Below are 72,089 nucleotides of genomic sequence, written 5' to 3' on the forward strand. Positions count from 1 at the left end.
TTCTTATGACTTTGAAGTTGGGCTTCTTCGTGCCAATCCTTTGCATCAACTTCACGACTCACTATCGACAAATGGTGCCCCGAGGGGTTTTCACCAACAAGTCTCTCTCATTTATTCATCTCTGTTCACCGTCGTCTTATAGTGCCCATGAGAGTTTTCATTAGTACGACTCTCTCATTTTTCTTCTCTTTTTCTTTTTCTTTTGCTTTCTTGTGTGAACAACTTGACAGTGTTTTATATCGCGTGACAACCGTTGCTCATTGCATGCTTCTCTTGGCATTCTTGAAGGCATATCGGGAGGTCTTTATTTGAAAGGATTTTGGATAGGGTTGGGAAAGAGGGACGTCATGAAGGCTCAAAGTAGACTCAAAATAAGGGGTTGTAGACTTACAACTCTTGGAATCGACTCTTTCAAAAGTGAAATAAAATCTTTTCCCCAGTTTCAGCTGATGGGGATCTTTGGATTTTTTTTCTTTTTTTTTGAATTCTTTTTGGTTGGACCGAACCGTGAGGCTGCCTATGTATCCTTTTTGAAAGGAATCAGGTCAAACGTAGTTCAAAAATCTCACCTAACTAATTTTTTTTCATCTTTCTTTCCGTTTCTTTTTCTTCTTTTTTATTTTTCTTTTTTTTTTCTCTCTCATTTTTTCTTTCTTTCTTATTCTTTTTTTCTTTTTGTTTTCAAAAAAAGTTGCCCCAACTTTTATTTTCTGAGGGCATGGACTTTGACTGTTCTTTTTTTTTTTTTCACTTGGACTTTCTAAGAGTTGCCCCAGTTTATACTCTCGGGGCATGGACTTTTTTTTTATATATATTTTATTTTTTGACTTTTAACTCTAAACTTGATTCCAAAAGAGGGTGGTCAAAGAAAATAACACAGGCTCAAAAGGGATAGCAAAGAATATAAGTGTTTGGATAGCAGAAAAAGGGCCTCCCAGCTTCGGGAATGCCAATCATGTTAGCCCTTCACAAACACGACATTGATGGACATGTCGCTTTCTGGGTCTTTTTCAGTGCAAAGTTGTACGAGCAATACTTTCCTCGCAGTGAATGACCTTTGTCAATTTGGGTGACTTTTTCTTGGGTTTTGTCTTGATGTAGAAGATGCATTTTGCCACTAAACTGATCCATTTCAAGTTGTCTGGAATACACCTTCTTTTGAAAACACTTTCTGTCTTTTAGTGCTAAACAGAATTCAACCCCTTCGATCATCCTCAAGCCCGATCTTCTTAATGATTCAAAAGGTAGAGATCCTTAACTTCCACAAGTATGACTGCTTTGGTTCCATGAAAACTTGAATCATATTTATTTTCCAAAAGTTTCATGTCTATATTCATCTTCAAAAGTGTCTCTATCTCACATTTATCCAATTCAAGACTAAATCAGTTTTATAAGGTCTGGCCAAAATTTTCACATGCATGTCATGTCACTAGAACTAGCGTGAAAAGAACTATTGCAAAAAACAAATGTACACCAAATGACTGACTACTTTTTATTGAATAAAGGATAGTAGGGTCTAATCACAAAAAGAAGAAGAAAAGACGATAAAATAAGCTACCATGGCCAAAAGAGGAGTGACTTTCCAGTTACTAAGCGGCATCTTAGCCACACATTCGCACATCAACATTAATTTTGATTGTATTGGATTCAACACTCAAATTATGACAATCATCCCGAGCATGCCATGTCCTATTGCTCAAATCTGGTAAAGTCAACCCCACATTTGCCTCCATTTTTAATTTTTTACCGCCAAATTGCCTACTTGCCTTTTCGTGACCTTGGATCAACAACAATGGTGCTAGTTCCATTTGTTGAGAAGATGTTTTTATTTCCGAGAGATCTTGAATTATTTTTGTGACTTGCCATCGCAAACCAACAAACCGACCACCTTTGACTAGCTTTTATTTCAAAACAACAAGCATGTTAGAATAAACGCTCTCTTTTTTTCTTTTTCTCTCTTTTTTTTTTCTTTTCTCTTTTTTTTTTGTTTTTGTTGTTTTTTTTTCCTTTAAAACCATTCGATCGAACCTGATGTGGGCTGCCTGCGTATCATGTGGGAACACGAATCAGATCTTGCGTAGTTCGGAAGGATTATGAATAAGTAAATAAGCTAACACTATTTTTTACTTTTGAAAACACTGAGACAATGAAAGCATTTAGAAAAAGAATATGTACTTTTTGCAATTTATTTTTGTTAAATTTTCGAAAGAAAGGCTTTTAAAGAGGAGAGAAAATATTTTTGAATTTTTGATTTTGGTTTTTTGATTTTTTTTTCTTTTGAAATTTTTGAAAAAAAGACTTCTAAAGAAGAAAGAAAATATTTTTTTTTGTATTTTTGATTTTTTTTAATTTTGGGAAAAAGACTTATAAAAAAAGGTAGAAAATATTTTTTTTCATTTGTTTTCTTTTTCTAATAAAAGACTCCTACAAATAAAATATTTTTTGGTTTAAAAATTTTCTTATTTTTTATTTGTTTGGGATTTTCTAAAACAAAAGAATCCTAAAGAAGGAATTAAAGAAAAATATTTTTGGATTTTTAAAAAAAGGGGGCCAAAACCGATTAGGTTTGCCTACGTATCTCACATCCGGTGAGAATCAGACCCGCGTAGTTCTGTTCAATTTTGATGGAACATGGGAAACATGATTTTTGAAAACATTGGCTTATTTTATTTTCTTTTTTTTCAATATTTCGGCAAAGTTTTAAAATTTTCAAATATGTACCTCTCATTCTGGTTTTGTTTTTCTTGATTTTCTTTCCCTATTCTAGAAACCAGTCAACATGCAAGCCAAAACAAATAAATTCATAAGTAGCACGTAAAATACATCAGGATGGTCTTTTAATTTTTGGGTACACCTGTCCTAGACGGACCCAACCCCTGTGTTGAGTCCCCAAAGTCAAATGCGTGTGATGCAAATAACGTACCTACTAGGGATCCGGCAAGACTATGTCATTCTAAGTTTGAATCCTGGGTGTGGAGTTCTAGACAAGGCTTACCCGAGCAGACAACTCGAGCCGGGGGAGGGGAGAGCAGCGTATCGGGAATACAGAAGCTTCACCAGCTTTGCAATTTGTCTGATCCTCGTTCTAAAATTAGGGGTATGACTCTAACAGAAAAGAAGCCATGCGAAGCGCACGCTCCCAGAAGATTAAGAAGACTCAGAGAGAAGAAGGGTGTCGTAACAGTTTTATATATAGTTCAAACAATATCAAAGCGGTAAAAAGTGACATTTAGCACATTAGGCTCAAACACATAAAAATCAGATAATAAGCAAAAGCCAAGTATAACAGTTATTCTAAGCTCAAATTCTGAACCCTAAACCAAAAGTTCTGGGTTCTTTTCCCCAGCAGAGTCGCCAGAGCTGTCACACCTCCTTTTTCGCATGGGGACAGGGAGTTTTTTCCAATTTAAGTGACATTAATCGAAATGGGATTATTTATTTGATCAGAGTCGCCACTTGGAATAAGTTATGGTGTCCCAAGTCACCGGTTTATTTTAAATCCCAAATCGAGGAAATTTGACTCTATTTATAGTCTGCGAACACAGAAGACCGGTTAAGGAATTCTGTTAATCCGGGAGAAGGTGTGAGGCACTCCCAAGTTCCGTGGTTTTAGTACGGTCGCTCAACTATTAATAATTCGCCTAATTATCTTATTAATATATATTTAAAACCTATTGTGCATTTTAGCTTTTTAACCGCTTTTAATTATTTATGGAGTTTATTTAAACAAGCCGCGATGTCGCGCACTTGTTTGTTTTTGTACACATTGCGAATCGCGCCACGTGAAATGCACTCGCGATTTACAACGTGTTGATTTTATTATTAACATTTAAAGTTATGGTCGAGTCAATTGAAACGCACACTAGAATTGGGGATTACGTATAATGACTATGCCACGGAAACCGTACCCATAGTCACAATAATTTATTGAAAGTGTGCCTAAAGCCTTCTACGAATTAAAAATTATTTTTTCAAAACTAGTTTTCCATGACCCTCTTTCTGGTTTTTGATTAAACGACCATGACTCGACTTCGATTCGACCCCTTCGTCACATAATCCATTAACAAAACTTCTCATACCATATTAGACTTAACTCATGCCTGTTTATTTCATATTTTCAAGTTCATAAGACAAACTCAACTAAAATAAGTTATATAATTCATTAAAGCAAAACAACAAAATACTAATAGAGATAGGAACCCATTTGGATCTACCTATTTGCGACATAAAGGAAGAAAAGTAATTTATAGCTATTGACATTTGATAATAACCTAAGTGAACTTGGCATTCTATCCTTCACGGAACAAATAAAGCAATATTCACAAACAAAACTAATGAAAAAAAAACAACAAAAAAACTGATAAGATATCAAGTAGTATGCTGATGGAAACAGGATTGAAGTCCAAATGAATAAGGGACATTCTACCCATGTACCTAAGCAGTAAGAGCTATGGAGAATAACTATTTGAGAAGTTAATTTTTTCCATTTATATTTCACTTGAATTTTTTAATAACTAGATAGGATGCACTCTTCCAGTTTGAGATGATTTGAAAGCCATTTTTATCCGGAAAACCTCCAGCAACAGATTTCAATATGCGAAGTTGCGAACAGAAGACAAATTTAATCCCATCAAACAAAATTTTCAAAAAATAGAAGGAATTACTATATGTTCATGGAAATATGCATTTTCAAATAATTCTAGCGTTTATAACAATCAGTGGCCAATGTAACTTGCATTAATAAACCATTATACAACACATGAATGTTCCCAACTACTAACCTCCTTGACCGGGCTTCACACATCTGTCTTAAAAAAAACAGAGAGCTGAGCGACATTATCCCGGAGGGACACTAAGGCTGGAGCACAGCTATGACTTCAGCAAAAACAACAGCAGCAAACCGCACTTCTAAAGCTTGTTCGCACTTGAATTTCTAGAAAATGTAGAGCATGCGAGTAGAATTTTAAGCTAGCTTTCAAATCTCTTTTTTTTTTATTTGACTTTTAGATCTCAGAGTTTTGCAGAGAATTTTCAGATGCAGAATTCCTAGCTATCTCTGTATATGTGATGCATAAGTGAGAGAATGAGAACTTTGTGAGCTGGGTACTTCTATCTTGAGATCCTTTTGGGAATTGGAGACAACGATTAGGGTTAATCAAAAAGGGGGAGGGGGGATCGATCGTTCTCTGTTGTCGTAAGAGAGAGAGAGAGAGAGAGAGAGAGAGAGAGAGAGAGAGAGAGAGAGAGAGAGAGAGAGAGAGAGAGAGAGAGGGCAAGTATAAAGGGATAAGGAAATAACTGATATTCCTTATTCAAGTAGCGGGCTTGGGCAAATGGAAGGAAAATGGGCCACTAGAAGCACATGACCCAAAGCTGTAATGAGACCCCATAGCCTTCTCTTTTCTTTCTTTGTATTTTGCAAGACTAATCATTTTATTTAACAGTCCTAGTTCTAACTAATTTGTAAAATTAACCTAATAACCTATTTTTCTACAATTAACTAATTTATTTAGCTAACAAATGCATGTAGAGTTACTAATGTATTTTTTGGTATTTTAGTATTTTACAAATGCAATTAATTATGCAATTAAAATCGTAAAATTCAAAATATTTTTGTATTTTTCTTTTGGATTTAAAATGCAACTTAAAAATGCATCAAACATGAATACGTACAAAGCTAACTAAACAAAAATATAGAAAAATAATTTAAAGATATTTTTTTTGGATGTTTTAGGAGTAATTTTATATTAGGGCAAAAATTAGGTGTTCACAATTTTTATACAATATTGTTCAACTTTCATACAATATTTAAATTAAAAAAAAATATAAACAACAGAATATAATTTTTCTATAATTTTACTATAACTTTACTACAATTTCGTAAGCATAATATATGTCATGTCTTCTTCTTCTTCTTCTTCTTCTTCTTCTTCTTCTTCTTCTTCTTCTTCTTCTTCTTCTTCTTCTTCGAGTTTCAATCTGAAATTCAGCCAAAATCAAGTCTAATCTTCACCAAAATACCCTCAAAATTGAGATATAAACTCCAAATAATATTTCCAATTATTTGCAACAACACCCAATCCAAACAAATAATGATTTTTGAGAATCTAAATTCAAATTCAAAGCTTTAAAACTTTTTAATGGCTATCAATGGTGGAATTGCTGCTCTCTTAATGGAATTAGGGCTGATTTTCGAAAGTGTTTTCTTCTTCATTGAAAGTTAAGCAAGCAACATGCATTAATAGAGGTGTGTGGTAGAGTATTTACAGCTTGAATCTATAAAAATGAAGAGTGATTTTTGAAGAAGAGTGAAAAAATGTAGAGGGATTTTTGAAGAAGAGTGAAAATAGGCGTTAATGGAGGGAGAAACTTGGGGCGAGTGGGATATAGACGTTAGAGTGATTTTAGGATTTAATTATTATCATTAAATGCCTAAAAATGTACATAATTGATAATTTTGTATATATTATCACTACTAAAAAATCAGATTTTAGCGACAGACAAATTCTGTAACTAAACAGAAAAATCTGTCGCTAATCTCATTTAGCGACGGATTAGCAACGGATTATCAAAAAATTCTGCTAGCTACGAGCATTTTAGCGACAGATTAGCAACGTTCGTAGCTAATTCCAATTTTTTTTTGTAGTGTATGTAATTAGATTAAAACTTGAGTAGGGAGGGTAATAAAGTTTGAAATAGTGTATAGGAATGTAAAAATTTCTTTTGTAATTTGCTTTTTTGCCTTCCTACATGCTTCATCTGTTACTATTTTATATTCCTTTTCTTTACAAAATTATACTTCTTCAAATATAACTAGTGAAAAGACTAAGTATTTGGCATTTAAGAATAGAAAATCTAAACTCTGACACAGTAATTTCTCATGTTAGCCCTCATTTTCTCACTTGAAATAAAATGAGATCGACAATATCGTAATTAAATTATGGTGCTCAATACTCACTTTGAATGTTTGATTCTAAATTTAAATAGTTACTGTTTAAGTTATGTATGCTTATAATTGATAAGCAAAAATACAAATAAGACAAATTGAAAAGAAGAAAAAAATTTGCGGGACGAGGCAGATGGACGCGGTGCGGGGCGAATGGATGCGGGGCGGCTTGAAATTTTGTGGGTTAAGTTAGAACCCGCACCGCTTGCCATCCCTAATTAAGGCCTTATGCTCAGAGAGGAAAATAAAGCAATGCCAAGATAGCCATAAGAAAATTAAGTGGCCTATTTTATATTCACCACAAATTAGTTACATAGAATGAGTAGCAAGAATGAACGTGACCTGGTTTGGAGGGTGGTCATCTATTTGGACGACCTGAGATCGAATCCCCCCTTAATGCCTTTTGGGTTGAGCATGTCGCATAGGGCTTACCTAGTGCAGTTTATATCCATTGTGTAGTTTGCAGGCTATTACACATGGGGAAGTTTACCCAATGCGCACAAAGTGCTCACCTGAAGAACAGAGGCTGTGGCAGAGGTTATAGTGGCCGCGGGTTTCCCTCTTACCAAAAATAAAAAAAAAGAATGAACGTGACATTACTACCATTTTAAATGGTGAGACCTGTTTTTCTCAACCTAGCTGGACCTATTTAATGTTTGTCTTAAATTTTAAGCTACCCACCGCTAGCTGCAACTAAATGATTTTTAATAAAGGGGAGCCTTGTCACTTATTACATATATACTCACTCATCTACTGTCCATTTTCCCAAAAAAAGACTGAGCATTTCTTCACTCAGACAAATGGCTCAAACAACACCAAATCACACACAAAGTGTTTCTGGTTGGGCAGCTCATGATTCTTCTGGCAAGATCACACCTTTTACATTCAAGAGAAGGTAAATAATATTCACCACTTTGTTTTGCCATTTTCTTATCTTGTATAAATTGTTGGATTTAGGTTATGTATGGTGACAGTGTAAATATTTTCTACAGTATTAATATAATTTAACTTGTGATAATAGTTACTATATTATTATTTTTTTGAGCTACTAATCTTTTTTCTTTTACTTTTTTGGGTGAAATTTACCAGAGAAAATGGTGAGAATGATGTGACCATTGCGATCTTGTATTGTGGCATGTGTCATACGGATCTTCATCATGTCAAGAACGATTGGGGCATTACTATGTACCCTGTCGTGCCTGGGTAGTTATCTTATTTACACTTAATTCTCCAGCTAAATTTATCTTTATCTATTTTCAAAATGATATCCTGCATGTTAATAGGACAATTATAACAAGTCGCACACTCATACTTCGAACATACAAAAATAAAGAAATTGAATTATCTAACTACCAAAAGAAAATAAACTGGAACATGAATTGTAGCTCTAAAATGATTCATTTGGACTCAATATTACTTACTAGATTTCGCATGTTTTGTTGTGTGGTTGTGTTGAAATATATCATATGACTTTATCTTAGATTCTGCGCTCTAACCTTATACTACAATAAATGAGCAGGGTTTAGGCCCCAGAAATATTTAGGCCCCAAAAATTATAATATAGGAAGTATAATTACTTACTTACTGCTAGTTATTAATGAAATTGTCAGCTTTTCAAATCCCAAAAGTGATTAACCACAATATTCCAACTTCAAATCAGATAATAATTGTCCATTACCAGCTAGAAAATATAAAAATAAAGCTTCTAAATTTGGCTCTTTGTTTTCTGTAGACGATAGAAGGAAAAAAAAACATAAACAAAAGAAAAGCTCTTTATGTTCTTAGCCTCTCATTCCTATTCTACTTTTATTTTTTCTCGTCAACGTACTATCGCTTGTATTCAATTTTCAGAAGTTTTTTTGGGTATTCCTTGGATTTAGAGTTAGAAGGATAAGTTTCAAATGAAAATATATTTAATGGGATGAGCACTAGTATTTTATACCGTCAAATAAAAATGCAATTTTTTTTTGTTGTTGAAGGCATGAGATAACTGGGATTGTAACAAAGGTGGGAAGCAATGTGACAAAATTCAAGAATGGAGATAGAGTAGGGGTAGGTTGTTTGGCAGCAACATGTTTGAAGTGTGAGTATTGCAAGGATTCCCAAGAGAACTATTGTGACCAAGTCCAATTCACTTACAATGGCATCTTTTGGGATGGCACTATCACTTATGGTGGCTACTCCAATATGTTAGTTGCTGATCACAGGTAATAACATTCTTGTTCGTGCTATGAGTTTAAGTTATGTATATTGATGTAGCGGAAGATCGTGAGTTAACTAGCACATAACCATAAAATATTAGTAAAGAAGAACAAACAATCAAGGATTTAATGAGGTTCGATTGAACATATATTCTTGGAGAAAGTTTTTCAATAAGAATGAAAGAGAAGAATAATACAAAAGACGACGATTTTCTAAACCTATAAGAAAATCTAATATAATTAGTATTCATAAAATTCAAGACAAAAATAATAATTAATGCATAGTTTTTCTATATAATTAGTGTAATTCAATCAATTATAATATGTTGTGAACATTTATAGATGAGGTACTCTTTTTCCATAACTACAGACACGTGAGTAATTTATTTTCCTCATGATACATTACTCGGGAGGGCCCAACACAAAAAGGTTGACCAACAAAAACCGTTGGAAGGTAGCCTCATAGTTATTGATGACCAGGCTATTGATTTTGAAATTCTAAGCAGGCGTTTGACATAAAAATTGTAATTTTTGAAAAAGAATAGTATTTTGAGTTGAGTTAAAAAAATGGTATTTGAAATTTGAAATTATGTTTGGATATGCATTTTACTTGAAAAAAATATTGTAGATTTTTGAGTGAAGAAAAAGATTTTTCTAAAAAATTTGAAAAAGTAGTTTTTTGGAAAATTCATTTTCGAAATGTTTTAAAAAAACTCGTAAAATTTCATGGACAAACGTATTTTAAAAATAAAAAAAATTGAAAAAAGATTTTTTTTTTTTTGACAAACGGGGCCTAAGTCTATGAGTTTGTATAATTAGATGTACGTCTCCCGCTAACCTTCACTTGTGGATTTAAAATTTTAAATTAGTGAGTGCAGAGTATTACATATTACTACACTCAACACTAGCAAATTTAGTGCACAAATATATTTTAATTAATTAAGATTCTTTTGTCGATAATGAAGCCGACATTGTAAATCTATCAATGTAGGTTGTTATCTACCTAGTTATCTTAATTATGAAATTTACAGATTTTCTTGAAATAGTCAAATTTGGATTACAATAAAATGAATTTAAATTACAGTGAGACATTTTCGGAACATCCCTATATAACAGTCATTCATTATAAAAGTCAAGTTTTTCGAAATCGATCTTTTATGTTATGTTATAATATATGTTATCTATTACAATACTTTATTATAACATCCAAAAAATATCGAAATAAACACGACTGTTATAGAAATGTTTGACTATATATACATTGTTAAGTGTAAGAAAATTTTACAACATCAAATCATCTTATTGTAATAGGTAACTCTCTTATTTCAATATTACAAATCTCACACATTTTAAAGACACATATTAATACATAATCCTCTCGATTACTTGATAGTATAAAAAATTTTCTGTCTAAAAATACTCTGTGTAAATGAAGGTACGTGGTACGTATACCAGATAATTTGGCAATGGATAGAGCAGCACCATTACTTTGCGCAGGAATAACAGTTTATACTCCACTGAAAGACAATAATTTGGTGGAAACACAAGGTAAAAAAATAGGAGTTATTGGTCTAGGTGGACTTGGACATGTCGCTGTGAAATTTGGGAAAGCATTTGGACATCATGTTACTGTCATTAGTACATCTCCCTCAAAAGAACAAGAAGCTAAACATAACTTAGGTGCTGATGATTTTATACTGAGCACTAATCCTAAACAAATCCAGGTTTGTGCTTTCCTTCCTACTGTGTGTTTTTGGTATTTTTTTTGCTCTCACCTAATGTTCGGAGTTCGGTATTTGTATTGGGGTATTGATTAATTCGGATTTGCATCGCGTAAGGCCCATGAAAGGAGGAAGCGCGCTCTTTGTTAGGATTTTTTATAATCTTAAGGTTCAAACCCGAGACCTTTGGTTAAAAGTGGAGAGATCCTATCTATCTTACCACAAACCCTTGATGGTCATTTTTTTGGTATGAGAAAATAGTAAGTTATTTTCTGGTATTCAATTGTCAGAAAATATTTTTCATCAAATGGAGGAAAATGATTTCTTCCACTTTTGGACTAAAGTCACTTCATAATTATCTTGAGTTTAACTTCATATCATTGCCCCAACTAATACTTAGTACATATTACCTCAATCTATCTTGAAAATTTTCATCAAAATGCTATTTAATTTTTACATTATTATCACTCTTCATTAAATATTTGTTTTTGAAGGTCTAACCAAATAGTAAAGGACTTTTTCCAGAAAGATATTTCCAAAACATAAATCATTTTCTGGAATATTATTTCTGTCATACTTAATGCTCATTGAAGTAGTTTATTTTCTATTTTCTTATTCAATGAAAAATATGTTTTTCTCTATTTAATATATAAATAGTTAAGGAACTCAATAAAATATTGGATTGATTGTGAAGGTTTCTAACGCTTCATTTGCTTGATTGACAGCGTACAAATATTTTCAGTGAATATCATAGATCAATCTTCATTGTTTCTATAAATCTATTTAATTCTTTTAGAGAATAAAAATTTACAACTTCTAAAATTGTATTTTGCATTCATTCTGTTTAATTGCAGGCAAGGAAAAGGTCTCTAGACTTCATTTTGGATACAGTGGCAGCCAAACACTCACTTGGGATTTACTTAGAGCTTCTAAAAGTAAAAGGAACTCTAGTGATTGTTGGAGCACCAGATAAGCCAATTGATTTGCCTGCTTTTCCTATGATTTTTGGTAAACTTTTATTATATTGTCACAATCTCCGCTCAATCCATATATTATATTAAAAGCACGAAACTCTTATCGAAATGTCGTTTGCCTTTTTTACCCTTTAAATAAAGAGTTCACACTAAATAAAATAATTATTTAATTATTATTCTAATATTTAAGATTTTAAAATTAACTAAAATTTTGACTTTCAAAACTATTTCTTATTTGAATTAGGTAGGGGTGTCAATGGATATTCGAAAATCGACCGAACCGATTTTTAGGTTTCTTTTAAAAAAAACAGTAGGTTTTTATATAAATCTATAATCGTACCGATAATTAGGGTAGGTTTTTTATTTTTTAAAAATAAACCGAAAAAATACCGAACCATATCGAATAAATTTTACACGTGAAAAATATATTTATATAGTAAGTTTAAAAATAATAATGCATTAAACTTTTCTTTGGGCCTTGGAATTATGAAAACTGTTACAAGCCAACAAGTAATTAAACTCAAAATACTAATTCCTAAAACCTATTATGCTACTTCAACTTAAACTAAGTTATTTCAAGTATCTTAGCAAGACACAAAATATTCTAGCGATTATGAGTAGCAAACTACAATGTATTGAATATGTTTCCTTTTAAATAATTTAGATTTATTTTTTTGAATATTTAATCTTCTGTAGACTTTATTCTTGAGTCCTAACTTGGTTAATATCTTTCCACTTATGTAATTTATATTTTCTTTGTTTTGAGTTGGTTTCTTTTACGCTGTTGTAGAATAGTTGATGGATCTATACTTTCGCCATCTTTCATTTTTTTTAATTCATCACCCTTTAAACAGTAAAAATGTCTAGAGAGCTTTGTTACGTCCTATAAAAGAACATATGTTATTGTATTCTACTTTTACTGGTGAATTTTACATGATATTTAAAAAAATACCGAAAATTAACCGAATCGTACCGATACCGAAGAGAAATCGATTGGGATGGTTTCGAAAAGTCTAATTTTAATTAAACATAATAGAATAACCGAAAAATTGGTAATATGTGGTAACAAATAAGTTGTTTTATTTTTATGATTCCGCATTTAAGAAGACTTACTTGAAGATATTCTTCGAGTAATATGGCGTAAAAAAAAATAGTTTATATTGACCGTGTAAATTGACAAGTAAATTAAAGGAGATTAATTGAATTTGCAGGGAAGAGAACTGTGAAAGGAAGCATGATAGGAAGCATAGAAGAGACACAAGAAATGATGGATTTATGTGGAAAGTATAACATCTTGAGTGACATAGAGATTATCACCACTGATCAAATCAATGAAGGACTTGATAGACTTGCACAAAATGATGTTAAATACCGTTTTGTCATTGACATTGCTGGCCAATCATCTAATCGTTAGGGTCATTTAAGACATATTTTCGCTACATAATTACATCATTTTCATAGTTTTTTAACCCGATTTTTAATCCAATTCCGTGAACTTGTATTTCTTATTATGAGAAGTATTTCTTATTGATAACAGCTTTGTTAGATGGTTGTTACGTATCGTTTCATAATGTATCGTATCTTATTGTATAGTATTGTACTGTATTGTTTGATAAATATAATGTTTGAATAAATTGTGTCGTTTGCCGTTATTTTATGATATCACACACTAGCAATATAAAGAATAAGCTTGCAATATTATAAAAAAAAATTATGATACGGTATATAAAAGGTAGGGTAAATGATAAAATAAAATTATTTAATAATAATGAAGGGTGAGATTGAGAGAAAAAGATAAGGTAACGACGCGACCGCACCAAATCGGTCATTACATAAAGTGGCTAATTTCGTCGTTACGTGACGACGAATTTAACGATACGATACAATAAAATTTAACTAACAATCAAAACAAACATCGTATTTAAAGTAACAATACGATACAATACAATAGGTAACAACCATCCAAACAATATAGAAGTTCCTCTTATCTCTTTCTCTTTTTCTTTTCCATTGAGATTTCATAGCAACAAAAAGTGGTGTTCTCTTGGTATACAGTGAACATTTTTATCACTTCTCCTAGCAATTCTTGTGAGGGAAAAATCTTTAGAAGAAGCATACCTATCCGGTCAAGCCATATAAATTGTTCGTAAATGATCAATTTAGAAACCATAATATAATGTATATGATAAGTCTGCACAAATTGCTACAAAATTTGATGGATGTAATGATATATATTGCGCACGATTAACCTTGTTCTAAGAGAATGAGTATGTTCTTATTATATGTATTCATTTTAAACCTGTGTATGTTGTGAGCACGTGATTTTTACCCGACGGAAAATACTCCTACAAATTCAAAATAGGTTTTTCTAATTATTTTAATTTTTATAGAAGCTTTAGGAATTTTTTTGTTAATTGTTGCTTGCATTTAGTTGCATATTTAACATTTTAAAATCATAAGAAAAATATCAAAAATGTCTAAAATATTTCATGCATTGCATTTTAGGTCTTAATTGCATTTAAAATTTAATTACATAAGTTAATTGCTTTATTAAACAAAAAATCAAAAATATTGGACATTTTTACATTTTTAGCTTTCAGTTGAAAATTAGTAATTTTCTTTCATTAGTCTTAAGTTAATTAATTATTTTTATGTTAGAAATAGACAATTAATTTATTTTACAAATTAGATTTGATGTAGGACTTCGTTTAGAATTTTTGTTGTTAATTAAATTTATTAAGCTAAAAATCAAGAAAGAAAAAAAAGAAGAAAACTTGCTTAATTCCGGATTGGGCCACAACCATTTTTAGTGGCCCAATTGCCCCAAAATTACCCAAATCCGCCCAGCCCAATCCCTTTGACCCATAATCCGTCTGCCAAACCTGCCCCATCTCCATCTTCAATCCGAGCCCTTCATTCTTTTAAATCTAACGGTCCCTATTCCTCCCCACTATTATATTTAAACCTAATTATAACTCCCCCCCAAACCCTAAACCTAAATCCTAAATCCCAAGACCCCAAACGGCGCCACCCCTCCTCCGCCTCTCTGTCGCCGCTCAACTCGCCTGAACTCAGGCGAGTGCACCCCCAAACTCGTGCACGTGATCCCTCATCTCTCCTCCTCCACGTCAACAACTCCTGACAAAATATATTCCTTTCTCCCCTATGCCTCACGCATTCTTGATCTTGAGAACGATTTTGGATAAATAGTAGCCGTAGGATCTGAGGGATTCAAGATCCTAGGCCTCCATTTGTCCGATTTGGTTCACAAAGAAAGGGATCGATTTTTTTGTGGATTTTCGGATAGGGAAAGAAATTTCGGGACATGACTTGGAGAGAAAGGTATGGAAGCTTCTAGTTTAGCTATAAATAGGAGGATTTTTCAGAGAATTAGGGAATTTTTTTTGGGCTGAAACTTTTAGGAAAATTAGGGAGTGCTCTTCTTCTTCTCGATTGTCATCTACGGTTTTCTTTTAAGTTTAAGTGTTAAAAAATACAAAAAAAAGAGTCCAATTCAATTTGTAGTCTTCTTCTTAAAATTTCAGAAAAACCAAAAAAAAAAAAAAACCATTTTCCGCTTTTTAGTTGAATAAAAATTCGATATCAAATCTGAAAAAAAGAAGTTCTATTTATTCGTCGTTGATTTTGAATTTGGTATCAAAAAATGGATATTAGTTGAGGTTCGAAATTGTGTCAATTTACCGTCCGGAGTTCTGGTTGTGGTTCGATTTTCTTTTGCTATTTGAACTTAGCATTTCTGGACAACATTTGTTGTATACAGATTCATTCTATATATATTAAAGGAAAATCATTTCAGGTTCAGCCCTTTCCTTTCTTCTATTTGTTTGTTGTTAATGTGTTGAATAGGAATAATGAAAGAGCCATTTTAAGATGAAATTAAAATTTTAGTCTGTAGTAGTCAGATGTTGGTTGTGATGGAGATATTCACGTTACTAATATTGAGGTCAAAAATTGATTAAAATTTATGAGACTTCTTGAATATCTGCATAATATTTGGTTCTTATCGAAACCTGGTCTAACTTAGTTCTGTTCACGTTTGTGATTTTGATGTTTGGATCTTTGTTCTTCTTGTGTATCTGCGCTTGATTGTTGAAGCATCTAGTAGATGAAAACAATAATACTTGCTTTCAAAATTTTTTTCTAAACATGGAATATGTGGGAAAGATTCATTTGTATCTGGGTAGATTACTCTAAAATGAACGAGTTTCTTAACATTAGAATAACATTTTCTTCAAGATAAATGGATTAAAAAATGGTTTAAAAGTGAGGCTTCACCTGTTTCTTTCTCTGTTTAAGTAGTACATTTTGTCGTCATTTTGTTCAAGAACTCTGCTCATGGTGTTAATATGGCCTTTTTATTTTCTCTTTTCCTTTTTGATTTTCTTTTAGTTCCTTTTTGCTATTAAACTTTGTAATTGAACCATGGGCACTCTTAATGATTAAGATTTGGTGAGTAGCATAAGTAATTAGTGATAAAATTATAAATCCAAGTTTGATTAAATATGATCCTTAGTAACTAATACATTGAAGGATTAGGAAAATTGGGGTGGTCAGAAATATTATAATGACTCTTCTAATGGTTTCGGTACCTTTTTCACTTATTTGTCTCCAATTTTCTGGAATTTTGCTTATCTATTTATTTGATCTCCCCTCCTATGGTTTGAGTGTTTAGTTGCTGGAAGATAACTTTATTTGTTTGGACATTTGTGCGGAACGTGACGGGTATATGGGAAGGGGAAGATTGAGTCCGTAGTAATTTCATCTTGCATCACATGCTTTAGGATTGGACTCGGTCTAAGTGCATGAAATAAGGATTTCAAAAGGGAATGAGCATGAAATCTCTCTTAGTAAAAGTACTCCATAATTACGGGCCTTTTCACACACAATCACCGAATTAGGGACTACACAAATTATGAACACCGTAGTTTGTTTTAGGCGCATTAATAATAATCATTGTGACTATGGGTACGGTTCCCGTGGCATGGTCACGATACATAAATCTCATTCGGGTGTGCATTTCATGTGACCTAACCATAACTTCAAACAACAATAAAATTAACATGTTGTGAATCGCGGGTGCGTTTCACGTGGCACGATTCGCAATGTGTACTAAAACCATAAATCCAAATTCGATTGTGCATTTCATGTGACCCGACCATAACTTCAAACACTAATAAAATAAGCATATCGTAAATCGCGGGTGCATTTCATGTGGCGCGGTTTACGACGTGTGCCAAAATGACAAGTATACGAAATCACGACTTATTCAAACAAACTCCATAAATAATTAAAAACGGTCAGAAGGCTAAAAAGCACAATAAGTTTTAAATATGTAATAAGTCAAATAATTGGGCCAATTATTAATAGTTGAGCGACCGTGCTAAAACCACAAAATTCGAAAATGCCTAACACCTTCTCCCGGATTAACATAATTCCTTACCCGGTCTCCTATGTTCGCAGACCATAAATAGAGTCAAATTTCCTCGATTTGGGATTTAAAATAAACTGGTGACTTGGGACACCATAAATTATCTCAAGTGGTGACTCTGAATCAATAAACAATTCCATTTCGATTTATGTCACTTTAATTGAAAAAACTTCCATATCCCTATCCCCTCAGAAAGAAGGCGGTGTGACAGCTCTGGCGACTCTGCTGGGGATTGAACCCAGAATCTCTGGTTCAGGGTTCAGAATTCGAGCTTAGATGACTGTTATACTTGGCTTTTGTTGATTGTCTGATATTACATGTTTGGGCCTAATGTGCTAATTGCCACTCATTTACCGCTTTGATATTATGTGAACTGTATATAAAATGCTACGAAACCCTCCTTTTCTCTGAGTCTTCTAAATCTTCTGGGGAGCGTGCGCTTCGCATGGCTTGTTTTCTGTTAGAGTCATATCCTAATTTTAGAATGAGGTTGGAACAAGTTGCAAAGCCGGTGAAGCTTCTGTATTTCCGGTACGCTGCCCCTCCCCCCCCCCCCCCCCCGGCTCGAGTTGTCCGCTCGGGTAAGCCAGGTCTAGAACAATACACCCAGGATTTAAACTTAGAATAACACAGCCTCATGCCGGATCCCTAGTAGGTACGTTTGCTTGCATCACGTGCATTTGACTTAGGGGACTCAACACAGGGGTTGGGTCCGTCTAGGATAGGTGTACCCAAAATTAAAGGACCATCCTGATGTATTCTTTACGTGCTACTTGTGCATTAATTTGCTTGGCTTGTATGTTGACCGGTTTCTTGAGTTAGAAAAAAAAAATCAAAAAACAATAGAAGAGAAAAATCAAAGAGTGAGGTAGGATAGAAAAACGCCTAGTTTTGACAATCCCGGTATTCAAAAAAGAAAAACGCCTGGTTTTGACAATCCCAGTATTCAAAAAAAACCTGTTACTCTGTCAAAATTTCAAGAATAAAGAGAGAAAAGCATTTCAAAACAAATCATATTTGTCTGTGCATCAAAATTGACCGAACTACACGGGTTTGATTCTCACCTGGTGTGAGATACGTAGGCAACCCTCATCGGGTCCGGCCCCGTTTTTGCAAAAATAACCAAAACATGCATTATTTTGTCATAAATAAATTTAGGGGATGCCATTTTCTGTCTAAATGGCCAGAAACGTCCCGACGGGACGCCGAAAGGCTTGTTTTGCAAGAATAGCCACCTATGGTTCTTTTTCTAATTTTGACCACTTAGCTAGCACAGTTTTAAAATCTTCATTTCTGAAGGACTGAAGGGCCGTATTTGCAAAGGTGGCCTTTTAGTTGTTTGAGTTTTATTTTGCAAAAATAATCTTTCTTTTGGGGTCAAAAATTAAAAAAAATAATAAATCAAAAATCACTTGTTTTTAACCAGTCGCTTTAAATAAAAATGTACAGGATGAGCACTGTTGAAAATATACCTTTTTGAGTCGTAGGCGAGATTCCACTAGGACTCCACATGTGGTGGAACGACTTGGGGGAGGTCGCCAAGCGTTCTGTGACAAAGGCTTTAGGTGGGCTCACTGGTCTTCTGGAGATTAAACTAAGGGTTGATATAATCGAAGCTTTGATACCGTTTTGGGACTCGACACATAATGTTTTCCACTTCTCTGATTTCGAGTTGACCCTTACACTAGAAAAGATAGCAGGTTATGCTGGTTTCGAAGGGAAGCTAAGGCATCAATATCCAGTAGCACCAAGAACTGTAACCCCTCATAAGTTTTTGGACCTCTTGAGTATTAGCCGGCAGGTAAAAGATGAAAACTTAGCCGGAGGATTCTGCAGATTCCGTTTCTTATACAGCCGGTATGGGCACCCCCACGGATTTGAGGCTCCGGACACTGGTTTGAATCATCAGGGAAATAAAGACAAATGGGAAGCACACAGGGGTTTGGCCTTTGTGGTGGCATTTTTAGGCACTATGATATGCCCAAGGAGTGACAGACATATAGAATTGGGGCTCGTAGGAGTGGCCGACTTTATGGTCAAAAAGTCTAATGGCACTATCATACCGATGATTCTCGAAGAAATTTACCGAGCTTTAACCGTTTGTCGAGTCGGGACAAAGTTTTTTGAGGGTTGCAACTTGTTTTTACAAATGTGGTTGGTAGAACATCTTTGTTATCGCCCAGGTTACATGAACTATGATCTGACCGGACTCAATTGCATCGAAGAATATGAAAATCGGGTAAACGGTCATGAGTTGCCAGAAGGTACTGAGGCATGGTTCGCGTATTTGGGTTCTTTAAACGCAAATCGAATTGAGTGGACTTTCGGCTGGCTCTCGGTCGACGAAGTTATTTACATGTCCACCGGAGTGTGCTTTCTTTTATTAATAGGTCTTCGGAGTATTCATCCATATGCCCCACATCGGGTCCTACGCCAATTGGGTAGATATCAGACAATCCCCTATGACGAAGATTTGAGTCCACAGGTTATTGAACTATGCCCAAAAGCCATATTCCCAGAAGAAAGGGTTAGCCATACTTGGCACCAATGTAGGTTTCTGGAGCCACAGACTCAAGTACGGGATTTGTCCACGGGTGAAGTAGGATCCAACTACGCCACATGGTATGGTAAAAGAAGTCGAGTCGATCAAGGGGAAAAGAAGAGGTTGGCTAGGGAAAATAAAGCCCTTCGAGCCCAAATCCAGAGAATGAAAATAGCCGCCGAGACACCGGTAAGAAGTGAGAGAGATGAGAAAATTATAACCAACCTAAGGCAGAAAGTGCATGATTATGGTTTTGACTTGACAAAGGCCGAAAGGGACTTGTTAAATGCTCAAGCAAAGTTGGCCAAAAGTGCAGAAGAACATGCTAGATTAGCCTACCAGTTGAAGCAGAAATATGACAAAGAAGTAGCAATTTTACAGAAAAAAGCTGGTTGCCCTAGAAAATGAAATGGTCAAGCAAACAAAGGATTTCAAGACAGAAAGAGAGCATTGATATGCATTGATTTACCAACTACAAGAAAGCCTGCAGCAGTTACAAGACCAAAACAACACAGATACACAAGTGTTGGAGGCTCGGGCTCAGCAGATTGGACGTTTGCTTCAAGAAAAAGGGTGTCATCAGAATGAGGATTAAAGAGATAGTTGATTATGTTGTAATGAAATTCCATGAATGTGAAGACATGACCAAGTCTATGTTTTTTGCTTCTGTGATGACATTCATTCGACAGGTGATGGTTGACCTAGACCACCTTCAAGAAGATATTGCCCGTAGGCCCGTGCGGAGACCGGCTGATGTCCCGCAAGCCCCCGGAGTACCAGTGGATGCTCTTATGTATTTTTGATTTTTTTTAGTTTTTGAGTCTGTTTTTTACTTTCCTCGAGTTTTGTTCGTCTTTGTCAAGGCTGTTTATTGCTTTATTTCGAGTCTGTAGATTTTTCTTTTGTAGTCATCACTACTTTTAAGTCCTTGTAATAGAAAATCCAAAAAGATATCTTTTATTAATGAAATATTGAAAAAAACCAAAAAAAAAGCCAAAAAAAAATCATTTCGCATTTATATCCCTGAACTACGTAATGATCTGATTCATGCGACGTCATGATATGTAGGCAATCCCCATAGGATTCGATCATAGTCTTAAAATAAAAAAAAAAGAAAAAAAAAGAAGAGAAAAAGAGAGGAAAAGAAAAAGGGTGGGAAGAAAGAAAAGAGGGGCCAAACAAAAGGAAGAAAAGAGAATGAGAATTAAAAGAACGAAACACAGCAAAAGGAGAGGAAAAAAATCAGGATTTGAAATTTGGGAAAAGAGTCGGGATGAAACACATAAGACGTCGCAAAGCATTTAGAAACGTTTAACTACTCAGGTGCATTGCATCCCCAATATGCAATTCCATATCTGTTAAATGCTTCAAAACTGACCAAGTTATTGTGTGTGCATAAAAAGACAGGTTCTGTTTAGGTGGTTAGTTTGTTGGCATCCTAGCAAGTCACCCTTATAACACCAGATCAAAGCGCAAGGCAGTCATGACTAGTAAAGAGTCGGACACGGGTGTTGTTGACCCACCGAGGGAGATTGTAGAATCGGAGTCTGAATTGAAAGAGGAGGTCCACAGGTTAAAGCATCAAATGGCTAAAATGTATCAAGCCTGAATCAGGGGGCATCCTCTACCTTTATTTCCCGCTAACGACAAAGAAAATCCCGCTTTCATCCCATCACTGGCACAAGCCTAGAATCCCGCTACCATTGATCTTTCCCCTCAGCATGCACCGGGTTTTACCCCTTTCCACCACTACCCCGGCACCTCGTCCCAAACTTTCTATGCTCTACCAGCCAAAACAACCGCATACCCGGCTCCGACATCTGCTCATGTTTTTGTAGCCCCTCCGCGAGCTACCCTCCATCGATCTTCTAGTGAACCCGTGTTCCAAGCTCCAGATACCCAATATTATGCTCCGGAACCAACTTTTAAAGTCACAGATCCTTATTCCTACACCCCTCACTTTGAACCTCCTGTTGAAACTGAGAAACCATCCCGGAACGTGGAGCAGGATGAGATATTCAGGAAAGTGAAGAGTCTAGAGCAATCTTTGAAGAACATGCAAGGGATAGGAAGCCAAGTAAGTGTGGCTTGCAAGGATTTATGTTTATTCCCTGATGTCCAACTGCCCATTGGGTTCAAGATGCCCAAGTTTGACCTGTACGATGGACATGGAGATCCCGTGGCCCATTTGAGAGGCGTTTTGCAGCAAGATGAGGGGCGCCGGTGGGAAAGACGAATTATTAATGGTGTATTTCAGTCAGAGTTTGAGTGGGGCAGCTTTGGAATGGTACACCCGCCAAGACGCTAGCAGGTGGTACACATGTGTCGACTTAGCTCAGGCCTTTGCTCGGCACTTTTAGTACAATATAGACATTGTCCCGGATCGCCTATCTTTGACCAAGGTAGAGAAGAAGCCCAGTGAGAGCTTTAGGGAATATGGTTTCAGATGGAGAGAACAAGTTGCACGGGTCAATCCTCCAATGGAAGAAGATGAGATGGTCGAATACTTTCTTCAAGCCTTAGAACCTACTTACTTTGGCCATTTGATCTCAGCCATAGGTAAGTCCTTCAACGATGTGGTAAAGATGGGAATAATGGTGGAAGAGGGACTCAAGTCAAGCAAGATAATGAGCTACTCCGCCATAAAAGCAACCATACAAGCAATTCAAAGTGGCACCGGAAGCCTGTTAGGCAAAAAGAAGAAAGATGATGTCGCTATGTTTGTCTCTGGATCAGGGCGTGGCCCAAGGGGTTCGCCTCACCAGTACACCCAACCTCGACCCCAACCTCAAGCCTACACCCAAGCTCCATATAATCCATCCCAACATTATTTCCCACCACAAAACCCTCAATATACAGTCAGACCACCCCAATACCATGTTCACCATGCACAGTCATATGTGCAACCCCCTCCTTACCCGTAATGGCGTGCTCCAACTCCACAAAACCCTTATCCACCCTCACAACCATACCGAAACCCTACTGGTCCAAGCTTTCGATCAAGGTCGGATTATAGAAAAGAGAGGCAGCAGCAGAAAGAAACCTTCACTCCTCTTGGAGAGTCGTATACCAGTTTGTTTCAAAGGTTGAGGCAGTTGGATGTTTTGAGGCCGATTGAGCCAAAGACACCAAATCCACCTCCAAGGAACCTTAATTATTCCCTCAGATGCACATATTGTTCTAATGCCCCAGGGCACGACACAAAGAAGTGTTGGCATTTGAAGAGGGTGATCCAAGAGCTTATTGATACAAATCAAATTGTGGTCCAGATCCCGGAGGCGCCAAACATCAACCAAAATCCTTTGCCGGCCCATGCAGAGACACATATGATTGAGATAGTTCATAAGGATGGGGAGCCCAAGAATTCTTCCAAGTCTGTCATGATGATCCGGGCTAGCGAAAGTAATCCAGTTAAAGCTCCAGATTTTGCAAAAGCAATGCCCTTGATAGTTGAAGGGGTGTCGGAGAAGCTAAGCACGCTCAACGTGAAGCCATCTGTATTGGTTGTGAAAGGGCCTCCGATAGATGTTGAAGCGAACCAAGAAAAGCAAAAATTGGTCGTGCCATGGGTCCCGGGCAAGCCTGTCATAATCTTGGAAGGGGCTCGTATTACCCCCGTTATTATTAAGACATTGGCCCAATTACCAATGGTTGACACAAAGGCCGTCCCGTGGAATTACAAACAGGTGATAGTAACATATAAAGGGAAAGAAGTAGAGGAAGAAGTCAATGAAACCGGAGGACTGACTCGTTCTGGGAGATGTTTTACCCCAGAAGAACTGAGGAAAGCCAAGCCATTCAAGGATGGCCACATCCCAGTAAAGAAGCCGGTCACCGAAGAAGAGGCTGAAGAGTTCCTGAAAAAGATGAAAATGCAAGACTATTCCATTGTAGAGCAGTTAAGGAAAACACCAGCTCAGATCTCTCTTTTGTCTTTGCTGATACATTCAGATGAACACCGCAAAGCCCTGATGAAGATTTTGAATGAGGCCCATGTTCTTGATAAGATCACGGTGAACCACTTGGAAAAGATTGCTAACAAGATTTTCGAAGCAAACAGGATCACTTTCTTAGATGATGAACTTCCTATGGAGGGTACAGAACACAACCGAGCTCTTTATCTCACAGTGAAGTACGAGGATTCTGCTGTCTCAAGAGTACTGGTTGATAACGGTTCTAGTGCAAATATTTGCCCTCTGTCCACTTTGCAAAAATTGAAGATCGGCATTGAAAGGATCCACATGAATAATGTATGTGTTCGAGGCTTTGATGGAGGAGGGAAAGATTCTGTCGGTGATATAATGATCGAATTGTCAATAGGGCCAGTTGAGTTCACTATGGAGTTCCAAGTGCTAGATGTGGCTATCTCCTACAACTTGTTGTTGGGCAGGCCCTGGATACATGCTGCCAAGGCAATCCCGTCTTCTCTGCATCAAATGGTAAAGTTCGAATGGGACAGGCAGGAAATAGTTGTGCACGGTGATGAGAACTTATCTGCTTACAATGACACAATTGTTCCATTTATTGAAGTTGAAGATGATAAAGGGCCTTGGGTTTTCCAAACGTTAGAAACAGTGTCTGTCGAGAAGATTCCTGAAGGAGAATGCATTCCAGGTCCAAAGCTATTCTCCGCGTCCGTCATGGTAGCAAATAAAATGTTGAAAAATAGTTTTGTGTCAGGCAAATCATGGGTTTATCTTTGCAGGGTATTGCACATCTAGTGTGTCCACGTGAAAGTTTTGGTACATTTGCTTTGGGATTCACGCTCACAGGGAAGGACGTGAAAAAGGCTAAAAATTTGAAAAGAAAGGCATGGTCACTTCCTAAGCCTGTTCCACATACCTCCAAGTCTTTTGTCAAGCCAGGGGTCGCAAAACGCCCAATATCAGCGGTCCCAAAACCCGTGGTCGACTTTGATAAAGAGTTGATCAAGAGGTTCCAGAGTTTGTTTGATGAGGTTAATATGGTTGAAATCGGGGAAGGTTCCAGTAATGCCGATGTGTAGCTTGTTGGGCCAAATGTGAAGCTTAGCAATTGGAAAGCTACTCCTCTCCCCACCCGGAAGGAGTTTTGGTAGTTTGCTTTGTTTTCCTTTCTGTTATCTGGGTTATTCCAGGGTTGTAATCCAGATTTTTTTTTATTTTTTTGCTTGTTTTGATGTACAAACCCTTCTATCCTTTTATTTTCAATGAAATACAATTTCCCGTTTTCCATTATTCCTGATAGCGTTTCATTTTTGTTTTTTTTTCTCTCTGTACAGTTCTTTTTATGCTGGTTTCAATGACATGACATGCATGAGGAATTGTTAGCCAAATCTTAAAAGCCAATCTAATTCTGAAATAACAATCCAAGAAGTAGAGTGTGATGATGAAACAGAATATGATGAAGAAGCAGCATTTGAGGAAATCAGTGGAGAACTAAAACACTTTGAAGGAAAATCCAAGACTAATTTGAATGAAACTGAAGCAATCAATTTAGGAGATCAAGATAATGTCAGGGAAACCAAGATAAGTGTACATCTGGAACTGCAAATCAAGGAAGAAATAATCAAAGCACTGTTTGAATACAAAGATATCTTTGCATGGTCGTATGACGATAAGCCGGGTTTGAGCACTGATTTGGTAGTTCATAAATTGCCAACTGATCCTGCATTCCCTCCTGTCAAGCAAAAGTTAAGAAAGTTCAAGACTGACATAAGTGTGAAGATTAAAGAAGAAATCACAAAGCAACTTGGGGCAAAAGTCATTCGGGTCACTCAATATCCCATTTGGTTAGCTAATGTGGTGCCAGTACCAAAGAAGGATGGTAAGACCAGGGTGTGTGTTGATTATCGTGATCTCAACAAGGCAAGTCCAAAGGATAACTTTTCATTGCCGAACATCCACATTCTGATTGACAATTGTGCCAAGCACGAGATCAGGTCTTTTATGGATTGCTATGCAGGATATCACCAGATCCTGATGGATGAGGAAGATGGAGAAAAGGCAGCATTCATCACGCCATGGGGGACATTTTGCTCCCGGGTAATGCCATTCGGTTTGAAGAATGCTGGGGAAACTTACATGAGGGCAATGACTACCATATTTCATGACATGATACACAAGGAAATTAAGGTTTATATAGATGATGTGATCATAAAGTCAAAGAAGCAGTCTGACCATGTTGGAGACTTGAGAAAGTTTTTCCAAAGGCTCCGCAGGTACAACCTCAAGCTCAATCCGACAAAATGTGCATTTGGTGTCCCGTCCGGGAAACTGGTGGGATTCATAGTCAGTCGACGCGGTATTGAGTTGGACCCGTCAAAGATCAAAGCCATCCAAGAATTACCACCGCCAAAGAACAAAATCGAGGTGATGAACCTTCTTGGAAGGTTAAACTACATTAGCAGGTTTATCGCTCAACTCACAACAACTTGTGAGCCCATCTTTAAGTTGTTGAAGAAGAATGTTGCGGTTAAGTGGACTGATGAGTGTCAGGAAGCATTTGATAAAATCAAGAGTTACCTGTCAAACCTATATGTGCTGGTCCCGGCGGAACCTTGGAGACCTTTAATTCTCTATTTGACGGTCTTGGATAATTCTTTTGGTTGTATGTTGGGTCAACACGACATCACGGGCAAGAAAGAGAAAGCCATTTATTGTCTCAGCAAGAAGTTCACTCCTTATGAGGTTAAGTATACTCTTCTTGAAAGGACATGTTGCGCCCTGACTTGGGTGGCACAAAAGTTGAAGCATTATCTGTCATCCTAAACTACTTATCTCATTTCTCTCATGGATCCTCTAAAGTATATCTTTCAGAAGCCTATGCCCATAGGAAGATTGGCAAAGTGGCAGATTTTACTCACAGAGTATGACATCATCTATGTGACTCGGACCGCGATGAAAGTCCAAGCCCTGGCCGATCACTTGGCCGAGAATCCGATGGATGAAGAATATGAGCCACTGAAGACTTATTTTCCTGATGAAGAAGTGATGTATGTTGACGAGACTGATCATGATGAAAAGCCAGGTTGGAAACTCTTCTTTGATGGAGCTGCTAACATGAAAGGTGTCGGAATATGGGTTGTACTCCTTTATGAAACAAGGCATCACTACCCCGTAACAGCACAGCTTCAATTTTATTGCACTAACAATATGGCTGAATACGAGGCAAGCATTCTGGGTTTGAGGCTAGCTATATACATGGGAGTTCAGGAAATATTGGTTTTGGGAGATTCAGATTTGTTGGTTCACCAGATTCAGGGAGAATGGGAGACTTGGGATTTGAAGCTCATACCGTATCGACAATGTCTGCATGATCTTTGTCAACGATTTAGGTCAGTAGAATTCAGGCATATTCCCAGAATTCATAATGAGATCGCCGATGCCTTGGCTACTCTGGCATCAATGTTACACCATCCAAATAAGACTTACGTCGACACTCTGCATATCCAAGTCCGTGATCAGCACGCTTATTGTAATGTGGTTGAAGAGGAAATTGATGGTGAACCTTGGTTCCACGATGTCAAGGAATACATCAAGTCAGGGTTATATCCGGTACATGCCACAAGTGATCAAAAGAGAACCATTCGACGTCTGGCTAGTGGATATTTCTTAAGTGGGGGAATCTTGTACAAGAGGACTCCAGATCTAGGATTACTAAGGTGCATAGATGCTAAACAAGCTTCGACTATCATGGCCGAAGTGCATTCTAGAGTTTGTGGGCCGCATATGAGTGGGTATGTCTTGGAAAAGAAGATTCTTCGAGCAGGTTATTATTGGCTCACCATGGAACGAGATTGCATCAGCTTCGTTCGTAAATGTCATCAATGCCAGGTGCACGGTGATTTGATTCATTCCCCGCCATTTGAGTTGCACACAATGTCTGCACCTTGGCCCTTTGTTGTTTGGGGCATGGATGTCATTGGACCAATTGAGCCGGCAACGTCAAACGGGCATAGGTTTATTCTAGTGGCCATTGATTACTTTACCAAGTAGGTCGAAGCTGTAACTTTCAAGTCCGTGTCCAAGAAGGCGGTGGCAGATTTTGTTCATTCAAACATCATTTGACGATTTGGAATTCCCAAGGTAATCATCACAGATAATGCTGCTAACCTCAACAATCATTTGATGAAAGAGGTATGCCAACAGTTCAAGATTATGCATCGAAACTCCACTCTGTATCGTCCTAAGGCAAACAGAGCTGTTGAGGCTGCTAATAAGAACATAAAGAAGATACTTCGTAAGATGGTGCAAGGTTCCAGGCAATGGCATGAAAAGTTACCTTTTGCTTTACTGGGTTATTGCACTACTGTTCGCGCTTCAATAGGTTCAACTCCCTATTTGTTGGTATATGGAACCGAGGCAGTTATACCTGCGGAAGTTGAGATTCCATCCCTGCGGATCGTTGCTAAAGCTGAAATTGATGATGATGAGTGGGTCAAAACCCGGCTAGAGCAATTGAGTTTGATTGATGAAAAAAATTAGCAGCAATATGTCACGGTCAATTGTATCAGAAAAGAATGGCAAGAGCATACAACAAGAAGGTGCGTCCCCGAAAATTTGAAGTGGGCCAGCTGGTATTGAAACGCATCCTTCCACATCAGGCTGAAGCTAAAGGCAAGTTCGTCCTAAACTGGCAGGGGTCGTTCATTGTGACAAGGGTGTTGCCCAATGGGGATTTGTATTTAATTGACATAGAAGGTAAATGTGTGGATATGGCTATCAATTCTGATACAGTCAAGAGATATTATGTATGATTTCTTTGCTTATCTTCAATCGCATTTTGTACTAGGCATGTTCAAAGTTGGAATGACGAAGGCATTTTATTCTGCTATCCCAAACACTTTTATCATTTGTTACACCTTTTTTTAGCCTTATTTATTTTTTTTCATACCCCTCTTTTGGAATCAGAAGTAGAGCTGGAAATAGAAAATAAAAAAAAGGAAAAAAAAAGCAAAAGAAAGAAAAGAGAAAAAGAAAGGAGAAAAAGAAAAGCAAAGTAAAAAAAAAAACAACTTTTACTAGTTTGAACTACGTTCGACCTGATTCCTTTTAAGGATACGTACACGGTTCGGTCCCATCAAAATAAAAATTCAAAATTCCCCAGATTCGAAGAAACTGGGGCAGATGTTTTAGTTTTGTAAAAAGATCTGATTCCAAAAGTTGTAATTTTGAACCCCTTCATCTTAAATTATTTTGATCCTGCATGCCATCCTTTCTTTCTAACCCTGTCCAAAACCTACACTACAGTCCCAAAAAAGACCTTCTGATCAACTTTGAGGATGCCAAGTCAAGTGAGATGGAGGTATGATTTACATCATGGTAGCATATTTGTTCATGGGCACAAGGAAAAGTGAATAAATGAGAGAGTCTTATTGGTGAAAACCCTCACGGGCACCATATGGCGATGGTGAGTCGAGAGAAAATTCAAATGAGAGAGTCTTATTGGTGAAAACCCTCAAGGGCACCATAGGGCGATGATGAGTCGAGAGAAAATTCAAATAAGAGAGTCTTATTGGTGAAAACCCTTATGGGCACTGTAAGACGACAGTGAGTTAAGAGAGGAGCAAATGAGAGAGGCTTACTGGTGAAAACCCCTCGGGACATTACAAGCCGAATGGGGTTCATGACTTTACAGAGAAATTAAATTATGGAAACCCCGATTTTGAAGTATGAAGACATGGCATGAACTGAAATGTGATTAGTTAGATGGATTAGGCTAATTAATCCGAAATGCATGTCATGATCATTGGAGCCAGTTGCTTCATTCAGATAAGTCTCTTTTCTATTTTTCTTCAAATAGTCATCTTTGTTTTTTCTTTTTTATTCCTAATTCTCGAAGTCACTTCGCTTTGTTTTTTTTGGGTCTATTTTTCTAAGTCTCTGACAAATTAGAGAAAACAACTATAGATTAATGGAATACAACCAAAAACGAGTTAGGAATTATTACCCCAAAGCTTTCTCTAAAAATCCCTCTAAAAATCGCTAAATTCCGAGCTCTCAAGTCCAAAAATGAAGAATGAAATCAAACCCTCGCACTTAGCCCTTTTTCTGCCAGAGATCTCGCTTCTGCGAGCCTTCAACCGCATCTGCGGTCTCGCACCTGCGAAATTTCCATCGCAGGTGCGGATTTCACTTAAAACTCATCGCCCGCTTCTACGGTCCAAAGGTCGCACCTGCGTGTGCGCACCTGCAGACCTATGTCCGCCTCTACGGTCCTCCACCACTACTACAATCTCACCAGCGCATCTGCGGGCATCATAGATGCAGAACTCACCTCGCACCTCTCGGATTTTGGGTTGAAAATTTGGGGAAAAGTTGAGAAAAGTTCTTAGGCCGAATTTTGGGATTTTGATTGAGATTTTGGTATCGGATTTGAGTAATTTTGGTATGAGTGAACTCGTGAGTGAATGGGTGTTCATATTTTGTAACTTTTACCCGATTCCGAGACGTGGGCCCGGGGAGGCATTTTAGAGCGATTTTCTAATTTCTTGCTTTAGCTTTGATTTCATTAGCTAGATTAGTTCCTTGTAGTTATATTTATGTTATGTAATTGATTTTGGCTAGATTTGGGCCATTTGGAGTTGGATATTCGTGGAAAAGGCATTGTCACCGATTGATTGAGCTTGGTTCGAGGTAAGTGGCTTGCCTAACCTTATGTGAGGGAAATTCTATTAGGATTTGGTACTGTTGTGATATGTGAGCGCCGTGTAGTGATGGGGAAAGTACGTACACAGGTTATTTGTTGTAAAACCCGATTCATTTAACTAAGTAGCAACCCGTTTTTCCTTAAATTGCAAGTTATACCGTTTAAATGAGTATTAGTCTGTTTTTCAGTCCTAATTGAGCTATTCCAATATGTGTAGTTATCCTGTTCAGTCTAATATCCCATGTCTACGTGCTTTAACTGCTTATTTGAAATATGTGCAGCATGCCTAATTGATTTTATGTTTTTCCCTTGATATTTATCAGTCTTAACTGTAAAATTCTTGCTTTTAATTGTTGTATCTATCGGTTTGAGTTGTGTGTTTACTTTTGAGACTACGAGGCGGTTCCTCGGGAGTTCTCCCTGCACATTTACTTTTGAGACTATGAGGCAGTTCCTCGGGAGTTCTCTCTGCACATTTACTTTTGAGACTACGAGGTGGTTCCTCGTGAGTTCTCCCTACATATTTACTTTTGATACTACGAGGCGGTACCTCGGGAGTTCTCCCTGTGTATTTACTTTTGGGACTACAAGACGGTATCTCGGGAGCGCCCCTATTGCTCTATCATTGTGCGGTGTTGTTATTGCTTTGTGAATACTTGTTGTTGTATTCTCCGTTTTACTTTATTTTTATTATAGCATCTGTTTTATTATTATATCCCAGTAGGGGCCCGAACCTGACCTCGTCACTACTCTACCGAGGTTAGGCTTGGTACTTACTGGGTACCGTTGTGATGTACTCATGCTATTCTTCTGCACATGTTTTGTGTGCAGATCCAGGTAATACTTATCAGCCCCGCTGTTAGCTGAGAGTGCTTGCTGCTGTACGGAGACTTCAAGATACACCTGCCGCGTCCGCAGACCTCAGAGTCCCCCTCTATTCTCTCTTATGTCATTTACCTTCCGTACTTCTTTTGTTAGACTCTGGTGTATAGAGATACTAGTTTTCCTTCTGTAGCTTGTGACTTACGATGTTCTGGGTTTTGGGAAGACTATGTATTTATAGAGTATTGGTTATTGTACATGCCGAGCGGCATTGTTACTAGTTATTCAGTTATCCACTGTTGTTAGTTGCCAAATTTTACTTTCGTTTTTTTGTTATATTCCGCAATTTGTTAGGCTTACCTAGTCGTAGGGACTAGGTGCCGTCACAACATTATACGGAGGGAGTTTGGGTCGTGACAAAAATTGTGCGACCCTCAAATCCTTACCTTTCAAGCACACTGTGTTTGAGACCCTCACTGTGTTTTCATATATATCTCCTGTGTCTGATTGAACATTGATTTTCAACTAACAACTGCGTCTAATTGATACAGATAATGATTTGATCTAGAGGCAGAGGTGATACTTCCAAAGGGCAGGGTGAAGCTTCTCAGGGATGAGGCAAGAGAGCCTTACCTAGTACCCAACAACAGGAAATCAGAAAAAAGATAGCAGTCGGGAGAAGGAGAGGTGCAGATCTCTCCGAGATGAGTTCATACCCGTCTAGGGACGTATCAGAGGGCAACTCAGCATCTATTCAGGAACAACCAGCAGTACAGTCCAGGCAGTCAGGGAGATTTTAACTGCGGGACGAGCCATCATCATCCCACAACGCTTATGAGGGTTCGAAAAGTGCTAGTCAGGCTTATGAGCCATCCACTATACCTGTCCCTAAGGTACCAGATACATCAGTTCAGGACATACCCGATGATGGTAAATAGGGAGATACCACAGCTACTGGGATTGAACGAACAAATAAGAAGGAGGTTTTGGAGGACCGATTCGTCATCCTGGCAGCTTTCACTAGTTTCCGCACTTGGTGGCCGGTGAGGTCGCTAACACTCGAGTGGCAGTTCTTATTGACAGATCTAGAGAGATATAACCCGGCCATGCTAAGGCAGTTTAGTGAGCGCAAAGAGTGGATGTGGTTTACCCAGAGTGTGGTGGATGCTAAGGAATAGCTTATCCGGGAATTCTATGCCAATGTGGCGCATATCAAAAAGGGGACAAAGGTGACAAAAGTGAGAAACCTCAAAGTGCGATTTGACCAGCACACACTGAACACATACTTGTGCTTTGATGATGTCGAGCCAAAAGAATACCTGGAAAAGTGTGCACTTGGGGATGAAGTTCGTCCTTGGTTAGCGGAGATTCTAGCTGCACCAGGACCACTACCGCCATGGATCACCGCTGGGGTTCCTATCCACTGGAGCACACTAAGCTTCGAAGCAAAAGGGTGGCAATCATTTGTCTGCAGTAGACTGGACCCGAGTCAAAATGAGACTCACTTGTCGATTCGTCGGGTAGTCTTAGTTGCCTCGATTATGGCCAGGTACCGTATCAATATGGGTATCGTGATGTCGGCCAACATCTCAGTAATCGCCTGGCAGGTTGACTCTTCCTACCCGTACCCCTACACCATTACAGAGTATCTTACGGATGCGGGGGTGGAACCAAGGGATTTTGATACAAAGGTGAGGCCGACGAAACCTTTCTCATGGTACTCACTTATGGATGCAAACAACCCGAAGAGAAAAGGTCATCCGTCAACCACCACAGGCCAGTCTGATGAGCCAGTTGTGGTAGTTGCGGAGGGAGTTGATATCCCATCTACTTCGGCCGAGCCTTCCTCTAGTGCCCCAGCTATGCCTCCACCATTATCCACAACCCCTTCTGTAGCTCCTGCCATTGTTTCCACTTTGGCTTTGAATCCGGTGCCTATGCCTACTGCTCCACTTTCTGCGCTGCGAGTCTCCCAGATATTGGCGAGCCTCAACAACATGATGCAGATAGCAACTGCAAAGTTGCTGGCCTATCCAGTGATATTGCAACACAGTAATGTTCAGGCACCTCAGTTCCCCCCGACAGTTTAGGAGACTTTGAATAAGATCCTAGAGAACCAGAACACCATCATGGCTACCTTGGTACATCATGAGTCAGTGATCGAAGAACTAGGCAAAGAAGTAAAGAAGATGAGAAAGTCCCAGGCCAGTAAGTAGTCAGTGGACAAGATCCGGAGGCAGGTGACCAAGCTTGCTGCAGCCAGATATATCCCTTTTGACATGTTGATCGACCCACACCCTTCAGACCCAGATCCTGCAGCACCATCAGCACCGGTGGCACCAGCTGGCCAGTCTGAGGAGCCAGACTCTACTGTCGACACTGCTGAGGCAGTGCGTCAGATGTTCACCAACCTAGTCACTCCCAAAGTTGAGGATGATGAGATCCAGTTAGATGAGACTGAGGGCGGTAACATTGTTGTGGACACAGAGATGTCCAAGGAGCCATAGAGAGTTTTTCTTCACTCTTTCCCCTCTTTTACTCTTATTTTGTTAAGCATTGGGGACAATGCTTATTTTTATTCGGGGGGAGGGGGTGGAGTTTATTTTTGAGTTTATTTGATCTTATTTGGTACATTCTGAGACAATTGGCCTGTAATAACTTGATATTATTTTCTTTCTTTTTCGTATTCTGTATATATTATCTCTTTTTCTCTCATTTTGTATATTCAGTAGTTTTTGCTTATTAGCTTCTTCATTTTTGTTTCTTTGGGAGTTCTTAGTTGAGTTAGTAGCTTTTTGTTTGATTTAGTAGCATCTTTATATGTTCTCTTAGATAATAAACCTTTGGTTTTCTTAATGCCACGGCTCTTTTCAAAGGTAGTTGTTGTGTGAATCGGGTGACTCGTCCCAATGATGGATAGCGTGACAACCTTCTTAAGGAAATTAGTTCATTTTTGGTGTTTAGGTAAAAATAGTAGTAATGAATAAAAAGACCTAATTGAGTCATGCTCGAAGAGTCAAACGTACTTCAATTTGTATCAACACACTTAACTACGTGCTTATGGTTAAAAATAAGGTTTTTGAAAGAAATAGTTCTAGTTAGTGACTTTGTGACTCTTGAGTTGACTTTGGCAACCATCGAGTGGTTTAATTGAACCATAGTGATTTTTAAACTTGAATGTGGTCGTTGTGGGCCCTCGACTCTTTCCTCTTTAACAATCCGATTGTGTGAGAGGTGAGATGCTTTATTGCTAGTCCAAGTACCCGTGCGAAAGGTCTAGAACTTGCCCCGAATGTGTTTCAAGGCGAAATCCTACGTGTTGCTTAGCTTGAGAAGTGATTTTAGGCTTTCCTTGGCCCGTTTGAGTTTTCTATTGCCCACCAATATTGTGATCCCTATTCAACCCCCTTGAGCCTCGAGCCTTTCTCATTTGACAACCATGTTACAAGCCTTTACCCATTTGGTCGTGACCCTCTCTTGGCATCCGAGCTTTCCTTAACACTCTTGTGAAATAATTGGCTAAAAATATAAGTTTGGGGGAGAGACAAGGAACTTGAAAAATGTATCAAGGCACAAAAAGAGAAAAGAAATGATGAGAATAAAAGGTAAGAAAAGAAAATAGCAAAAAAAGAAAAATACAAAATAGTGAATAAGTGGAAGAGTTGAAGGGATTTAAAGAGAGGTAATGATCCCAAACATGAAGAAATCAAAGAGGGAAAAAATTAATTTAATGATCAAGAAAGAGTGATGTTAAGTCTCTCTAGTTCCCCAAGGAAAATAAAGTGCCTCAAAGAATTGGCAAAGTATGAGCCGAGAAATGAAAAATAGAGTGCTTAAGGAAAGGTGTAGCCACTCACCCATATTATATCCAACCATATTCCGAAAGCCTTCATTACATCCCAAAAGAAGTCCTATTTGATTTCAAGCTGAGTGAGCTTACATTAGTGGTGATCTATATGAGGTGCAAGTCTATGGTACTTGAAGCCATACTTGCGACATTCTCTTGAGAGAGATGAGTGAACCTTTCATAAATCTTTGGATTGAGTGCTAAAATTCTTAAGTGAACCAGGCAAACAGAAAGTAGAGGAGGAAGAGTTTGGAGTCCACCATAACCTACATGATAGAGCAAGAGTCATTGATGAGTAAAGTCAACTTTTGATACTCAAATGCCACATTAGAACTATATGTGCATAAATGTTTAACTTGTCGCCTTGTTGAAAATACAAGGGTAGTGTGGGTAATTGTTGGTCCCAACTGATGTGTGGATGGCTCAGCTTCGACTCGCTGAAATGGCCCTTAACTTTTGGAGGCGGAAACTAATTTATTTTCTTGAGGACAAGTAAAGACTTAAGTTTGGGGGAGTTGATAAGTGGGGATTTTGACTACTTATTAGCACCTTTTAGCTTTTGTTTTAGTCTAAAAGCATTGAATTGTTTTGCCGAAACTAATAAAATTGTAAAAATTTGCAGGAATACTGGAAGTTGGGCTCCCGAGATGAAATTCAACTCAAAAAAGAGCAGTCCAAGCACAAGGCAATAAAGGGCACAGAAGCACACAATGTACGATTCGTAGAAGAAATTGCGGACCGCAGAATTCCAACTGCGACCGCAAACAAAGAAAGAAAAATTAGCAGACATTTGTGCAAATTGTGTACCGTACATGAATTGTGTGGCCGCAAAGCTGGGCTAAGGGTTAAAGATCAGAAAGTGTGCAAAAAGACCAAGTCCAGAGCCTCAGTGAATTGCGGACCGCACAAGATTTGTGCGGCTGCAGAAGATTGCTTTGCGGCCATAATCCTCATATTGCGGACCGCAGAAGAGTGCCTTGCGGACGCAGTTCTAAATCTGCAGATCGCAGAAAAGTTGTCTTGCGGCCGCAGTTCAGAAATGTGCGGCCGCAAAACTCCAGCTCCTGTTAGATGAAGAAATCTGCGGACCGCACATGGAATTGTGCGGCCGCAGAACCTCCCGAGGGGTATTTTTGTTCGAAATTTTTAGCCTTGTATAAATAGACGAGTTTCACAAAATTAGGCCAAGTTTGAACCTCTGAAATTACTGTAGCCATTTTTCTTTACAATTTTAGGAAGTTTACTTTGTTTTGGTGTATTTTCAATAGATTTAATCATTTTAAGCTTTCATTATGAGTTTAATTAGTCTTTCTTCTCTATTTTCTTCAAATCCAATTATGAATAGCTAGATTTCTAATAGGGTTGTGACCCAACCCTAGAGTGTAAAACTTTATGGGTATCTAATTTAGTGCTTATTTATTATTGGGTGTTTATTATTTAGCTTAGTTCATGCTTTAATTGTGGAATTAATGGTTGCAAACATTAGTTCATGCCTATTTGACTTAGTCTCTACTTGAGAAAGAGAGACTTAGTCTAGGATAACTTAGCTAACAAGGAATAGGGTCAATTGAGAGATTGATTAACTCAATTAAAGGGTTCAACCTAGAGATAGTAATAACCCGACTTGAGCTCTTATCAACTATTTTAAGTTATACCCATTTGGTCTTGAGAATGCTAAATTGGGCAAAACCACTCTCTGACCGAGAAGTATTGAGTGGGTAATTTAGAATTGATAATAATACACCCCAATCAACAAAATAAGTACTAAAGTCTTTATCTCATTAGGCAACACCTAGGTAATGGTCATAGCCCTAGGCTTTTTATTCATTTGAAAAATATAATAATAATAATTTTCTCTAGTCTTCTTCCTTTATTTCGCAATAAATAGAGTAAAATTAGAAATAGAACACAAATCTTATTGTGAAAGTGCAATCTAGATAATCCAATCACTCATATTAAAATATATACCACTAACTCTCATTTTAGCTCCCTGTGAATTCTACCCCGACTCTTAGTTGGGTTTCTATTATTGCAAACAACTGTTTCATACCTCTTTTGAGGTGTGCTTTGTACGTGACCAATATAACCTCTATAGTTTTCCACAATTGTATTCTCATACCTAGATCATTGAAGCCATATACCCAAGATACTTCAAACTCTTTCCTAAGGCCAATATGTTTCACCACATAGTGAATCAGTTGTTCTGTAGTTACTTTTATATCTACCTCATAGATATGTGGCTTCCATAATATCTATATTCTCCCCTAGATGTTTATCCAGGTTAGTAACAAACGACTAGTCCGTACAAAGATTAAGAGAGGCTTTATGAGCCTTGTTCCTCTTAATCCTTGTCTCCAGGATCCCAAACATCCCAACATGAGAGTTATGCATGTATATTTGCACCTCTCTTTGTTTAATTGGTTTGTTCAGACCCCTCACATTCCGAAACCCAATCTTATCCATGAGGATGGAGTAGTCTCACCCCTCCCACTCACTGTACTTTTGTCTTGGTGACTAGGCTCCTTCCTCTGCCCCTCCATTGCATCCACATCATGTTCAAGTGCTTCAAATGTATTACCTACTGGAATTGGTTTCCTCTGCTAGTTTAGTTGCATTTGGGGTCTTCCTTTTGTTTGTTGTTTGCCTTTCTCTATCACCTTCTCAGCTGGTTGTCCCTCTACCCCTATCCTCTGTATCTGTGCTTCCTTTTCTGGGTTGTTTATTATACTTCCTTGTATCCCCGTTGCTTCATCTTGCTTCCTCGCATCCCCTTCTCCACTCTGTTGCCTCCCCTGTTAGTTGTTCCTGACCCCCAGCATGTTGCCCTTCTATGTTTACTTTATTTTCCTTCCTCCTTTCCAGCACATTCCTTCTACATTCAGTCATCGAGTGCCCAAAGTTATTACACTTTATGCATAGAATTAGTTTCCATTCATATATGACTACTTGTTCAATTATCCTCCCCTTTTCATTTTCAAACATGACCTTTGATGGGTACTATTGGTTTGGGGCCATTTCAACAACTACCCTTGCAAATGTCAACATCTCCTCTTTTGTTGTAGCACTATCAACCTTTAATGGTTTCCCTATCAACCCTGCAATCTTTGTCAATGCACTCTTCCCCCAATATTTGATGTCAAGACCATTTAATCTTACTCAAACTGATATCTTCTCCATAAACTCCTTATTGCATTCAACCTCCTAACTCCATGGTTTCACCACTATTGGCTTTCGATCAAACATTCTAACCCCTTCCTCCACCACCTTCCTCCTGCTTTCCAATGTTGTAAACCTTACAATGAAAATCCATCTATTAATTTGGGAAATTTTATCAATCCCTAAAGCACTCCATATCCTTTTAAAATAACCCTACATGACTACTTGAGGTGGGTTAGATCCCAACACATAGCAAATCATCATCGTATTCTAGTACTCTACTTCCTCTTGAATATTTTCCATTATAATTTTTACATTAACATGTTCCTCTTCAGTTTGTTTCAATTCAAATCCCTCTGTTCTTGGTATATCCCCTACTATTTTTCTCCATGAACCATTAGTTAGGATTTGTGAATTACCTTTATTTGAACTCTTAGCTTCTTCTTCTACTATATTTGCCCATGATTTCTGTGAATTCTGGATCGCCATTACCTGATCTCGCCTCTGTTGCTGCACCATCAGTGGCGTGACCAATTGCTCAAGTGGTAGGGTTGTTATCCCTTGAATCACATTAGGGTTCTTAAATTTCTTGGCATCTGCAGTTTGAGGGCTGGTTCAGATTTGTTGTTCCTTTACACTTTGATTGTTCTTTCCCCCTTGATTTTGCGTTCCTCGCCATCGTCAGTTTGCACTAAGAGGAGCACTCATTCTAAAGAGAAAAAAGTTTTTCCTTCTGAATAATCATAGTTGCATTTTTTGGTTCATGCATTATCTTGATTACGGGATGAAATTGTTCTAAGTAAAAAGGAACATATATAAACGAAATAATGTCATAATCAGTATACTGCACGCGCTGCCACAACTCAGCTCAAACCCGTGTCATACATAAAGATGCTAACAACATGTGAGATAACATATAAAAGTACGTAGAGACAAAGATATAACACGTGGATATAATATCATGATTGAAAAATATGACTACGGCTAAGGCAAAATAGCTCAACAACGCAAAAATAGCCCTATTATATCTCTACAAATAAGCAAATAGCCTAGACAAGATTTCTAGCATGAATAATAGATCATGTAGCCATACATGTGGAGAAAACACAATAACAAAGAGGCATGACAGTAATACAAGACATATAATAGCCTAAGATCTACCCGAATCATGAATAACCACGGTTCACGCATATACACGCTTGTTACCTCGCATATACATGCTTGTTATCTCGCATATACGTCACCCCCAACATAAAATAAATATCATAGTCAATGGGGAAATACCCTCTATCCAAGCCTAGGCCAAATACTTACCTCATTCGGGCTAGTCTTCAACCTTGAATCGCGCCAAAACCTCGCTCTAGCCCTCCAATCGCGCAAATCCAAGCCAAACATCATCCAAGGAAATCAACAATGCCATAGGAAGCGATCTCAATCCATAAAGCTTCGATCTTTGAAGAAATTCCCAAAGTCAACCCTGACATGCGTGTCCGAAATTCGAAACCAATATCAAAATACGATGACCCATAACATGCCGAGTTCAAATATATAAAGGTTTTATACATAATTGATTTTAACTAGTTTAGAATCGAAATGTAGGTAATTAATTGATTGAAACGTGTCTTTTATGATGCAATGACCTGGTTGGTAACTGTGACTCGTAAGGTTTGTGTCCACTATTTCCGTGTTTCCTTGGCCTCTAAAATTGGCCTATATTAAGGAATGAAATTGGAGGAATCACATACAAAATATTATTAGCAGTAACTTAAACAAAAAACCTTGATTAAAGATTTGAGCGATCAAAACTGGTGGAGTAGAACTAAAATGGATGTTACAAAGCCTTACTTCCCTATTAACTTTGAATTATTCAACCTATTTTATTTCTCTGGGAGGGGGAGGGGGGAGAAAGATGTTGAATTTATATTTTGTATATTTATATAGATCGTATCTTCCAAGAGTTTCTCTCTCTCTCTCTCTCTCTTTTTTTTTTTACTTAATATCCAAACTAGCTACAAGACGAGTCAGTGTATTATTTTGATTTATGAGGAGCATATTTCTTATCCTATCACTTTATGAATCATAATTTGGATATTTAAGCAATTGTTGGAGAGCATATGATTTAGAGGTTTAGATAATGACTGTATGTAATGTTTCATTAAAGCAAACTAAAGTATCAAAAACTCACAGCAAAAGTGATGTTGGGCATATTTCGATATGTGTTGATGTTACTTTACCCATGTTTTAACCGCTTTTTGATGCTATTTGATCTTTAAAATGCCCAACATGGTTTAATTATTGGTTTTATGACTAATTGAGTTGTGTGTGATGAATTAGGGTGTTTGGAGTATAAAAATATGAAGAAAAGGTGCTCTAGGTAGAGGAAGAGGGGTTGGATTTCGTGCACCCTTAGCAGTGAAGTCGGCCCATAGCATCCGCCATAGCATCCGCACCTGGGCAAAGCTGAGAAGGAGGAACAAAGGGTGGATGCGACGCATCCACCCTAGCATGCGAAGTTGAGAAGTGGAGGACGAGGTGGATGCGACGTATCCACCCCAGCATCAATCCCTGTAGCCAAGTCGGATTAGGAATAAGAGAACTTTGGCCCACGACTTTTGTACGCAATATATAAGCTAAAAACGCCTCTTTTAGGGCATCTAACATATTGGGAAGAGGAAAAAAAGCCACAAAGCTGTGGAGGCCGGAATTCATCAAGTTTCTTCTTTCTCCCACCAAACTTAGTAATTTTTATGTTTCTTTGTATGATTTGTTGTTTGGCTACCATGTCTATGTGGAGTTAAACTTCACGTTCTAGGGTTGTGGTTCTTTCATGACTATTGTTATTCGGATATTGATTTTGACTTCTTGATTTATCATATTGGTTTATTTATTTAATCTTGCGCTTAATTATTTAATTGCTTGATCACCATTTGAATACTATCTACGAATCTAGAATTGAACTCGAAAGTGGGAATTCTAGATTGCATATAGGATTGAGTAGAGCAAGTTCTTGAACTCGGGCATCGGGGAACGGATTCGTGGTTAGGATAGACATATACCTAATTGCCTTGCTTGGTTGATTTACAGGAATTATAAATGCGTTCTTGTTGATTCTAACTTCATAGACATATAGGCGTTAGGTTAGCTTGAATAGGTGAGTAAGAACTCGACAGATTCTTATGAGCAATATTAACCCTGTCAACCAATAAGCTAGATAAATTAGTCGGTCAATTCAATTGAAGAATACAATATGATTGTTAGATAGCCCATAACCCTAGAACGTTTTCATTACATTGATATCATAAAAATCTGCTCTTTCTCTGTTCAAAGTTTATTATTTATATTTTTTTATTTAATTAGTTTAGAATAAAATATTTTGAGGTTTAATTCTTGTTTAGATAATTAGGATAGTCTAATTTAGTTAATAGTCAATCATAAGTCCTCGTGGGTTCGACATCCGACTTTTAGTCTCTTTATTACTTGACGACCGCGTATACTTGCGTGAGTGTGTTTGGTCGCAACAAGTTTTTGGCGCCGTTGCCGGGGACTTAGAAATTAGCTATTTTTCTAGATTAGACATTTTTTTTTATCTATTCATTTTTTTTAGTTTAGTTAGTATTTGTTATTTATTTTAACATGGCATCTTGGAATGAAAATTATTCGAATGATGGTTATTCTTATTTTGATGATCCTTGTCCATATTGTGGAGGACCCCACTGGTGAAAAAATTGTCAGAATATTTCCGGGACCGATTTGTGCGCACAATCTCAATCCTTTGAGTGGAATATTTGTAATATGTGTGGTGGTCAAGATGACCATTGGGATGGTTGTCCTAATCCTGTTCATCCTTCTCTGAGCCCTTATTATGATCTTTCTAATGATGTTTCTGAGTTTGATAGGGGCAATGAAGTGCAGGATATGGAGCCTGATGCATATATTAGGGATATTCTGAGGCAAGTAGCAGAGCAACAGGATGAACTCAAAAAAGATATGAAAAGAATGAGGGCAGCAATCACAAGAATGAAGGCCAATATGGAAGAATTGAATGAAGAGAGCGAGTACCAGCAAGAAGATAATTTTGAAAAAGTGGAGATTTTGAGCCATATGTCGCTGGTGGAACAATCCGAAAGATTAGAAATATATGAGGCTCAACGTGAGGAAATTACAAATGAGATGAGATACTTTATAGAAGGAAGAGCCAAATTGGGACAAGAGATCGATAAATTTGGTACTACTATTCACGACTTAGAGGCTCAATTGAATACAAAGGTTGATGCGTCTAACGCCCAACAAAACAGTAATGAGTTGTGTAAAGCTGAAAATGAGCTTATACGCCAAATTGAGGAGCTAAAAGTGGAGAGCCAATCACTCGAGCATATTTTTGTTGATGATGCCCATGTTGAGAAAAGTACACTAGAGCCATGTGAGGAAGTAGATAATGTTATATTTTAAGATTCTTGTGTATGTAACTATGAGGATGTAAAGAGTAATACAATTCTAGAGCTAGAGCGTATTGGTCCTCATTCCAATCATTTTTCCACATTGTGTTTAGATAGTAAGATAGTAATCAAGCCATCTGAGCCTATGGGGGAGTCAAAGAGTGAGGATGAGAGTGCTTGTATTCTTGAATTTGTCATGTCAAAAAGCAAAAAATACATTCCTCATCTAAAGGCCGAGAAGTGTAGAGTGAAAAATTTATTACTTGGCCTGGTTATCATTGTAGCCCCACCACTGGAGCATAGCCGCAAACTGGATGCCATGTTAGGAGCTCAATTCATAAGTTCGAGGTGGAGGCAAAAAGTAGTTCACGTCGTGCCGCTACGTTAAATCAGGCGCTTGTTGGGAGGCAACCCAGATTTACTGCTTTCTTTTATTTTTGTTTATATTTTATTTTATTTTATTTTTATTATTTTGTAGTATTTATTTTTGTTTTGTAGGATTATGAGCATAGGAAGCAAAGCCATTAGAAGAGTGCAAAAGCGAGCTAGATGGTGAAGACTAAGTGTGGGGTGCCCACACAAAGGACGATGTCTGGAGAAAGTCTGAGTACCTCGTGAGCCGCTATTGCTTCGGCCTTTGGCCTACCAGGGAGTCTCGTTTACCCTCTTATTATTTATAGTGTGCATTGAGGACATTGCAAAATTTTAAGTGTGGGGTGAAGAGATCGTTTGGATGAGTTTCTGTGCTATTTTAGCTTAGTTGTAGTACTCATTCTTAAGTGTAGTAGCTTTTGTGAAAAAAAAATAATAATAATAAAAAAAGTAAAAAAATTGGACTTTTCCCGACGATTGATCTCCTAGACAGTTTTCTTGAGGGATTAAAGTCTAAACAAAAATCCAAAATATATCTTTTAGCTTTCTTTAGGTAGTAATAATCCCCTGTGGTTTTTCTTTGTACCTCAGTTCTTTTTCATGGGATGTAGTTTGAACCGGGTAGCTTTTTTCTTTCCGAGTAGATTAGGAATTTAGGGAATAAAAGGAGCAAGAATGATGAACCTAGGCGCCCTTGACTTGTTTAATAGTAACATATTTATGCTTTGGCATGTGTAGTATCTTCTGTATGATTTGAATTTATTGATGATGCCTTGTTAAATTGGATAGCATGTTTTGTGGCGCCTATGTCTCGTTTACATGACTTATGTTCACCTTGTGTTTAATACTTAATATCTCGTGGCTCCGTGAATACTTGCATTGCTTGAGAGTCGGAATGTGATCGTCCTTAGTGAGTCATGTGCCATGTGTGGTGAGGTTTTTGTGTTGTCCATGGATTGTACTTGTGTCTAGAACTTGCCCGGTATGTGAGTTGAAGCGAAATTTTAGGTGATGCTCGGTTTGAAAAATAATTTTAGGCTTTCTTTGATCTTTTTGAGCTTATTGCTTATCACAAATAAAATCTATCCCTAGTTAACCCTTTTGAGCCTGTAGACCTTTTATTTGGTACCCACATTACAAGCTTATACGCTTTTTATTCTTAATTGACATTGTTTTGATCGTTTTACCTCTTAAAGCACTTTAATTGTTAGATGAGCGCTAAAAGAAGTAAGAAGGGACTAAGTGTGGGGTGACTTTTGAGTGGAACCAATGAAAGAAAGAAGGGTGCACTTATTTTGTAAAATAATACACCACTAGCGAAAATTGAAAGAAAAAAAAAAAGAAGAGAAAAATCTGGAAAAAAGAAAAGAAAAATATAGATGAATAAATTGTTGTCTTGTTCTTGCTAGTGGGTATGAATTAAAGTAGTGCTTAAAGAAAGAGGAAATATTGTTGGGGTGATATTATTTGTGAAATTGAAGTGGTGTTGAAGAATTTGCGCTTAAGTTATTTGATGATGTGTTAAAGTGCTTAGGAGGTTGAGTCACTATTCCTAAAATATATCTTACCTTTTCCTTAGCCCACATTACAACCATGAAAAAGTCCTAATTAATTTTAGATCGAGCGAGCTTACATTAGTAGAGATTTACATTAAGGGCAAGCCTATGGTACCAATTGCATGCATGTGACTTCTCTGTGAGAGTGAGCGATTTTCTTTGATATATGTGAGTCATTAAAATATTTGATCATGAGATTTGAATGTGTGGACTGAACTTACTCTCTTGTGCTTGTTGTGAGGGCACATGGTTTCACGAGGGATAGGTAACGTTATTAGACTTCTCTATGATGTTGGGTGTTCAAGCCATGAGTGCATTGTGACATTGAGTCGATTTTTGAGGTTAGGATTGTTGTGAGCATGTTGTCTTTGTTTGAATAATTTTAAAAGAATGACACAAGTAAAGGTAAGTGCATATGATGCATATTCTAGAGCCTAGTTGTGGCAAATGACCATGGTCATAGGTGTAGTATGCTTTGAATGATAAGAGCTTAATTTTGTTTCGTCTACTATAGTGATGGTTTGTTCGAGGACGAACAAAGGTTTAAGTGTGGGGTGGTGATGTTGGGCATATTTCGATATGTGTTGATGTTACTTTACCCATATTTTAACCGCTTTTTGATGCTATTTGATCTTTAAAATGCCCAACATGGTTTAATTATTGGTTTTATGACTAATTGAGTTGTGTGTGATGAATTAGGGTGTTTGGAGTATAAAAATATGAAGAAAAGGTGCTCTAGGTAGAGGAAGAGGGGTTGGATTTCGTGCACCCTTAGCAGTGAAGTCGGCCCATAGCATCCGCCATAGCATCCGCACCTGGGCAAAGCTGAGAAGGAGGAACAAAGGGTGGATGCGACGCATCCACCCTAGCATGCGAAGCTGAGAAGTGGAGGACAAGGTGGATGCGACGCATCCACCCCATCATCAATCCCTGTAGCCAAGTCGGATTAGGAATAAGAGAACTTTGGCCCACGACTTTTGTACGCAATATATAAGCTAAAAACGCCTCTTTTAGGGCATCTAACATATTGGGAAGAGGAAAAAAAGCCACAAAGCTGTGGAGGCCGGAATTCATCAAGTTTCTTCTTTCTCCCACCAAACTTAGTAATTTTTATGTTTCTTTGTATGATTTGTTGTTTGGCTACCATGTCTATGTTAAGTTAAACTTCACGTTCTAGAGTTGTGGTTCTTTCATGACTATTGTTATTCGGATATTGATTTTGACTTCTTGATTTATCATATTGATTTATTTATTCAATCTTGCGCTTAATTATTTAATTGCTTGATCACCATTTGAATACTATCTACGAATCTAGAATTGAACTCGAAAGTGGGAATTCTAGATTGCATATAGGATTGAGTAGAGCAAGTTCTTGAACTCGGGCATCGGGGAACGGATTCGTGGTTAGGATAGACATATACCTAATTGCCTTGCTTGGTTGATTTACAGGAATTATAAATGCGTTCTTGTTGATTCTAACTCCATAGACATATAGGCGTTAGGTTAGTTTGAATAGGCGAGTAAGAACTCGACAGATTCTTATGAGCAATATTAACCCTGTCAACCAATAAGCTAGATAAATTAGTCGGTCAATTCAATTAAAGAATATAATAGGATTGTTAGATAGCCCATAACCCTAGAACGTTTTCATTACATTGATATCATAAAAATCTGCTCTTTCTCTGTTCAAAGTTCATTATTTATATTTTTTTATTTAATTAGTTTAGAATAAAATATTTTGAGGTTTAATTCTTGTTTAGATAATTAGGATAGTCTAATTTAGTTAATAGTCAATCATAAGTCCTCGTGGGTTCGACATCCGACTTTTAGTCTCTTTATTACTTGACGACCGCGTATACTTGCGTGAAGCTATATATTACTATTCTGTTTTTCAATAATAAAATTAATTCCTTATTGTGCAATTTTCATCTGTAAGTAAACTTGTAATGCGTTGAGGATGAAAAGAAAACTTTAAACTTATGATGTATATTTTACACTAACTTGATATATTAAATTCACATTTCGATCGAAAATATTTAGTTGATTACGTAAAACTTCTTCTGAGCGAAAAAAATGTCAAAAGTGAAAATGAAGAGACATCTGAATCAAGGAGAAAAAAGAACACCATAAGTTTGACACTTTGTGCTTCTCTCGTCTTAAGTCACTACTAATAAGCTTTTGAATAAATTAATAGATCTGTGCTTCTCTCTTATACATTTATCGCTTCTATATTAACAAAAGCATCGTGAAGTTTAGTACTTGTATTGGGATCGAACTAACAAGGCATCATGCGGAATCTAACAAAAAGAACTTTGATGACGATAAATTAGACATAAAAGAAATATATCGAACGAGATTATCATTTAAAGTGACAGCAAATTGAAGAAAGTTTAGAAGTTAAAACTATAAATAGGCCTGCTATTTTGCATGTTATTATGGAAAAAGGCATGGCATGTAAAAAAGCCATAAAACTCAACATTAGCTTGAATATATGTTAGAATCTTCGTCTTTCGACTGTGCAAGGACAAGTACAATTGTTGCTATGTTGCAAAGTCTACATATTTGAATCATGCGACAAACAAGCTCTCGCTAAAGAAGTTGGAGCTAGATATTTACCTGATTCAATGTCAGTACAAATTTTGCCACTTGAAAATGGCCTTGACTTTAACAAATGATCAGCACATTCACATTAACAGTGCAAATGAAAACAGTATCCTTTTATCTGTATGCTGCTGCTGATCGCCCAAACGGGAAAGCTCTGGGCACCATCAGGCGGGAGCTGGGCTATTACTGCCCCAACTTCAGGGGCATCCAGTGCGCAGGATAGGGTCAACCCGACCACGTCAGAGGCGGATCCAGGATTTGAACTTTATGGGTTCAAATTAGGAATTCTACTACATCGCGTCTTCTAAATTAGGAACTTTATGGATTTCATTGGCTCCGCGCTCCTGGATTATTGGGAATAAACCCCCTACAGAAATAATATTCACGGTAATAAAAGTGGAATAATAACGTAGCATCGAGATACGGTAATTAATAAGAATAAAAGAGTGACAACGACACCAAGATTTTTACGTGGAAAACCCTTTTGAATAAGGGAAAAAACTACGGCCCCGAGACGAGAAACTGATATCACTATAGCAAGGAATTTTACACTTTGTAGGTCTGAGTAAAATACTTCAAAGACCACTGCAACACTCAAAAGAAATAACATTCTTTTGATATTCCCACCTCACTACAATATCGTTCACTCTCTATTTTTCTCACAGACTATTTTCTTATACCCTGTCTGTGATGCCTCACTCTTTCTTTCTCTTATACCCTGTATGTGATGCCTCACTCTTTCTTTCTCTCTTTGTTGGTGTGTAGAGATGAGAGCCGAAGCTCTCCTTTTATAGGCAGAGCCTCACTCTCTCACGCCTACTATATTTAACATTTTCCTCTCACGCCTACTATATTTAACATTTTCCTCTCACGCCTACTATATTTAACACTTTCCTCTCTAGCCCTGTTGCATGGTGAGGAGGACTCAGCCGAGATAGATTGCACTCTGCTGGAGCCAAACTTTGAGCTGATCGTGTCCAGAACCATGTTGAGACACTGGCAAGATCTGGACTAAGAGAAAGGGTATTTTACTGATTTTTCTCCTGAAATGATAATTGAAAGATGCATGAAAATAATCTCTGCTAATTTGAACTGATTCATCAGTATATACTGTGCATGCAGCCAAAATAATGGAAAGTCACTTCTTGAAATCTTGGGTTTCTGTGTCAGTTAATAAGAAAAAAACTCACCTAATAATCCCCTCTTCATTTTCATACCAAATGCAAATGAAGACGACGACTCCAAAACAACCAAAATGTTAAACAAGGCGATAAAGTTCGATATGATATAGGCAAAAGCACTGTTCTTTATTAATAAAATAGAAGAAAGAAATGCATAATTGTGAGAAAGAAAAAAGTCAGCTTTTATCGAAGTCCCAAACTCAAGACCATTATAGCGTAGTAGGAAATAAGTCGGGATAAAACTGCAAAGAAAATAAGGCATAAGTCTTTCCATTACAATTCATTTTTTGTGTTTCTTCAGTTCCTGCCAGAAATAGCCATTATGCATAAACCATTTTTCAGATATTTGGCCTACTCACTCAACGCACTATATCCATTCTCTTATAGTGTTGAATAAGAAACATGATTCACAAAATTAAAAACTTTTGACTTCAAGTCAATGCTGATTAAATAACATTTCAGAATCCCTAAGAGAAAGTCTTTAAGAGAGCACAAGCTTATTACTTACAGTAAGAATATTATCGCGGCCCAAAAGAAGAACTCCCCGAGCTGCCACCATAACTGTTTATGGTGTTGGAATCAACCCTAATGCCTTCATTAGGAGCAGATTCAGGTTTAAAGAGTGGAGCAAGGAGAGACATGGCAATAGGGTGGTTCTGCTCTAATGTCCACCACCACCTTCTGCTTCCTTTTATCTGTTTGAGAGAGTCAACTAATTGCTGCCTTATTTCTAGAAAGAAGGGAATTATTTCCAGCTCCGGGCAATCTATGACTTCAATAGTTGTTAAGGAATCACAAATCATCGGGCCTCTGCATATGCTTCTCAGTCTTGGTATAGAAACTAATCTCAATTTTTGCAAACTTGGGAGGACCAATTCACTGTCGTTCTCTTGAATGACCTCTTCACTTTCTGCTTCTGTAACTATCTCCTCCAGCATTGGACAACTTCGCAATTCAATCTCTTCAAGGTTGTTGAGTTGCCGCACTAACTCAAGTGGCAGCAGACTCGTGAGATTATCACAAGCAATAACATTCAACACTTTAAGTGTTGAAAGAGTGCCCGCTGGTGGAATCCCCTTGCATATATTTTGCAGTCTGCTCAGACCCTCGATCTCTAGCAACTCTAAATCGGGAAATGTGCCCCACTCTGAAGTTATAATCCATTCCATCTCGTCACAATACTTTATTTTGCAATGTTTTAGGTGGGAAGAGGCGTTCATAATAAACATTGGTAAGTGAGTGATGCCAGAGCATTCATGAACGGCCAACTCAAGTATCGTTGGCAACCAAGAAGGGGCTTCCCTTTCAACGATGTGAATCCCGAAGAACCCTACACTATTTTTCCCAGGTAATTTAGAGGACTGCGGATAGCCTATGCAAAATTTGAAACTCTCAAGCGTGCTCCAGTGACCCGACAAGACATAACGATTGAAGTCGTGCAAGGTGCTGAAATTGGCTTCAAGGTTTGCCAAGCTGGTGCAGCTTGCCACAACATTAACAAAATCCAAACCGAACATTAGAGGTTGCCATAAACCAATAGTTAAGAGGTCTTCCAAAAACCTGTATGTTCCTAAAAGTCGAATATTAAATCCATCAACAGTAGTATAGGAGAGATCCAGATGCTTCAGATTGAGTAACATTTCCATTCCCTGTGGCGTACACTCGATTGATGTAGAAGAGAGATCCAAAATCCTCAGCTCCTTGAGCCTTTCCATTGTTGGAACGGAACGCAAGTTCCAACAACTGCGTAGTAGCAGAGCGTGGAGGTTTTCCAGATTAGAAAGTGAATCGGGCAACCTAGTGATGCCTGTGTAAGATAAGTCCAGAACTTTGAGACTTCCTAGATGGTTAAAGAAAGAAGGAAGTATGCCCTTGGACAATGAATTATACTGCAAAAGCAATGTAGTTAGCTGAGGACATCTCGGTTCAAAACTCAAAGAGCCCAAATCATTTCTCATTAACGAGATTCTTTCAAGGCCTACGAGCCATTCGTTCTCAACTGGTGGAACACGAATTCCACTTCCTGCTCGGATCATAAACAGTGGATTCACTCTTGTAACAGCTATTGCCATATCCCTAATGAGGTCATGCATTTTGACATATTCATTCAAACTACCTTCTTGACAGCCAATCTCTAATAGGCATGCGTTTTTCAGTTCGTCTAATATCATCTTTCCCTGCAGCATCTTGGATTCTCCATACCCGAGATTATCCAACATGCCTTCCCATATCCAGTATTTAATCAATTCTTCAGTCTCAATATGATGATCCTCTGGGTACAATGCACAATAAAGAAAACATGACCGAGTCACATTGTCCTTCAGTCTTTCATAGCTAAATCTCAGACGTGTGAAGACTCGATTCTCCATTCCTTCTATTCTTCCCATTGCATTTTTCAGCTGGCTTAATGCGTTTTCCCATTGCCTCGTATCATTTTCTCTTCTTAAAGCCCGACCAACTGTTACAAGAGCTAGTGGAAGACCTCCACACTCCATCGCGACATCCTTGGAAACAGCTTGTAATCTTGGAGATGCTAGCACCTCATCACCGACCTTTTGTTTAAAGAGGTCCCATGCTTCTTCCTTAGAAAGAACACTAACTTCGACGTCTCTCATTGTTTCCATGCCACGACAAACCATCATAGATCTAGTAGTTATTATCAACTTGCAGTCATGTCCATAACCCGGGGATGGAATTCCTACGACCTCCAAAGAAAATGCTTCCCATAAATCATCTATAATTAAAAGAAATCTTCTTCTTCGCATCAATGCTTCAAGTAATTGAGCTGCTCTTTCCATTTCATCGTCTTCATCATCGAAAGATAAACCTACAGCTCTAGCAATATCCTTTTGTAACTTTTGGACATTTGAATCCTTGGATGCCGTGACCCAAATGACATTATCAAAAACTGCGCTCTCTCTCAAAAGTCGATTATTGATTGCTACCAGTATGGATGTCTTACCCACTCCCCCCATTCCATAAATACCAATTATCCCAGTGTGTCCATCATTCAAATACTTCCATACTAATTCCAAACTTCTTTGAGCAGTTTCTCCCACTAATGAAGTTTCTGGTAATATCTTTCCTCTCTGAGGCATCATATCAACCAATGAAGCATCTGGATATATGCTCTGCGCCAAGAGCCTGTCGACTTCTTTAATTTTCTTATCAAAGTGTTTCCCTACCTTTAATCGAGACATATAATTTGGACAACATCCGTTTAAACATCGCTTGTTTTTAGTAATTTCTTCTTGCAAGCGAGTTACAGCACTTTTGATCTTTCCTACATTAGTAAGCCACATATTTACCTCAGCCTTTGGCTCCATTCCGCGCCATACTTTTTCCACTTGCAACTTCCTCTTAACATCCTCCTCCCGAGCTTTAAGCAATTCCATCTTTTTATCAAGGTTATTTGCTAATGCATGAGGTTTTCTCAGATATGTACATTTTTCGGAAACGGATTGATGCAAGCAGGTCTCTCCACAAAAACATTGCATCATGCTTAACACTGCACCAACAATTTCCATGGCCGGTATGTCTGCAAAACAACAGAAGGCAAAGATAAAGAGAAACAAAACCAACTATGAGGTGGCTCATGTAAGTGGACTGCTAAGAAAAAGACATTGAACCTAACCCAAGCCTAAAGCTATATTGTGAAGTTAAGAATGTTAAGGACCAAGAGACTAGGGCTCATACCCTCAACTAAAGTCCGACTCTAGCACCAGAGGCAGAGCTAGGATTTGAAGTTTATGGGTTGGGGATTGTAGTTTGTTTTAAGTTATCAGGTTCTAAACTAATAATTTGTACATAGTTAATGAATTTCCTAAGACAAATACAAGGTTTGGACGAAATCTACTAAGTTTGGCTGAACCCATATCTCGCATGCTCTGCCCTGTCTAGCTCTCCCACCTTCCCCCCAAAACCCTTTCCCAGCACGCCCACATTTACATATTTGAAATGTGGATAACATAACATTGAAGTCTAATAATGGATAACCCAACATCAGCGACGGGTCTGGTTCTAAAACCATCGGAGAACAAGGCCCCACATTGGTTGAGGGTATGATTTGTATTCTCTCTATACGGTCTTGAACAATCCTCAGCCCCAAAAGCTAGCTCATGGGGTTAGAATAGTTCAAGAATATATAAAGATAATACAACTTAAATCCTCAACTAATGTGAGACTCTGACACTCTAAAATCACAACTTATAAGGTTTAAGCTGCAAACCAGATAAGTAACCGTCTATGCTAAAACCATCAAATTGACTGCCAAGTTTAACATTTCCTGTTAAGTTTAATTTCTATCCACTGAAAATGAAAATAAAAGTTACTTAAAAGTCAATTGCAGAGGTAACTCTCTATACTGAGTATAGTTGGGTAATGCAGAAAAAGAAATGGGAGCAGGCAACCTATTGGAACTAGTATAACTACACAAATGGTATAAACATTCTTCACACCATCAGTGTATATAATAGCCAAAGTCTTTCGCCTTTCCTGGTTGTTTCCTCAAGAACTAATTTTACTCACTATCCAACGTCAATTCAGAATTTACCACAGCCAGTGACGGATGTAGGTAACAAGTTAGATGTTCAACCGAACCCACTAATTATAATACAGAACATAGACATATATGTAAAAGATTCATAACTCTATAAGCGCAATGGGTTCAATGGTAAAACCATAAAGATCAAGCCATCAAGTTAAAACCTGGATCCGCCTTTGGTCACAGCAAAAGTAGCAGATATTCATGTTGACAAACAGCAAGTACCCATCAACTTAACATTCATAAGATGGACTGTATTTGAGGTAAGAGTGAATTTCATTTGGCCATAAAAATAAAATCACCTTTTTCTCGGAAAATTTTCACTTTTTTTGGAATCCGTGTTTGGCAATAGTGTTTGGAATCAAATTTCACTTAAAGTTAATTTCAAATTTTTTCGGAAAAAACTCCAAAAAATAATTTTTCAAAATTTTCACACAACTCTAATTTTCAAATACATTCATTTTTTTCTGAAATTTTATAATTCTTATGTCCAAACCCCACTAACCACTTACTTTAGTATGAGTATTCTTGAAGTCAGTTGGAAGGTAGAGGGGCTCCTTATCTTCTTTTGTGAAAAATTAGAAAGTGATTATTAACATAAAAGATATGCAACTTTCAGCAGGAATGAAAATATACTGAGATATATTGTATATATAGCTACTAACCTGAAGTGACAAATTTGGGAAGACTTTGATTCAGACTGAGTTTATTGAGGCAAAAATATCAATATGACAATATGTTAAGAAGAGTGTGAATGTATATGAAGATAAATGCCCTGTAATTCAATGAGGTAATGAAAGTCAAGGCCAGCTACGCGTTGACGCTTAAGTCATCTTCATATATAACTGAGAAGATTCATCTATCATTTTCCTGCCCCACATTAAAATTTCACTCCCCAAAATTGTTGCTGAGTTTTTCATTCCATTAGCTAATCATGGTATTCCCGTTTCAAATATTAGACCTTAATTATTACTCCTCTCTTTTTAAGTTTTGCTTGTCATAGTTTGACTAGGGGATGCAGCTGCTTTAGGCTCCGATTGGAGGATGCCCATTTTTTTTTAAATAAAGTTATGAAAAAGTTTGATTTCTTTATTTAACAAATAAAGAGATAGGATTTGCAATTGTTTTGATTTCTGCCAAGGAAATTGCATACCCGAATTTTATAAGAAATGTGTAATATATAGGAAGAAACAATTTGAGGAGAATGTTAATAGTGAAATCTCAAAATCTCTCGGAGTGTCCTTTAGAGTTGATTACTTTTTATACATACTCCCTCTGGTCCATAATAAATAATTTTTTAACTTTTGATGTGCCCCTTAAGAAAATACTCACTCCTAGAACAAAAATATATTTTGACTGAATTATCCTTAATTAAAATTTATATGTTGTTAACTTGACACATTGAGATATGTAAATAAGGGCAAATTTTAGAAAAATAAAGTTAATTCCCTCTCGATTATATAAAAGGACACTTATTTTGGACCAAAATAAAAGTCAAAAAAATCACTTATTATGGACCAGAGAGAGTAGTAGACAAGGTTATTTTTTTATTTTAAAATAGATTTGAACAATTAGAGGCATGTGAAAATATTTTTGATTTTCTATTTAGCGGTAAAAACTGAGATCACTAGTTGATGGAAATTTAAAAAAATATTGCTTCCATCTTGAATGCTCGTTAAATCATAATAATCAACCCGATATTAATAGTTTAGATTTATTTTCCGAATCAAAAATATTAAGGAAAATAATACAATTAGAAGATAACAATTTAATTGATATACTCAATCAAATAAAAAGGTTTGATTATTTTTCAAATGTCCATATTACTTATAGAATAATGTTAATAACTCCTATTACCGTTGCTTCAGCAGAAAAAAGTGTTTCAAAATTAAAATTGATAAAACCTTACCTAAGATCAACAATGTCTCAAAGATATTAAATGAATTAGCTATATTGTCAATTGAGAAAGACTTATTAGAGAAATTGATTATAAAAAACTAATAATAACTTTGCATCTAAAAAAAGTTAGAAAAATAGACTTCAAATAAAAATAAAATATTTTTTATTAATAAAAAAGGTAAGGTCCCTCATAAAGTTTGGCTTTAGGCCATGAAATTGGTTCGGGCCGCCCCTGGTTTGACTCTGTTGAAATTTAAGAAAGATAGAAAAACTTTAAAAATTAATGATCTGCTAGTGATATTGTCCGTTCCGGGCATAGACCTTCACGAGTTTAAAATGAGTCACTAGGGTCTTAGGCTTGTTAACTTATATACCCAACATCCCTCTTGTGTTTTGCCGATGTGAGACTATGTCTAAAGTCCGGGATTTGCCTAAACTCAGTTGAACTCTAACCCACCATTGGCAAAACTGACACAAAACAGCTCAGTCCGCTAGTGATATTGTCCGCTTTGGGCCTAGGCCCTGACGCGTTTTAAACCCGTGAGGGCCTAGGTCCAGAGCGGACAATATCATTAGCGGGTTGGGCGGTTACATGTATAAGACTATAAGATTTTTAAAACTTATAGTTTTAAGCATATCATAATATTTATATGGCTTCTCATTAATAAACTATAAAAATGTTTCATTTTTTTTGGAATAGATTAATAAAAAATTGTGTCACACAAAGTAAAACAGGATTTTGTCTTTATAAAAGTTCACTAAGTACATTTAATATTGAATTAATCAAAATGTGGGATTTTGATTCTTTTACATAAAAAGTATATTATATTTAAATCATCTCTATATTACCATCAAATGTTGAATAACTTTGCAAATTTAACCTTACACATGTGCCAATTTATCGGATACCATCTACCACGCCTAGGTATACGTAGTTAATTGTACACTTAAAACAAAAGACATCCAAAAGCCTCTAATAAGAACATGTTTTAAACATAACAAATTAATTGTTTAAAGGTCAAAATTCGAATTGCAGAACTGCCATAGTTTAAATATCTTCTTTATTCCGAGTAAGACTGCAAGAAGAGAAAAATACCAAGTCAAAATTAATGTTTTTACTTTATGTAACACCGATATAAAACATATTCACATGGTGTCAGTACCCACGGCAACTCTATTTGTGTTATAAGTAGATGTATGAACACATTACATGGCCAAAAAGAACAAGGAAAAGACTAAAAAATTTATAGGTCACTGCAATGACAATTACAAAAAAGAATGTTACAGCCAAGATTAAGAATGTAACCAGTCATGTGTGGGCAAAACTAGAGCTCTACAAAACGGACATGCATTCTTTTGCTGCAGCCACTTGTTGACGCAGCCAACATGAAACTCATGGCCACATTGAAGTTTGCCAATGGTATCTTCATCTTGATACTCACATAAACATATGGCACATGTTTCTTGTTCCTCCTCATCATCTATATCCATTACAGAAGCATAATAAGTTCTTGTTTCAACCTCAAACTTCTCTTCTTCTTCTTCTTCTACTACTATTTCTTCATCCTCGAACTCCTCTTCCTCTTCTTCTTCTTCTATTTCTTCGTGTGTGGGCAAAACTTCAGCATTACAAAACGGACAATCGTTCCTCCTTCTCCTCAGCCGCTCATAGAAGCAATGTAAATGAAACACATCTCCACATGGAAGTGTGACTAATGTATCTCCATTCTGAAATTCAAAGCAGCAGATGAAACAACCAGCTCGTTCCTCGCCATCATCTATATCCATAGCAGGATCACAGTAAATTGTTATTTCCCAACATTCAAACATGTTAGTATCATTATAAGATATTACACTTGTTTGATCATGTGGAATATCAGGCTGTTGTTGGTTCATTCTTTGCAAGTGAAAAACATCATTTGGTAATGTACGAGTAGCGAAGTAGGGACGTTGGTGATCTTGAGACATATTTCTTGGGAAAAAAATTCTAAAGTTTTGTTAGGTTTTTAAGAAAAAATACAAGGAATTTTAGAAAGTTGGAATGTAATGATAGTATCTATCGTATTTATAGGACAAATGAAGTTTTACCGAATTTGATAGGGAATAGGATTTGGGAACATTTTGTTTCCTAAAATTCTTGTTTCTTAAAACTTTTGTTTCCTTTCTAGCTTTCGCCCCACGTTTCCTTTCCTTAACATGCTATGAGTAGGATTTAGTTAAACGAAATAGATAAAATGATTCAAATTTATTACCACGAAAGACTAATATTAAGCTTTTCAATTTAATTTACTTAAAATATAAAAATCACAAAACACATTAAATTTTTAATCAATATTAATATAGGTAAGTAATAATATTAGACATCTTATATAATTACTTACTCATTATATGATGATTTAAATATATTAAAATAAATTATTAAGTATGTGTTAATGGTGGTTAGGTTGGGAAAATTATACGTCTTATGCAATTGTATTTCTAGTTGAGCGGCACATATGTTAATTTAACGAATACACTTTAGAAAATATGAATTTTTTTGTAAGGATATTTTTATTTTGAAAAAATATTTTTTTATTATGCTGCCAAGGAAAAGTAATAGATTTCTGTTTGTTCTCCCAACAGAAAAATCAATCATGCTAGTACTATATATTCAACTAGTAATGTTCATACAAACTAAGTATTATATTATCAACTTTAAACAAAAGAAACAACTAAAGAGACATTATGAATGACGTAATTGCGTCAATAAAATACTACTCCTTATTCTTTCATAAATCCCGTTAAATATAACAATAATAAAAGTTTTTCAAATATTTGACGGAGATTTCATGCTTCATATTTGGAGACAGGCTCTTGAGTCTAAGGGTTTCAAGCTGAGCAAGATGAAGACGGAATACCTGGAGTGTAAATTCAGCGCTGAGCCAGGGGAAGTGGGCGTGGATGTGAGGCTTGAATCACAGGTCATCCCGAGTAGAGGCAGCTTCAAGTACCTTGGTTCGGTTATCCAGGGGGAGGGGAGATCGACGAGGATGTCACACACCGTATTGGGGTAGGATGGATGAAGTGGAGGTTAGCATCTGGGGTCCTGTGTGACAAGAGAGTGCCACCAATACTCAAAGGTAAGTTCTATAAAGAGGTGGTTAGACCGACTATGTTGTATGGGGCTGAGTGTTGGCCCGTTAAGAACTCACATATCCAGAAGATGAAAGTAGCAGAAATGAGGATGTTGAGGTGGATGTGCGGGTACACTCGGATAGATAAGACTAGGAATGATGTTATTCGGGAGAAGGTGCATGTGACTCCCATTGATGACAAGATGCGAGAAGCGAGACTTAGATGGTTCGGACATGTTCAAAAGAGAAGCCCAGATGCTCCGGTACGGAGTTGTGAGCGGTTGGTTGTGGAGGGCACGAGAAGAGGTAGAGGGCGGCCTAAGAAGTATTGGGGAGAGATGATCAGACAAAATATGGCGAGGCTTCAGATTTTCGAGGACATGACACTTGATAAGAAGATGTGGAGGTCGAGTATTAGAATTGTAGGTTAGGATGTAGTTGAGTCTTGACTTGCTTCGTACCATTGTGGGACTAGCCAGGTAGGGTTTTTGTCTAAGATAGCTAGTGACAATATTGTATTTTACTACTTCGCTTTTCAGTGCATGTCCTATTTACTAGCTATCGCTTTTGCTTTGCATCTTTCTTCTGCATTTCATGGTGTTCCTATTTTTTCTATGATTGTTGTGGTGATACTAATATTGTCTCCTTTTGTCCTTTTGTCTTTTTGTTTTCTTGAGCCTAGGGTCTTTCGGAAATAGCCTCTCTACTCCTTTGGGGTAGGGGTAAGGTCTGCGTACACACTACCCTTTCCAGACCCCATTAGTGAGATTTTTTTTACTGGGTTGATGTTGTTGTTGTTATATATATATATATATATATATATATATATATATATATATATGATATACAAAAAATATACTTTTATTTATTTAAAAGTATTGCTGTAATTTTATTTTTCCATTTGTTTTTTTTAATCAAAACTAGGCGTCTTTTATGTTGTTGACTAAAGAGCTTATAAGCCCAAGCCCTATGTACCTAGGCAGAGTCCATTCTGGTTATATTGTGGCCTTTTCTTCTTTTATTTTTCAGAAAGAAACTTTTAGCCTTCTAAAATATTCTGAATCCTTAAACCCTAGGGTTTAAGAACAGGCTTTTGCCGCGAGCAATGCCTCAGTTCAAAATCCGTACGTTACTCTACGTATCCGTATATATAAACCCACATTTTCTCACCCTAAAACTATTATGAAATCTCTTTTAAGAACCCTAATTATATTCCTTAAACATGGGTTTTTTGCATAATGATCCCATAATAGGTAGTAATAATGAGCTTGAACAAGACATCAAGAATCAAACCTCTTCAGAGCTTAAGCAAGAAACTAACCCATTTGACATATTTACCCCTGACCTAGACGAGTTCTCTTGCTCTTTTGCTGATTCGTTTCTTGATTTTGATTCCTTAAAGGATTTTCTTGCTGAGAGCCCCACAGTAGATTGTATGGCTGATGTGAAACAAGACCCATTTGAGGTTTGTAATGAAGAAGCTGTTTTTGGCACTGTTAATGGATGTAATGAGGTGGGTATTAGTGAAATTTGTGAAAAGATTGAGGTTTTTGACGCCGCTGATAGAGAAAATGAGGTGGGTATTGGTGGGATTTGTGAGAAAGTTGAAGTTTTTAACAGAAATGATGAGGTGAGTATTGGTGGAATTCCTGAGAAAATTAATGTTTTTGGCGCCGTTGTAAGGGATAATAAGGTGGGTATTGGTGGAAATTGTGAGAAAGCTGACTTTTTTGACACTGTTGACAGGGATAATGAGGTGGGTATTGCTGGAATTCGTAAGAAAGTTGAAGTTTTTGAAGCTGTTGAGAGAGATGGTGATGTGGGTATTAGTGGGATTTATGAGAAAATTGAAGTTGAAAAGGAAGGGGATGTAGAGGGTTGTGAAAAATTGAGTTATTTGAATCTTGAAAACAGTAAAATGGGGGTTATAGAGAAGATGGGTAAAGTTAGTATAAATGGTAGTGGTAGTGATATAGTTAGGGAGAATGATGAAGTTGAAAATATTAGTAGGGATGATGAAAGAAATGTGACAAGTGAGAATAAAAACACAGGAAAGTGTGATGTGTCAAAAGGTGGTGATAGTGATACCGAGTCTGAAACAGAGAGTTCATCTTGTTCATCGTTGTCCGAGTTCACGAGTAGTGACGAGGGAGGAAAAAGAAGAGAAGATAGAAAGGTAAGGGGAATCAAAGGGGAGATGGAATTGGAAGAAGGCGAGATACAAACATCTGATGTGGATGTAGATGAGATGGTTGCTTGGAGCGAAGATGAGGAGGAGGATTCAGGTGTTAAAGGACCCATCAGGTCTAAGAACGAGCTTCCGGTAATAACTCACTTCTATCATCAGATGCATTTGAATTGTTAAAATGTTGCATTGCACTGTTCCTTTACAATATCTACCATATTGGATATATAAGGGCATAGATAGTGGTTTATACAATCTTGGGTACTCAATTCCTTTTTATCAAGCTGCTCTAGGCTTATCTCAGTTCACCCTATTGAGCTAATAACTCTGCTCTAGGCACACCTAACTCAGCTATAGTCTTTAGCCTGTTTGGACTACTCAAAAGTGTGAGGTTTATATTTAAAGGAACAACAAAAATGGGAAAGGACCAATAAATAAAAAGCAAAAACAAGGTACCTCAATCCACTTGTAAAATCCCAGAATGTGATTAAACGTTGAGGAGATGTGGTTTCACATTGGATGCTTGGATTCTTTTACAAGTAACATGATGCAAGTGCACATTTTGGCAAACAACGCATAAAAATGTTTAAAAGTTTCAGCAGAATTAGTCATAAAAGCTTCTGCTATAAGTAGGGACTAGGGATATCTACAAGAGATGAAGCTTCAATGGATGTTTGTAAAACACTGCTAATGTGCAATTATAATCTGTTTATTTCAAGAGCGATCATGTCATGAGAAGTTTAACTGTTTGAGTGGCTGAAACGAACAGCTTCCCTTATTTGCAAAATGGAACTAGAATATTTGTTTTATTTGTTGTCGTAGCTTGAACCATTGCAAAATGGAACAGGAATATTTGTTTTAATTGTTGTTGTAGCCTGAACCTCTAGCTTTTGCCCAAAAATGTACTAATCTCTTAATTGAAGAGTGCATGGATACATGCTACTGCACATGTGAGTTACAACAACAACTATGCTTCAGTTGAGTCCAATTTAGTTGGAGTCGGATATATGGATCCTCAATATCTATGTCGTTTCATTTGAACCCATTTCAGTTTCGTACTAAATAATATGTTAGGAGTTTGTTCGATTGATAACTTCAAATTATTTGACGGTTGCACGTGATTGTTTGAAGACCTTATACCAGAACTCGGTGAAAGTGTAGTTAACATGTATTCCGAGTTAGGAATATAAGTCCTACTTTTTGACTATACAGAAAGTGGCAAAGGGCTTATATGAGTAGCTTTACTTTTTAGGCTTATCTAGAGGTTAACATATTTCTGGATTAAGCATACAAGTTCTACTTGTTGGCTATGAAGAAAGTGGCAAAGGGCTTAACTGAGTGGGTTTTAGGCAATGTGGTGGTTATCATCACCAAGTTACAGTCTCCTTTGGTGGTAATGACGTAATTATGTTTCATTTACAATGTGGTGTATTTTGACCTGGAGGTTAGCATGTTACTGATTGCCGACTGCAAATTATTTGTCTGATTATAATTTTTCGTTCTACTTTTACATATAGAATTTTGATAGCACTTAAAACTTGTTAAGCGGCAACAGATCTTTTGTGCTTAAGCTGCATCCTTCAATTCCCATGGGAATCAAGTTATGATATTTAGAGGATTCTGCGAATACAATATAGGTCCGGATTGAAAGAAAGAACCTAGGGATGAAGAAAATCAGAGATGGCAAATGAAAAATGAGGAGAACAAAAGATAGGAACTAGGAAGAAAGAGCTGGGTGTGGGGGTTGGTAAAGTCGGTTTTTAAGTGTAAGTACTGAATCAATCATTTCAGTAAGTTCTAACTTGCATCCATCAACATAGTTGTCATCATCTGGTAGACTTGTTTAGTGTGCGTGTTGATTGACACTTTAATATTGCTCTCTGTGTTCGCTCGCTTGGTCATCTAGTTAAAGACACACCGCATAGTCTTAAAGAAATGTGTCTTTCCAAACAAAAAAATGAATTGGCAGCTGAGAGTATGTCAGGGAACTAATAATATGGATTTGGTCTTCACAAATGATCATTTTCGCATGCAGATATTAAATCTTTTGCTAACCATGTATTTGCAGGTTCTTCCCCTGGTTCCGATAGTGAAAGCAACTCTGCTACCACATCACCAGACCCTGCCTGTTGGAGTTGTTTCAGCGGTAAGACAAAAAAAGAGCAAATCACATTGTATTTCTCTCTGCATTTGATCATCTATATACTATTAAAAGCCAAAGAAAAAGGCACCACATTAAGCCAAATAACAACCTAGAAAAATGCCACATGGCATAGTTTGTTAATAATTAGTTATTTAGTTAAAAATTAGTTATTGGTTATTATTTTTGAATTTAAATATCTGTAAATCTCGAAAATAAGAAAAATTAAAAAACTACCCATTCAAAATGAGGAGTAGTTTCTTCCTAATATAGTAGTTACACACACACACACACACACACATATATATAAAGAGAAGTAAAATAATTATATGATGCCAAATGGCATAACCATGCGATGACATGTGTTGATTTTTAGGACAAAGCTCCAACAAAGTTGGAGTTTTAAAATTATTTTAAAATAAAAACGAAATTAAAAAAAAATTGTCAATTCAAATTGAGGAGTAGTTTCAAGTTGGAGTTTTAAGATTGTTTTTAAATAAAAAAAATAAAAAACTTTCAATTCAAATTTGGGAGTAGTTCTTCCTTGTTTTAGTTGTTTAAATCATTTTGGTTTTTTCCTAAATAAAAAGCGTATTTATACATTAAAATCCAGACAATATTATTGAGAACAATAGAATAAAATATAAAAAAAATAATAATTTCAAGAGTAATAAAATATATATCTTCTATTATATTACAAAAGAAAGTAGCAGACAAAAATATTAAACATAGTAATATGCTAATAACAAATTTTATTAACAATGTAATAATAATAAAAATTGGATAGTATAATAAAGAAATATACAGAACAAAAAAGTTATTCGATGACTATAAATAGGGAGTAGTTTCTTCCTAAAATTCTCTCTCTCTCTCTCTCTCTCTCTCTCTCTCTCTATATATATATATATATATATATATATATATATATATATATATATATATATATATATACAAAGAGAAGTAAAATAATTATATGATGCCAAGTGGCATAACCATACGATGACAAGTGTAGATTTTTAGGACAAAACTCCAATAAAGTTTGAGTTTTAAAATTATTTTACAATAAAAAAAATTATAAAAAATAAAAAATTGCCAATTTAAATTGGGGAGTAGTTTCAAGTTGGAGTTTTAAAATAAAAAAAATAAAAAACTTTGAATTCAAATTTGGGAGTAGTTTCTTTCTAATATGAATATGATAGTCTATATCTATACCAATATCTATCTATCTATCTATCTATCTCTATAGAATATGAGAAGCAAATCAATATGATGATGCCAAGTGTAACAACAAAAATTTAACAAGTGTCACATTTTACCACAAACCTCCAACAAATTTGGAGATTCAAAAATTATTTAAAAAATAAAAAAAATATATAAAGAAACTAATTACCTAAAATTAACTACTCAAAATGGGTGAGTGTTGGTTTAGGTTAGCTAATTTCTTTGTTTCTATTTTTTTAAATCATTTTCGTTTTTTTCTTAATAACAAGCGTATTTATACATTAAAATCCAGACAATATTATTGAGAACAATAGGATAAAATTTTAAAAAAATAAAAAATTCCAAGAGTAATAAAATATGTATCTTCTATTATATTACAAAAAGAAAGCATCAAATAAAAATATTAAACAAATTAATATGCTAATAAAAATTTCTATTAACAATGTAATAATAAAAATTGAATAGTATAATGAAGAAATATACAGGACAAAAAAGTTATTCGATGACTATATAAGTCACTTCAATTTAATAGAGATTTTATTCATTAAAATTCAAACAATATTATTCAGAACAATAGAATAAACTTCAAAATAAAAAAATATTTCAAGAGTAATAAAATATACGATAAAATATTAAACAAAGTAATACGCTAATAAAAATTTCTATTAACAATGTAAGAATACTAAACATTGGATAATATAATCAAGAAAAATACAGACCAAAAAAGCTATTCGATGACTATATAAGTCCCTTTAATTTAATATATAGATTTTATTATTGAGTATATCGTATTGACAAATAAGATGACAATTGAAACTTATTAAAGCAATACGATCTAATGTTCAAACAAGCCCCATCACAAATTTATTTAATTAATATTTTTATAATATTGACCGTGCATCGCGCGAGTACAACTACTAGTTTTATTTAAAGCAACAACAAACCACAAAAAAGGAAAAAAGGGATAATTACTCTTTTGGGCCGCCCTAAAAGATAATAGCCAGCAAATGTATATGTTTTGTATATTAAGTATAAATATACATAATCAGTGTATATGCTTTATGTATTTGGGCTAGCGCCGTAATTATTTTCGGCAAATGGGCCAAAAATGAAACCCCCCCCCCCCAAATAAATAATAAATAAATAAAAAGAACAAGAACAGACACTGCCTGCTTGTATATTATTTTAGATTCTTAATTCAAATGTTTATTTGATCTCTATGTGGTGCAATACAGATTCTTGGTGCCCAAATTGTTGTAGAAGGGGTGGAGAAGCATAATCCTCTTAGTGATGGTTCTCTTCTTTGGATAACAGAAAGCAGATCCCCACTCGGTATAGTGGACGAGATTTTTGGGCCTGTCAAGAACCCCTACTACATTGTAAGATACAATAGTGAGAGCGAAGTCCCCACGGAAATCAACCAAGGCACTTTGATCTCTTTTGTCCCAGAATTTGCAAATCATGTCCTTAACGACGGAAGTCTTTACAAGAAAGGGTATGATGCATCTGGTGAAAATGATGAAGAGGTGTCCGCGGATGAAGAATTTTCAGATGATGAGAAGGAGGCTGAGTACAAGAGAATACTGAAAATGAAAAAGAGGGGCACAAATGACGAGAAAGTTGGAAACAAGAAGAAGGACAAAAAGAAATTCAGAAATCGATTTCAGAACTCGAAATGTGAGCAAGCTGTGAAGCCACCAGTCGAGCAAAGTCAAAATCTCGTCCCACCTGTTACTGGTTCTTCCCAAGGACAGAGATCAGGCAATAGGACTGACTTAGTTCCTTCATTTCATCATCCGCAACAGGCCCCTGCTTTTGCAGCGCCTTCAAGTGGAGTTTGGACTAATATAATCCCAAATCAGCAGCCCGGGAATATGGGCTTACCTAATACTTTGCCAACAATTGGCATGCCATGGCAACAACAATGTCATCCTCAGCAAATGTTTCAAATGCCTTTGCCTAATGGAGTACCTTTACAACAGCAATTCAATCCAGGACCTCCTCCTAACTTTATCTTGCCGTTTTTACAGCCAGATTTTGGCACAGGGCAAGCGTTTGCACCTTGGCCGGCATTGGGACAAAATGGTTTCAATCAACCACCATTTGCTTTGGGGGGCTTACCAGGCCAATTGGCACATTTACCTTTCAACTTGGGAGGTCAGATACCAGTTAACGTACCACAAGCAGGAGCCAACAACAATTCACATCCACCCGCTGCAGTTCCTGCTATTAACGGTTCTCTGAACTTCAATCAAGGCAATCATTTTGGTGGTGGCTGGAATGCAAATTTTCAGGGTGGTGGTAGTTTTGGACCACAAACAGGAGACAACAGCAATTCACAACAACCTGCTGCAGTTCCTGCTATTAACGGTTCTCTGAACTTCAATCAAAGCAATCATTTTGTTGGTGGCTGGAATGCGAATTTTCAGGGTGGTGGTGGTTTTGGACCACAAACAGGAGACAGCAGCAATTCACAACAACCTGCTGCAGTTCCCGTGAATGGACCAGAAACAGGAGACAGCAACAATTCACATCCACCTGCTATTGTTCCAGGCAATACTAATGGTTGTCTGAACTTCAATCAAGGCAATCATTTTGGTGGTGGCCGGAGAGGAAATGGTCGGGGTGGTGGTGGCCGGTTTGGCCGTGGGAGAGGGAGAGGGAGGGCGCAACGTTATTGAAGGTGAAAACAAAGTGCTTCCGTGGAGAAAAATACTTTTAACTTTGGTTCTACATATAGTAGCTAATTTCCAGAATTTTTTTCCATTCCCTCATAGGTCTGGGTGTGTATAGTGCTAGTTACTGTTTTAGTTTGCATTATAGGTTTTTTAGTTTTTGTCCCAAAGTTCCAAATGTCTGCTTATACGACCCTTTCTTTAGGTAATTTGTTCTTCCAGTTTTGCTCTTAGGACTAAGTGATTGGTTTAATCATCAAAATGCTAGTTTTCGAATCAACTTATTGGTCTTATGGTATATCTCAGTATTGAGGATAAGATCAAAGATCTGTATTTGTTTATAAACTCTCCTGGGGGCTGGGTAATACCTGGGGTGGCTATTTATGATACTATGCAATTTGTGCGACCAGATGTCCATACAATATGCATGGGATTAGCTGCTTCAATAGGATCTTTTATCCTGGTCGGAGGAGAAATTACCAAACGTCTAGCATTCCCTCACGCTTGGCGCCAATGAGGTTTTTATTTGAGAGAAACGTCTAGCATTCCCTCTCGAATTTGCAAATGTTATTTATCTTTAATTTATATTTTTCAGAAAATATCTTTCATTCATCAAAACAGGAAAAAGGATTTTCCATGAACAATGTTTTCCGTCATACCAAATACACATTGTTTCTCACAGCAGCTAGTTATGTTGTAAAGTATGGAGATTTAAAGGACCTGTCTGAACCGTACAAACGGAAAACTACACAGGAAAAGATAAAGCCTTTGACTGTGATTGTAAATTTAGTTGAATCCCTGAAAGAGAATGTCAGCAAAAACATGCTGTAAATATGTACAGGGGTTAAAATGAATTAATGATGGGGAAAAACATGCCCATCTAAATTGAAAGAAATATTAAGGTATGATAAAAAAAGTTAAGGGGTGATTCAAGCTTTTGCATTCCTAGTGAATTCAATGCAAGTTTGGCAATTGCAGTCTGAGAAGCGGCATATTTTACATCCAAAACACACACAGGAGGTGCAGTCTGAGAAATCAATGCAAGTTGTGGAGAATGAAACTCGAACCCGCACCCATGAGGCCCTCTTGACCACCCTTTACCACTGAACTATGACTCTTCATTGTTGCAAGGGTGTTCAATATGTATTAAATGCATGTAAATCCAAAATTTTACCTATATACACAGTGTTAATTTTCCGACGACCACCCTTGCTACACTGTAGCTTCGCCCCTGCGAACATCCTCTGTACACCCTATGGCTTGCTCGTTCTTCTTCATCATCATCACATAAAACTCTAAAAGAGAAGAAAGCAACAAACAACATGTCTACAATGAATACAAATCAAAGAAAAGAAAAAAAATCCTAATCATAGACATTGTATTGCAAAGAAATGAGAAACATCAAAAAGGAAAACCAGACCGGTAGTTTAGAGTCTGTCCTCAATAAACATAGCCACATTACAGTAACTTCACGGTTATTTGGACAATGACACAGATAAGTTAATTTGCCTCGGATAGAATTACCCCTCCCCCAACTGCAAAATCTTAAAAGAAAGGGGAAAATGATAGACGAAGGGGGAAAGGCTCCAATTCTTAAGTTAAACTGCACATTACTAATTGGTAACATAATCTCTTCCTGGAGAAAACATAAACTTATTTGGTGGTTTAAAAACTACACAGAGAACAAAAAATGACATGTTTAGTACCAAAGAAAGAGGTTTCTCACGGCCCAACGGTGGCCCAACAACAAATGCAAGAAATTATTAACCGAAAGAATGCTTGTGAGGCCTCTCTTGCTTCCAGTGAAGGTCCATCTTCCTTGAGTCCCTATCCAAAGGATAAAAAACCAAAAAGGAAGTGTACCTATACTGTTGAGACTCAGGAAAAGCCTTCAAAAGAAGCTCCAACTAGATTGACCAAAGTGGTCCTTGCTCGTTACCTGTCTTCTGATTATGTACACCATCAATACTATGACATTTTCCTATATGTGACATCTTTCTGTGAATTACCAAGTCATTCCATTTTTGGAGCATCACATACATAACTGAACTCTAATGCTTTCCACCTTTTAAGCTTTCAGGAATCCGACCATACATCTTGAAAGCAAGCATAATGCTTATTTTAGTCTGCTGATTGCACAAAAATCTCTGTTTCTGTCAGAGTATTAATCCATCTTGCATGTTGTCTCAATCATTGCACAACACCTTTCATATGAATTGTACTTCTGTTTTTCGTGCACACTTTGCTGAATGGTCATTGATCCAGAATAACTAAAACCACTTGTTCAGTAGCTTAACATTTTCCTTGTGACAAAATAACCTTTCTTAAGTTTCTAATAAGGCGATCAAACCAAATAATATATACAGAGAGCACAAATCTTACACATACCAGACTTTGAAAACAACAGCCTCCATATGTAAAAAATGCTCACTATTAAAGAAATTAAGAATGAAAAGGAAGCAACATACTTGTCATAAGGAATATCAGAGCACTTCCAATGCGCATTGGCCAAAGCATCATGGGAGCTCCTGCATTCTTCAGTTGTGCAGAGATGAAACCTGCGTTCTTTGTTGCAATCGGTACATCTGATAAACTCATCGCGATGACAAGCTCGCCTATTTTGAGATCCATTGGCCTTTAAAGATTGGTTATAATATTTGAGTAGTGCAGTCTTTACCACTGGAACTTTCTCACCATTCACAATTATCCAAATATTATTCTTCCATTTCCTGGAAGTCTCTCTTCCAGAATGCTTCCATAGCCCCGAATATCGATGCCCCAAGGCAGGATGAGCTCGAACCAAGACCGGGGGTTCGATCTAACACCGAGCTCGAGCCAGTGCCGAGCTCGCCGACAAAAGCCGTTACAACCGCACCAAGGGAGAGAATCTTAGCAGGAATCAAGGAAGAGACAAACCATCATGGGTCCTCCACTATATGCATTATTTTATTATGTTGTTATAGATAAAGTAGTGACCCTCTATTATAAAAAGGGACATAGGCTGCAATATACTCATCTCCCCCAGATACATTGAAATTTCATGTTGTTCAATGTATTGTCATTTTTGTATCATAGGAATTTACGTATCCTTAGAACCATACCTAAATTTAATATTTTTCGATTTTTCGGGTAAACAGTATGGCGCCCACCGTAAGGCTAAGGGTAACAGTGGTTGTTTGATATAAATCTATAGTACACTCCAGCTTACAACCTCAAATCAGCAATGGCTCTACCTATCGACCTCGAAGCCGACCTTCAAGATGAAACTAACGACTTGGCGCCCGAGGCCGGAAGGCTGCCTGACGACGGCAACGAGGCTCGAATCGAAGAACCCGAAATTCGAGCCGAAGTACCCGAAATTCGAGCCGAAGTACCATTGGATATCAATTCACAAATAGCTCTAGAAGCAAATCTACGTTCTGAACCGGAAAGAAACGTTCAGGGCGGTGCTCGACCCATAGCCCGAGACACCCACATCACAGAAAAAATCGGAGTCAGCTTGCGTATGATTTTCGAAATGCTACAAGCCCAACAAGCGGCGATAGCTCAGTTGCAGAGCCAAACTCACATGCAAAGCAGGCCGAACTTCAATCCACTTCTTCAAGAAGTCACCCCCAGAACGGAGCCCGCCTTAGTGAAATCAAACGAGTAAGAATCAAGGACTGCTCCTGAAATTGCTAAATTACTCGAGAAACTCACAAAACGAGTCGAAGCCAACGACAAAAAAGTGGAAACATATAATGCTAGGGTCGATCAAATTCTGGGATCTCCGCCGATGATAAAAGGGCTTGATTCGAAAAAATTCATACAAAAGCCTTTTCCCTCGAGCGCGGCCCCAAAACCAATCCCTAAAAAATTTCATATGCCCGAAATTTTCAAATATAACGGTACAACCGATACTAATGAACATGTCACCTCCTACACATGTGCCATCAAAGGCAACAATTTGGTGGGCGATGAGATCGAATCCGTGTTGTTGAAAAAATTCGGAGAAACCCTCGCAAAGGGAGCAATGATCTGGTACCACAATTTGCCGCCAAATTCTATTGATTCTTTTGCCATGTTAGCAGATTCATTCGTAAAAGCACATGTTGGTGCCATAAAGGCCGCAGCAAGGAAATCAGACCTCTTCAAAGTAAAACAAAGGGGTAACGAAATGCTGAGGGAATTCGTATCCCGATTCCAAATGGAACGTATGGATTTGCCGCCGGTCACAGATGATTGGGCCGTACAAGCTTTCACTCAAGGGTTGAACGGGTTAAGTTCGACAGCATCACGTCAGCTGAAACAAAATTTGATCGAGTACCCGGCAATAACCTGGGCAGATGTACACAACCGATACCAATCAAAAATTAGGGTCGAAGATGATCAATTGGGAGCTCCGTATGGAACCGCGCATCAGAACCGCACAACCACCAAAAATCGGAGGGAAATCAATAGAGAACAAAGCTCGAACAGAGACCGATACCAACCATACATCACAGATCATATGGACAACGGTTCAACATGTGATACGGTTCGAAACAACCGAAGGACTGATCGGGGGAAAAATTCTCGGGGACTTATGAGCAAGAGCGACTTTGATAAATATGCCGATCCTATAGAAGTTCCTCGATTATCGGAATATAACTTCAGCATTGATACATCCGCCATCGTATCGGCCATCGGACGCATCAAAGACACCAGGTGGCATCGACCCATGCAGACCGATCCTGCCCAAAGGAATCCCAATCAAATGTGCGAATATCACGGCACCCATGGCCACAAAATGGAAGATTACAGGCAATTAAGAGAGGAAGTAGCCCGCTTATTTAGCAAAGGACACCTTCGGGAATTTCTGAGTGATAGGGCGAAGAACCATTTTAAGAACAAGGACTTCGGCAAGCAAAATAAGTTAGAAGAACCGCAACATGTCATTCACATGATCATCGGCGGCGCCGATGCCCCTCAGGGACCGATGCTTAAACGCACTAAAACATCGATTGTGAGTGAGAAGCGATCTCGAACTCAAGATTACACACCGATAGGGACTTTGTCCTTCAATGATGAAGATACAGAGGGAATCACCCAACCCCATAACGATGCACTGGTAATATTCGTACTCATAAATAAAACTAAGATTAAGCGTGTGTTAATTGATCCAGGTAGCTCGACCAATATCATCAAATCGAGGGTCGTAGAACAGCTCGGCCTGCAAGATCAGGTCGTACCCGCAACTCTGGTTCTAAACGGATTCAATATGGCATGTGAAACCACCAAAGGCGATATTACCCTACCGATAAACGTGGCCAGAACCATCCAGGAAACAAAGTTTCACGTGATCGAAGGCGATATGAGATATAACGACCTTTTCGGAAGGTCGTAGATCCACAGCATGAGAGCCGTACCCTCGACCCTACACCAGGTCCTCAAATTCCCAACATCGAGAGATGTCAAAATAGTGTACGGAGAACAACCGGCCGCAAAGGAAATGTTCTCCGTCGAAGAAGCAAAATTAATATCCTTGTCCTCGCCGATAAAAGGATCAGGTTCAGAAGGAAACAGAATCGAAGGGCAGAGCGCCAAATAGCAATCACAAACATCGGCTTCGACCCAGTCAGGTAAGCGGAACATTGAAGAAGATGATGATCGATGGATCCCTCGATCCTTTGTAACCCCCGATGATTCCGATGCCACCAAATCAACAATTGAGGAACTGGAGCAAATCATACTGGTCGAATACTGGCCCGAGCGAAAGGTATACCTGGGAACGGGTTTGAGCCCCGAACTCAGGAAGAAACTCATTTGATTTCTTATCGATAACATCGACTGTTTTGCCTGGTCCCATCTAGATATAACAGGGATCCCACCGGACATAACGACGCACCAGCTAAGCTT

The 72,089-nt window shown here is 37.2% G+C and overlaps 3 protein-coding genes across 6 annotated transcripts; 2 read left to right on the forward strand and 1 right to left on the reverse strand.

Moving 5' to 3' along the window:
* The first annotated feature begins 7,625 nt into the window (after positions 1-7,625).
* LOC107792503 (putative cinnamyl alcohol dehydrogenase 6) lies at positions 7,626-13,476 on the forward strand. Its single transcript, XM_016614727.2, has 6 exons — positions 7,626-7,841; positions 8,036-8,149; positions 8,926-9,153; positions 10,583-10,871; positions 11,723-11,876; positions 13,054-13,476. The coding sequence occupies exons 1-6, from the start codon at positions 7,747-7,749 to the stop codon at positions 13,254-13,256; spliced, it is 1,083 nt and encodes a 360-aa protein (XP_016470213.1). The 5' UTR covers positions 7,626-7,746; the 3' UTR covers positions 13,257-13,476.
* A 33,630-nt stretch (positions 13,477-47,106) lies between these two features.
* On the reverse strand, positions 47,107-53,936 carry LOC107766160 (disease resistance protein RPS2-like). Of its 4 annotated transcripts, none has more exons than XM_016584913.2 (3): positions 53,645-53,933; positions 48,945-51,974; positions 47,107-47,622 (listed from the first exon to the last, which is right to left on the reverse strand). In XM_016584913.2, the coding sequence occupies exon 2, from the start codon at positions 51,961-51,963 to the stop codon at positions 48,955-48,957; it is 3,009 nt and encodes a 1,002-aa protein (XP_016440399.1). In that variant the 5' UTR covers positions 51,964-51,974; positions 53,645-53,933; the 3' UTR covers positions 47,107-47,622; positions 48,945-48,954. The 4 variants fall into 4 exon arrangements, with proteins under 4 accessions (XP_016440399.1, XP_016440404.1, XP_016440392.1 ...); XM_016584918.2 differs by lacking the exon at positions 47,107-47,622 and adding an exon at positions 47,720-48,298; XM_016584906.2 differs by lacking the exon at positions 47,107-47,622 and having other exon boundaries at positions 47,720-51,974; positions 53,645-53,936.
* A 5,132-nt stretch (positions 53,937-59,068) lies between these two features.
* Positions 59,069-66,527, forward strand: LOC107766153 (uncharacterized). Its single transcript, XM_075242265.1, has 3 exons — positions 59,069-60,314; positions 62,245-62,322; positions 64,773-66,527. Exons 1-3 carry the CDS (start codon positions 59,214-59,216, stop codon positions 66,216-66,218), a joined length of 2,625 nt encoding a protein of 874 aa, XP_075098366.1. The 5' UTR covers positions 59,069-59,213; the 3' UTR covers positions 66,219-66,527.
* Positions 66,528-72,089: the final 5,562 nt, after the last annotated feature.

The sequence above is a fragment of the Nicotiana tabacum genome, chromosome 21, assembly GCF_000715075.1.
Source record: "Nicotiana tabacum cultivar K326 chromosome 21, ASM71507v2, whole genome shotgun sequence".
Lineage (NCBI taxonomy): Eukaryota > Viridiplantae > Streptophyta > Magnoliopsida > Solanales > Solanaceae > Nicotiana > Nicotiana tabacum.

Excerpts from the sequence above, each read along its gene's own strand:
- LOC107792503 (XM_016614727.2), top strand. The coding sequence starts at position 7,747 with ATGGCTCAAACAACACCAAATCACACACAAAGTGTTTCTGGTTGGGCA. Across the intron at positions 8,150-8,925 it reads ATGTACCCTGTCGTGCCTGG|GCATGAGATAACTGGGATTG; the intron begins GTAGTTATCTTA and ends TTGTTGTTGAAG. Across the intron at positions 9,154-10,582 it reads ATGTTAGTTGCTGATCACAG|GTACGTGGTACGTATACCAG; the intron begins GTAATAACATTC and ends GTGTAAATGAAG.
- LOC107766160 (XM_016584913.2), bottom strand. The coding sequence starts at position 51,963 with ATGGAAATTGTTGGTGCAGTGTTAAGCATGATGCAATGTTTTTGTGGA.
- LOC107766153 (XM_075242265.1), top strand. The coding sequence starts at position 59,214 with ATGGGTTTTTTGCATAATGATCCCATAATAGGTAGTAATAATGAGCTT. Across the intron at positions 60,315-62,244 it reads GGTCTAAGAACGAGCTTCCG|GTTCTTCCCCTGGTTCCGAT; the intron begins GTAATAACTCAC and ends ATGTATTTGCAG. Across the intron at positions 62,323-64,772 it reads CTGTTGGAGTTGTTTCAGCG|ATTCTTGGTGCCCAAATTGT; the intron begins GTAAGACAAAAA and ends GGTGCAATACAG.